Raw genomic sequence first — 72,089 nt, forward strand, 5'->3', positions numbered from 1 at the left:
CTCCTAGGCAGGTACAGGAGTTATGACCAAAATGCATTTCCCCTCTGCTAGGGTTCTTTCTATTGCTACAGCGGTTTGAACTGCTGTCAGAATTTTTTCTGTAGAAGTGAATTTCATTTCTGTTTGTGTGTACAAATGTGATTTGTGTGCAATTGGTACTTTTTCACCTTGGTTAAAAGTTAAGTTGGTGAATCCGCATTGATCCGGAATGATTCGGATCACTAAGATGCCTATGCTTATGCGTGTTTGTAAATGTTTAGTTGCTAACATGTCTTTTTGTAGCGAACACAACATTTTTATGTGTTCTTGTGTCCAATTTACAGTTTTAAAATCAGGTTTGATTAATTTGTAGAGAGGTGTAACCCTTTCTGCGTAGTTTAGAATGTAAGTTCTTCCAAAATTCAATAAACCTAGAATCGATTGTAAATTCTTCAGCGTTTTTGGAGGTTGGAGCAGTGCACACTTTTCAAAAAAGTTGGCTGCAAGGATTTTTACTTCACTTGAAAGTGCATTTCCTAGCAAAAGGAAGTTCAGATAGGCAATTCTTGATTTTTTTTAATTGAATGTGTACCCTTCAGAGGCGAAGCCAAGTATAATGGTGTTCATCCTGTTCAAGTCAGATAGATATCATCAACATATGACAATGCCTCGTCATCTTAAATTTGTAGTAACACAGTCATCCTTGCTGAGAATAACCCTGGACTATTCTTGAATCCTTGAGGGAGACAACAGAATTGACGAAGTATCCCCTTATTGAGAAAGTTGCCTAATACCTACTTTCAGGTGCAATTTTTTGACAAATGAAAACATTAGAAATATCTAATGTGATTTTAAAGTTTTTATGCACAATGTTATTCTTTAATGCTGTACTGTGTACATTTTGCACTGCAAATGTTTTACAACATAAGTTTAAGTGTCTGTAATCCAAAACTAGACGATATGTATTGTCTGGTTTGGAAACAGGAAACATATGACTGTTCATTGATAAGGTACAAGTTTCAATCACCCCTTTATATTCAAGTTGATCTAAGATATCCCTGGCCTGTTTTTTAGCTTCTTGCTTATCTGGGTAGTTGGTTGATTTTTTAACTGGATTTTATGGACGAGGTGTATCCTTATCCCATCCTACAAGATTTTTGTATAATGCTGGGGCATGGACGACTGACCATTTCCTGGCATAAGTATATATTTTAAATGTACTGGTACATGATTAGAGAAGGCTAGCATAATGATGTATTCGCCATGTGGGCACTCCCTGACAAATTCTGGTGGCCAGTCCCGTTCTGCTAGAAGTGTATCATAACCCTTTGAAAGTTGTTTCCAAAAGAGTGCTTTCACTTTTCTTGGTATGTCTTCCTCCATCCGGAGTGTTATTTCATATAACCTATGTGGAGAGCTAACCCTAGTGTCTGCAGTTTCAACTTGAATGTCTTCATTCAAGTCCACTGTCTCCAAAAGTCCCTTCAGGTTCTGGAGAGCTATTGTTACTTCTGCTGCGCTGTCCAACATTGTCTGAGCCAATTCTCTGTTCTTAAGTAGTGTCCTCAAGATCAGCGGCATGTCTGATTATTAGACCTGCTACCTTCTTTTTGGTGAATTGAGGTGTTGGTTTACTTTTCTGAACATGTTGATCATCTTTGGACTTCACGCGTTCTTCTTTTTGATCTGACCGTCCTCTTCTTCTTCTTCAGTATCTTGATACCTGTTAGGTTTTCTCAAATTATCCTTATTCCTAAGGTTATACCTCCTTTCAGAGGTCTCCTTTTGAGGAGAACTACCTCAGGAATGAGAACACGTCTCTTTAGAAGTTTGTTTGCTATTCTCCCACTTCTTTTTAGGAGATGTAGGAGTGTTTTTAGTAAAGGCCTTTTCAGGACTTTCAGACAGTTGTGGTTTAACTGGTTTCCCACCCAAACTGTCTATGCTAATTCTTCATAGGATTTTTCAATTATTCTGGCTAGAATTTGTAGTTATTCTGTTCCATCAAATTCCCTTAATTTTTGGTGGATTGCAACTGATGCTGCTTCTCGTTTAATATTCGATAATATTATTGTTGAGACCTGGTTGAAATGTTTCAGTAATTTCATACCTAAATTCAGAGCAGGCTCTGCCCCGTATTGGTTTTGAACCTGTTTCAGGACATCAGATATTACCACCACAGACGAAACACCATGTATTTTAGTGTAGATAGCAGCGAATATTGTACTCCTAATGGTGCAGTTCTCCAGATGTGGTATTATCCCCATTGGTAAACGGATTGTTAAAATTCTATGTTTCTCTTAAGGGCTGGTATTAGGAAATACCGCTTTGATTTGAGTAATCTTTTGAGCTATCTAGAATGGATTTTGTTCACATTTTGTGGGCAATTTTCCCATGACTGCGTGTAAAGTCTGTGGTGTGATTTTTAGGGTATTCCCCTGGTGAGAGGTTTGTTGTGGAATAACTACTGGAGGTTGGACTGTGAAAGTCTGCATGTCATTTTGTACCAATTGTCTATGCATTCTGATTAACTTTTTGAGTTCAGTAAGTAATTCTATGTCTGACATTTCTTCAATGTCAGGATGAGGTGTATAGACAGCCATAACCGTGCATGTTGCTCCTGGTCTACCTAGTGGACCGAGCCTGGTAATGTGATTTAAATGTTTTATGGCGCTTTTGAACCAGAGCTCATGCTCCTGGTATGTGAGTGGAATTTCAATATGCTCGAAAAGAATATATTCCTCTGGTGGATCATCTTCTTTGTAGAAGTGAAACATTTTAGTTACTGGATTTGATTCTGAGAATACTATCCATGAATAGAATACCTCTGTCTGGTGATATTCATGTGCCTCTATCACAAAAACTGCTCTACCACCTCTTGGTGTTAGGCCATGTTTTATACGTTTTAGAGTGATGGCTCTCCTTAAGTTTGGAGAAAAGATTATAGCATTCTCATCGGTTTCATTAAAACCTGTTAAATTAAAAGCTGGTACGGCATTGTCACCTGTAGCTCTAACAGTTTTGGTGTTATTGTCTCCGGTTAGGGAAATTTTTGTTTAATGAAAATTGCAGAGCAAGATTCAAGGGAACAAAGATAAGGTGCACAATATTTTGGAACACTGTTTTCTTCAACGTGGAACAAACCAAAAAGCTAATACATAGGATTTTCGTCCTCCTCAGCTATGGCGGATATTTATCTCTACCCACGCCAGACGTCTAATGGAGTTTTATGAGTAGGGGTCTCTGAGAAAAGCACAACTGAGTTACTTCAGTATCTAGCTTTAAATGGGTGCCTTACCAAACGTTGGGCGCCATGTAGTGTTGTTCCTATATCCCTAATAGGCTCTGCGTATTGGAATAATATACACTAAAGTTTTGACATGAGACTAAGGTCAGTATGTATCTATTGTGTACATTAACCTTAATTACTTGCGTGTGCCAGATAACTCAGAGGTCACTAGAAACTTTCTTGAATGAACAAGAAGAGATTCATTTCTGACAACTGCATAAACATCACCACTTTGTTTCCCTTGGAGTCAGAACAATATCTTCAAAGTCGAAGAAACAATAGATAACCGTTTCACTCAGTCAATCGTGCATGCTTCGTTTCTACAGTGTTTGCACAGAAATAGAGAGACAGGCGTTTCAATAAAAAGGGGTTTATTAAACAGTCTACTTTCTCATGCAAGATGTATGAACTGCTACAATCGTAAGACAGAATGCAAAGTTTATTTATTTATTTCATGCCTTTTTATATAGGGCGGACTTTACCCGAAGGTGTCAGAGTGCTTCACAGTAGGAACAGAACTGATACATGAGTAGAAACGTTACAAGTGAACATATTACAAGAGCAAACGTTAAGTTACATGAGGCAAAAATGACAATTGTGAGCAAACAAAATACCAGAGGTAGAAAACGGTACATTACAGGAGAAAAAAGTGACAAGTGTGCAGGTTACAAAAACATACTAAGTACAAGTAGAGGTATAATACTGCAATAAATGGCAGACACTCAAGCACAAAACGTTACGTAGGCACTGGTGGCACTTGTGCAAGTATCTAAAGCAAACAAAATGTAAAAGGTAGCAAACAGTGTGTTACAAGAGAAAAGTGACATCTGTATGTTACAAACAAGTACCAAACACAGGTAGAAGGATAATACTGTAATAACTGGCAGAACATACTGGGAAGGTACTTCCATAGTCATGGAGAAAAGGATTCTCTATAATGGAGGGTCTTCCTTCAGATAGAGAGGGTGTGAATTACATTTGGTAGTGTCTTTGAAGGAGAAAAACTTTGAGGTCAGTTTTGAAGGCCTGGGAGAAGGTGGTGGTCCGGAGCTGAGGCGGAGGTGAGTTCTAGATTCCCACCGCGTTGCCTGAAAAGGATTGGGCAATCGATCTTTTCTTCTTGAAAGTGGGAGGTTCAAGCAGTAAATTTTCTGCATTACTTGATGGTCTAGAGCCTCCAGAGAGTTTCAGTTTATTCGCCAGGTAGCAAAGAGAGGAGGAGTGCAGGGCTTTGTGGGTGATACATGTAGTCTTATAGATAGATCTTGCCTCGATGGGAAGCCAGCGGAGGGTTGATAGCATGGGTGTGATGTGGTCGCTTCTTTTGGCCCCAGAAATGAAGCGAGCTGCTGAATGAAGAATAGATTTAAGGGGGGACAGGTGGAATTTGGGGAGGCCAGTGAGAAGAGAATTGCAGTAGTCCAGTCTGGAGAGGACCAGCGATTAGACCAGGGTTTTAAGGTCTTGCTCCGGGAAGAAGCGACAAATTCCCCAAAGAAGGCTCAGTTGGTATCGAGCAGACTTTGCAATGGAGTTGATGTGGGAGACTAGATTGAGTTTTTTGTTGAGTATGACACACAGGGATTTTGCGCTGTCAACAATGATGGGTTTATTGTTAAGTAGATTCAACTGATCCATCAATGATTGAACCTGGGGAGGAGAGAGTGAGGAGGAGAGGAGGAAGAATTCAGTTTTGGAGGGATTCAGAATCAGTTGATGTGTTGACATCCAGTTTTGAATGGAGTCCAGATTAGAGCTTAGGACGGATAGATCATGAGTGGAGGCAACCTTGAGGTTGATTTGGGTGTCGTCTGCATAGAGATGATAGTGGACCCCTGATTTACTTAGGAGATCTCCCAGTGGTTCTAAAAAGAGATTGAACAGTGTGGGTGCAAGTATAGAGCCTTGAAGAACACCTTGACCTACCACCGACGGAGGTGAAAGACTGTTCGCTATTTTGATCATTTGGGATCTATCAGAAAGAAAGGAAGCAAACTAGTTGAGCATTTGAAGTGTAATGCATACAGCATTAACAGTAATATAAAATACTACTGTAATAGCATGGTCTGTAGCTATGACATATATAAAAATACATACATAAATAACACAGGCTAAAATACTCAACTGGTGCTTCTAAAATAATCCTACCCCAGTGTACCTAACCTAAGTCTAGTACGAGGGAAGAAGTAGGTGCTGTCTTAGCATAAGTTTAGTTTTGCCAAGGATTTCCAAAGGTTTCTCTAGGTTATAATCAGCTCCATACCTTAGAATGTGAGAGGTTGGTATCTCTTTCCCAGGATTCGATTCTCTTATACCCCGCAAGGGGAGTCAGAAACACTGGAGCTGGATTCTCAGCGAGGAGGATGACTGTGTCTGGTCAGTGCATCAGTTGGGGACTTGATTTCATTCGGGACTTGCTGTGGCGAGCCGTGTCGTGCACGTAGGTAGGTGCACCGCACCGTGCCTTGCGAAAGCAAGTGAAGGTATATTTATATCTTGAAGGTATTTAGGAATAATAATAAAAATAAGGGAAGTTTATAAAGCGCCTGGTTACGCACCAGAGGCGTTTCCCCACGCTGTGGTGAGGGGAATGAGCAGAATCCCAACCGCAAGGACATCCCGATCTACTGCGTGTAAAGGTGGGTTTTTAGTTTCTTCCTGAAACCAAGTTCAGATGGCTCCAGGCGAAGGTCCACAGGCAACGCATTCCAGCTTTTCGCGGCCAGATACTTAAAGGACCTGCCCCCCCATGCGTGCCTTCCTTATCCTTGGGACCTGGAGTAGCCCTGCGCAGGAAGAGCGCAAAGTGCGCGTTGGTACATACCGAGTGATCAAGCCCTGCAGAGGAGCGGGGGCTTTACCTCCCAAAATGCGATGGCATGTGCAGAGGGCCTCAAAATTGACCCTTCTCCTTACAGGGAGCCAATGAAGGGCCTGGAGGGCTGCTTTAGACGCCGATCTCTTAGGGAATTTCAGGATCAGGCGAGCCGCTGCATTCTGCAGCACCTGAAGGCGGTTGATGGCCTTCCCAGTGGCTCCCAAAGAAAGCAGATTGCCATAATCCTGGCGCGATGTGACAAGGGCATGCACCAGCGTCCTGCGAGCTGCCGTAGGGAGGAGATCTAAAACCTTCCGCAAGCTTTTCAGGACACCAAAGCAGACCCCCACCACCCGGCCTATCTGAGGTCCAAAGGAGAGTTCTGCGTCGAACCACACTCCTAGGTTTTTAGCTTCTTGGTTGGGTGTGGGGACATCTCCCAGACAGGGTGGCCAACATGCCGATGACCAGACAGTCGGACTCCCCCCCACCACGAGCACCTCGGTCTTGCTGCCATTTAATTTAAGACAATTGGTGGACATCCAAGAGGTCAGTTCCTGCATGCAGGCCCTGAACCTGTCCACCGCAAGACAGGGTACGCGCGATAGGGAGATGACCAACTGCGTGTCATCGGCATAGGACACTATGCGTAGGCCATGACCTTCAGCGATTCGTGCCACCGGGGAGACATAAAGATTAAATAAGGTTGGGCTGAGGGACGATCCCTTGGGCACGCCCTGTCCCAAACCAATCTCCCTCGAATAGTAGTCTCCCTGGCGAACCTGAAAGCCTCTCCCAGTCAGGAAAGACTGGATCCAAGCAAGTGCAGCTCCTGTTATCCCTCCATCATTCAGACACTGTAGCAAGGTGGTATGAGCTACAGTGTCGTACGCTGCACTTAGATCCAGTAGGATGAGAGCCATAGTCTGGCCCTCATCTACCCCCTGGCGTAAGGTCTCCACTGCCGTCAATAGCGCTGATTCAGTCGAGTGGCGGGGACGGAAACCAAACTGGGTCTCGTGCAGGAGGGTAGCCTCCTCCACGAAATCCATCAGCTGAGTTTTTACCGTTTTCTCCGCCACTTTAGCTATGTAAGGTAACAAGGAAATAGGCCAGAGGTTCTCCAATTTTTCGAAGCTGATGTTTGGCTTCTTTTGGAGTGGTAGCACCACCGCCTGTTTCCAGTCTTTAGGCACAGTTTCAGTCCTGAAAGAGACATCCAAAAGATGTATAATGTATGGTTCTAGCACTGGCAAGCTGTCAACCAGCCGTTTAGGCGTAGTGGGATCCCGAGGGGAGCCCGATTTGACTGACCCACAGATCTGCAAGAGAGTCTCGCGGGATGGGGTAACGAAGTTGGTTAGCATGTGTCGTTCCCCCCCCTCCCTAGCGGACTCTACGAACGCAGACCCTGCAGTAGGATGGCTAGGGAAGGCCGAGTATATTTTAGCCACTTTGTCAGCAAAGTAGTCCGCAATCCTGTTGCAGGACTCCACTGAGCAGTCTTCTGGCGTAGTGGAGGGCAACCCCCCCTGAAAGAGTTTTGTATACTAAAAACAATTCTTTGGTGGAGTTCCCCGCCTCCATGATCCTAGTGGCAAAGTGTGCCGCTTTGGTTTTCCTGATTAATCCGTGATAGGCGCGCCTCTCAATTAAGTAAGCCTCCTTGGCATCCGCGGCGAAAGCCCCCCGCCATTGCCTTTCAGCCCGCTTCATTGTAGTTTTAGCGACACGGAGCTCGTTGCTGTACCACGGGGCCGTTTTTGGAACACGGCCCCCCACTTTTGCAAGGGAAAGTGGGGCCGTGCAGTCAAGTGCCTCTGTAATGCATTTACAGAGGTTGGCATTAGCTGTTTCCACATCTTTCCCCCCCTGGGCTTCCTCCTCTAATCAGTGCCGCACTAAACTTAGCCTGGGAGAAAGTGGCCCATCTCCGCCTCGAGTGGTACCGGGTCGCTGGCTCTGGTAATCTAACCCACGGGATACGTATGATGAAGGGTACCAAATAATGGTCCGACCAAGGAATGTGAATCGGGGTCAAGGCATCAACTTCCCCCCAGTTAGCAAATATAGGGTCCAGCAAGTGGCCCTGCTGGTGGGTGTGGCCTCTTACTATCTGATTTAGCTGAAGGGCCCCCAATACTTGGCAGAAGTCCGTGGCAGCTTTGTCCGTGGAGTCCTCCAGGTGCATATTAAGGTCCCCCAGTACCAGAAACTTGTCCCTGCGCAACGCAGCTTCAATGATGCCTTCTGCCAAACTATCCCAAACCCGGCCGTGGGGCCCGGGGGTCTGTAGATCAGAAGACCCTTCATGGTGCAGCTACCATTTACCTTGATGGTAAAGCTGCCCGCCTCGCTGTCCGGGGTAGGAGAATAGTCTAGCTGACAACGTAAGCATTGCTTGGCAACAATAGCTATACCCCCTCCTCTACCAGTGCGTCTATCCTGCCTTAGCATGGTGTAGCCCTCTGGTAGCGCCTCCGCAACATCTGGGGCTGAGCACTCATCGAGCCAGGTCTCTGTAAGAAACACAAGGTCCGAGTTCTTTTCCATGAGTAGGTCATACATGTCCAGCTTGTGTTTCCGTAGAGAGCGAACATTCAGCAGGCCAGAGACCAGGTCGTGGTGCTCAGTTCCCACATCCCTATCCAAGTTGTAGGAAAAATGACAGTGCTTGCAGCTTCATTCTCCTCAACCCTCATGCTGTGCAGACCTGGACAGGAGGTGCCACTGCGGAGGGACATCAACTCCCTTCTACTCCATTGTAGTAGGCCGCCTGGAGGGAAATGAAGTCTGGCCCTGGCCCGCGAATGATCGTGGACGGGAGCAGACGGGCTTGACTTAAGCGCGACTTCGGCGCACCTTTGGCGCACCCGCTGCGCTGCCGGGTAGGCATCCGCCTTTTATCTACCCCCAGCGTCAGCTAGAGCGCTGCCCGTCCTCCCCTCCGCACCGGAAGTGGCTTGCTCGGACCTTCCCCGCCCTCTGCTCGAACGGTGCTAGTCACCGGCGTCAGAACGAGGCGGAAAGGAAGAAATGAGCCAAGCCCTTCTGCGTGATGTCTCTGCCCCTGCGCCTGCCTACAGGTAAGATATCAGCAGTGCGCAGTGCCCTCAATCAAAGTTACGAGTCACCGTAGTGACAGTAACCAGAGGAAGCCAGAAGCGCTCACCTCCTAATGCCCCTTGTGCAATTAAAACAAGTTATTTAAAATGCTCGTAATCAGCCTTTTAAAACATGAATGGCACACACGCTGAAGCTCGCACCGTCAAAGCAGCAGGGACACTGCCACTGTCCACTCACTGCCAGTATTGACTTAAAAGTCGGGCATATGAACATCATGAATGAACCCCTAAGGAATAGATGTTCATGCATAATAAATGAGTTCTTGGAGAAATCAATATCCAGGCAAGGAGAAGTCCCTAAAGCTTAAGAGTTTGGTTTTCCAAGAATTTGTTGTGACGTATATGAACGGATGTAAGTAGCCAAGCCTATATTTGGGTAGCATGGACTATGCCTAAATAAGGAATGGGTTTCTATGCCTTTATAAGGGCAATGTGAATTGTACCTATATAGGGGCATGAATCAGGAAATTCTTATGGAATCTAAATCGATACACAGCAAAGGGTGGAGGAAATTGCTGAAGTGTACAGATGGAGATCCCACTGTAGGTGGGCAAAACACCCTGTTTTATCCTGCTTAGAGCTTTTTGATCTGATCAAAACCGGTTGAGTGGGACATTGCATCAAAGGTATGCAACATTGTGGAGCCTTGCTCAACCCTGGCCTGCCAGATGATTGCTGCTTCCAAAAAAGTTACTAAGTCTGAAGGTAATACCTTGAGCCAGGGCAAGGCAATCTATCTTTCTGTCTGGGAACCACTTTCCAGCACTGCAAAATCGAGGTTATCCTGCACATCTTGATGATGTTACGTAAGACTTTGAGGGACATTACTCGGACCATGTTAGAAGGTCAAAGGTTTGACTGGGGTGTTTTCTTGGTTTCGTTTTTTACTTAAAAATTGTTGCTGCTGCTTCAACACAGCACATATCTTGGAGTGTTGTATAATATTTTAGGACCCTATTGTAATTTTCCCAATTCATGCCCCTAGATAGGTATAAATCACCATATCCTTATATAGGCATAAGAATCATAACCATATTTAGACATAGCTCATGCAGTCCAAATACGGCACAGCTACTTCCACTAGTTCTGAAAATCTACAACAATTTATTGGAAAACTCGGCTTCAGCAGCTTCCCCTTGCTCGAATACTGACTTGTCCAAGAACTCTTGGAGTTTTCAAAGAACTGAGACTCTTTGTTGACGTTATCATGTCCAACCATACGTCAAACCCGGCACCTTCAAGGTATAAATATGCCCACATTTGCCCAAGCAAACACACGGTGGTTTGGAGCAGTTTGACTATCTACTTGCCTGAGAAACTAAATCCCTTCTTGTGCACTCGAGAAAGTTTCTAGTGACCTCTGAGCTAGCTGGCACTCACAATTAAGTCTAATATATTTCGATAGAGACCTATTCAACATAAGTCCTACGTCACATCTATAGGATATATTATTCCAATGCGTAGAGCCTATTGGGAATATAGGAACTACACTACAGGACCTGTTACCTTCTTGTAAAACAGCTACCAGGGGTTTAATGGAGATACTCATAGAACATTGTTTTATATACCCAAAGTGTATTTTTTAGTTGGTGTGAGCACCGACTCCCAAATAGTAACTCCATTTTTTAAAGAAATATTCACAATGTGGTGATTTCCTACACTGGAACATTGAACAGATTTTGAGTGAATCTGATGGGACCCACATGGCTATACCTTAAGTTTTTGGTATTTTTGTGATATTAATTATTTTCATAGTACAATAAAAAAGACTAAAAACCAAAAAGCCCAAAACAAACTTAACACACAAGATGATGGACAGAATGTTGCACAGTGGCAAAACATTCACCCCAGTCACAGATCTGGGTTTAATCCATCGTTATTTTGCTCACCTCGCCACTCCAGATCAGACATGGCCATATGCAAATCAGTCTTGACCCTGTGCCTCATGGGAACAGTCCAGACCGAACTGCCAAGCCATGTCTTCCCTGGACTGGAATCAAGCATCCTAGGACCGGTTTCTGGCTATCAGCCGTCTTCAGCCAGGATAGCTTGACTCCAGTGGCGTAGTGAGCACGGCACCCATGTCTGGGCATACCCTTCTCGCATAGGGCGAACAGCAAAACACATAAGATGATGGACGGAATGTTGTACATTGGCAACACATTAACCCCCAGTCACAGATCTGGGTTTAATCTGATTTGCATATGGCCATGTCTGAACTGGGGTGGCGTGGTGAGCAAAAAAGGATGTATTAAGCCCGGATCTGTGACTGGGGTGAATATTTTGCCATTGTGCAACATTCCGTCCATCATCTTGTATGTTTTGCAAAACCAAGCTTGTTCAAAGAATGAATAGCAAGTGCATATTTTGAAGGATTAATTTTAGTCGCAGAATAGCATTGTTGTGTCTGTGTCAATTAAGGTGATGAGACATGTGGCACCATTCACAACATTATGCTTTGCATATGCTTTGCAAACAGTATGCTAAATATTTCTAAGCTTCACTCAGCTGACATCAAAGAAGAATAGAATTTAGATGAGGTTTAGAGCGCACACAAATAAAACTGACATTTGTTTATCAATCATTTGTAATTTAGATGGTTTACTATAAGAATAGGTGCACGCACAGAAGAAGTAGAGTTGGAAACTTTGAATAATTCAAAATGTCTTCATATTTTGATCTGAAAGAGCTCCATGAACAATACTTGAAGCCAGATATGGCGGTGGGAGCCTACACTTCAAAGGATTCTGCCTTCCTTGATGATTCAGTTATTAAGATGTTACCTCTTTTGAACAAAATATTCAGCTCAGGTATGTTTCCTGTAACTCCTGTTTTCCAAGCCGAAGATGTGGTGAAATATTACTGTTGTACAAATATATGATCTATGTTTATAAATTGAATTCTAAAAAAATTTATAAGAGCTTCTTTGCTTTCTGTGCATTAATTGTTTCGTCGGTTCTGGTTATTTAAAGACAAGAATGAATAATGAATGTATTTCAAATTTTTGATAGTAGTGAAATCAAAAGCAGGAACAGACAGTTGACAGAATGACCAAATTTAAAACTGGCAAACGCACATTGATGATGAATAGTACATTGTAAAGTATATTTATATTTACAATCTAACCATGTGCAATGGAAGTAAACAAAATGGTACAGTGTCTCAGGTTCGTCTTCTCCCCCACAGGTTTTGTTGATCCTTTGTTTATTCGGTTTGGTAGATCATGTTCTCCTCACCCTCATATTTTTTTATCCATTTCTGTTCTTGCCTTGATATCCTAAGGTTTTAGTTGTACCACGCCTGGGATACTTTCTTAGCCATGACTTTTTGTTTGACCAATGCTTTAATGTCTATAGCAGAGTTTAGCCAGCGTGAAAACTTTGTGACGCTATGTTCCAGATTATCAGCAAGTTGACAGGGTTAGGCGGTAAGGGAGTCTCTCAGTTCGACCAGCTGTATCTTGTGCCAGGCTCTACTAGGGGTTAGTTGAATTGTGTCTCTGTGCCTGGTAGTTTCCTCAAACTCTAGCTGCCAGTTGACTGTCCAAAGGTCAAACCAGATGAAAGGAAAAGAGAGTAGTAGGTTAATATCTGGGTAGTTGGAGAAGATCCCATCAAGCATTTGTCCAGCCTTGTGGGTCGGGTCTCTGGAGATTAAATATAATCCAAGTGCATTCATTACAACAATCAGTTTTAGGGAGTCTGGATCAGCTTAATTTTCCAGATGGAAATTAAAATCACCTAACAGTGAGAAATTCCCATTAAGAATAGATGATTCAAGGACCATGTTAAGCTCATAATCAAAACCACTTCTAGGTCCTAGTGGATGGTAGATTAGCATTCCCTTAAAAAGCTGTGAGTCCGGTAGCGACATTGAGAAGTTTAGAGCCTCAAAGCCAGGGGTGGTTGCTGGCTCAAAAGTTATTTTTAAATAGTCACGAAAAAAGACAGCCAGCCCTCTGCACTTTTTTTGTTGCCTGTCTCACCAACGGATACCATATCCAGGATGGGGGTAGCTGCAATAAATTCTGTGCCAGAGCCACAGTCTGCCCACATTTCAGTTACAAAGGCGACATCGATGTGTTGCTGAGAGAGGGGTCTCAGGAAAGTGGTCAATCCCTGTACAGGCCCTACTATCCATAGTTATTGTTTGAGAGAGATGTTTGAAAGCAGAGGCTAGCCCTCCTCATACTCCAGTATGCACACCTATTATTAAACAGAGGGTTTTTAGTAAAGGGGTTAGTGCCTCCCAATACAACTATTTTACTACAAATCTGTTGCCACCCAACAAGAGTACTGCACGAGCAGCTTGCATGCTTCTGGTAGTGAGGGTTGCTGCTTGGGGCTCTTTGATCCTGCGAGACACTCGCAAGACATGCATGGAAAATTACTGGGCCTGCCACAAGGATTTTTACGATCCCTAAAGAGTCTCACAAATTCGTATCGAGAGAAGTAAAAAAAAGGTACAAAACTCAACCAATAGTTACCATTCTTATAACATGTCTCAATGATGCTGTGATGTGATTGGGTGAAGAACCAGCAATAGCTCAATTTGTTTTTGATACTTTGGAGAAGAATGAAGTCTGTTTGAGTTGTGCTCAGTAGAAGTTAATTTATTTGGAGCTGAAAGAGACTGGTGTCTTCAGCTGCATTAAAGAAAGAACTCCAAGTACAGGTATACATTTTGTTGTGAAGTGTCAGTAACTGTGCTAATGTTGGTAACCATATGCTACAGCATGTATATCGAGTAAAACACTGTTTGGTGAGTTGTACCCTTTGCATGGTAGACATTGGAATGTAGAAATATCAGCACAGATAGCAGATTGTGTTGAAAAATGAAAGTGTTTCAACTGTATGTACTTGTAAGTAAAGGAGGCAGTGTTTCTCAATATTAAAACTAAGAATGTGGAATCTGTCAATACAATCTTTAGTTTTGTGTATGAACCTCATTCTACATACACTTTACTCCTATGAGATATATGTATTTCTAGAGTTAAACATCTTGGCAGATGTGTCTCTAAGAGTAAATTGTTACTTTATAAACTTGTATGAAATGTAGTTTGATAGCTGGCTATAATTTGTTTGTGACAAAATGTACTGGGTGAGAGTGTGGAATTTTTCTGACGAAAGATACTGGGGAACAGAAGTTGTGAACAAGAAAACTACCTTGTAAGAAAATACATGGTGGACCAAAAGAGGTCTTGCTCAGTATTGAAAAATACGGGAAATAATGACTGTGAAAAGTCAGAAAAAAATATTAGCTGGAGAGGTGACATAGGAAACTATGCTGAGTCCTTTTTGCTTGCTGGCATCAAATCAAAACACTGCCAAAGACTTTTTACAAGGGTGTGGTGGTGCAGCTACACCAGGCTGCTCATCCTAATGGAATGAAGACATTATGAATTAGTAAAGTTGGTTGTTTTGTTCATTTTATAACTGCTATTTGGCAGACTAAGGTGGCTAAAGGGTAGGAAAAGAAGTTCCAGGCACATCAAATCCAGTAGGCAAATGAAGAAAAAGGGTGGAAGCATTAGTACCTGCTGATGAGCATCAGAACATATTTTTAAGTATTAGTAAAGTGCATTGTTCTGTTTGTTTTATACGTTTTGATATAGTTAGTTGATATAGCTGTTGCAGTTTTGTAATGTTAATAAATTGTTTTTTTTTACACTGATCTGTTTCCTTAAAATTTATTATAGATTGGAATATATGTTCAGTACTGTACTGTTCCATCTTCAGGGGGTGCAGAAGAACTCCTGCATGTATATATCTAAACAGTACTATGCACATATGTTATGCTAGAGATAATTGTGAATGGAGAAGTCAATAATATGGATACTCAGCTGTGGTGACTTCTCATGTAACATTGAGGTCTCACTAAAGAGATCAGTTGCTGTGCTCACTGTAGCATACAGACCCCTGATTTCAGGACAGAGGCCAGTGTATCATCATATTCTTCAACGCACTGCTATCAGCTGGTGGAGATGTGATAGTAGAGGGGGCTGTTCTTTTTCATGTTACTATACTTCGGACCCTGGAGAGTATTTTCAGTGGAGAAGTCTGTCCCAGTGCACACCCCAGTATGCTTCATTGTCCCCATGTGAAAAGGTCTGAGGGAGAGGTGTGTGTCCCCATATTCAACAATCCAAACCAATCAACCAAGACCCAGTTCTCAGCAGAGATTTCTATACCCTACTACTCACAGCCTAAATGGCGCCTATATTACTCAGGGGAGATATCTCAGCTGACAGAGTAGTATGTTTACACATAATAATTCTTATGTAAGACAGACGTCTCAGCATAGAGGTAATATTATCCCCACACCATAATTGTATATTCGATATGCTGGGAACAACTCTGGCCAGAGAGGTACACTTATTTTCACAGCCTAATTTATACACCCATCACCTAAGACACAGGTCACAGGAGAGGGGCCAATCTCTCTCCCCACTGTGCTATAAAGACTAATCATGCAAGAGAGATATGTCAGCAAACAGGGCACTTCCTCCCCACAGTCTGCTATGCATACTTGTCTGCATGGGAAGAGGTATGAGCAGAGAAATACATCGACTGGCACTGTGGTTCTTAAGTCAAGGTCAGGGGTCTTCAAACTGGGGTCAGCATTAAAAGGTTTGAAGACCACTGCTCTAGATTTCTCAAGCCATACAGGGCCATGCAAGGGGGCCTTGCGGGGCTTCAGATGTCTAACTTAGGAGCAGCAGTGCTCTTGCGTCCCATTGCATGGTGCAAGGGTGAGAAAATCATTGATAAATATAGCCCATCATTTCTGTAACTTGACACAGCCTACACATGCCAACAATGAATCTCTGAACTCCCACTAGCCAGGTGAAAGTCTGCCACTGCCAGTAGAATGTTTAAATGAAACAGGTCTAACATTATAAGGATATGTTTTCCTCTCGACCATTCACACATTGTAGGTGATCACCCTGAGTATTATGGCTGCAATGTGTCTGCATAGTATGGGAATGTGTCCATTGTCAGAGTAAGCTCATACACATGTAAACATCATGTTGAGAGGCTACAAAACATAATTGTTTCCAATAAACATGTTGCCTTTTCATCTAATTATATGGTTAATGTGTAGATTGCAACATTAACAGAGCACTCAAATCAAGCACTCAAAGAAGTCAAACTTATTATAGGATCACAGCAAATTACTAAACTCATGACTACAACTATCTAAACCACACGTCTGTATTTTAATACTTGTATCTTAACTGGAACGTAAACTACTTATCTATATCTAAACAACATCTATTTACCATAAATCCCCAATCCCCTTAACATGTATGAACAAATTCAACACATAGACATACAAGTTGTAAAACATCAACTGATTAAAACACATATTCATACACATATAATCTACAATCCTAACATTGTCTCCCCTTCAAATAACTAAGTTATCTTACTAAATTTAAGACTAACCCTACCTTACCCTACATGTAAGCTATATCTAAAAACAAAATAAAATCTAACTACCTAACAAAGGGGCATATTTACAAGGACTTAACACCACTACAGTATTACTTTTTTGATGCTGCAGCGTTTTTTTTAGCACATATTTAAAAAGTGGCGACAGAGCCCTGTACCATTCGCCTTTCCACTGCTTATTTTTTGCAACACCAGAGCTGCTAGCGGCATTTCCCCAACATTATATGCAAGGTAGGTGTTTCCTCAGAAAAACACTCGCAAAACTGATGCTGCCATATGTACGAGGATTTTTGGAGACCCATTTATTTTTCAAAAACTGCCGCTAGGTCCCATTATTGCCGGTTTTTATCCTCTAGGGAAATGCTGATCTTAAAAATGACACTAGCACACTGGTACAAAGGCAGAACAGACCCAATGCCATTTGGCAAGTTCAACTATGCCTCAGATCAACTGCTTTTGATGCTAGGAGTAACAAGGAGAACACCAGCACCGCCAAGGAAACACAGGAGTAGGGAGCGGACATACTGCCAGATGATAACCCTCATTGACCTCATGGAGGAAAAGGTCATTATGCATCACAGGCTCAGGAGGGAGTCCGTTGTCCACCTGCCGCACCAGATTGTGCCACAGGCTACTTTGGGATAGTTAGGGGTCGGGTTGATGTGTTTTATATGTATCAAAAAACTTAAAAAATGTAAAAACATTACAAAAACTGTATGACTGTTTAGGCTTCTATGTGTAGGTAGTCGATGTTTAGGTGCAGTTTCTGTTGTCCTGTGTGTAAATGGGACTTAAGAGGGGGTGGGAGGTTGATGTTTGTCATGTTGTGCTAATTGTATAGAGTAAACTAAGTTAAGTTAAGGTCGGTGTAAATAGTAGATAGGCTACGTTAGTGTAGCATAGATAGTTGTTACTATTCAAACTTTTATATTTACATTAAATCTAAGTTTTTGCTACATACAGGTGTACTTCGTGATTTCCTGTGTGGGAGTGAGCATCTGTGCTCAGGTGAAGTTTTATACTTGCAGTGTATGACAATATTTGTGAGTAGGTTTCTTATCTGTGGGCAGGGATCTGTCAGGCTGCCCATGAGTTTACATGATCTTACGATCAGACATTATTGAGCAGTAGTCCTGGCGTTCACAGATGATTAATGACACAGAGCTCATCTTGTGTTCACATACAAGATCAATGTGCGTGCGGCTAATACAACATACATTGGAGGTATATTGTGCTCAATGACTTTTGCACATATAGTAGGCATTTGGACTCACACACTGGTAGGTATCCCATAACCTATCACACTTACAGTGTTTAATTGTCAGCCCAATGCTGTATGATTGCTGTTAACAATGGATGGACCCAACACATGTGGGGAGACTGAACTCACCATTCACAATGACTGATTGACACAAGTTGAACTTAATACATGAAACCACATACATAGAGATTACAATCTATGTTACACTCTCACTGCCTAGCATTATCCCACACCCCACAAAAGGTCCCTTTGGCCAGTAGTGGGTGTAGTGGCCTCCCAGAATGTCCAATTGTGAACCTCGTCCTGACTCAATGAGACACACAACATACAGGTAGCAGTTATTGGTGCCTTTAGTTACAAGTGCTAATGTTTGTAGGAGATCACAGCAAAAGGTGATTGGAAAACTACTCAAAAGGATGTTTAGCACCAGTGGATCTTCAGACAGAGTCCATGTGGGGAACATGTCATGGGACATATTGAGGTGAGGGGTGCTTCACTCAGGAGGCTGACCGTAGTATCATTAGGAAGGAGAGGCCATATTGTCGGTCAACTGATGGTCAAGGTAGACAGGGCGAAGTCTTTGAGATCACAGGGACAATAGAGGTTCCCTGGCATGTCATTCATCACAGGGCCACAGAGAAACTGGGAATATGGCACAGATAAATGGTACCGGACAGTTCTTCACAAGAAAAAATCTTCCTCCTCTGATGTGTGTGGTGTCTCCTGTAAAGGTGGTGTTGTAGATAAGGCAGCTGAGGGAGGCACACACACACCAGGGGCTGAAGATGCAGAGCCTGTGCCTGCAGCAGCATACATCTATATCAAAACATGAGGCAGCACAGCGGCGAGGAGGATCTGCTGGTTTTGCAAAACAACCGCAACGTCACAGTGAAAGACAGCCATTGGAGCTTTATGTCAGTCCTGCTTCCGCTCCATGAACTCCAAGTTGGTTCTAATAGCACCCAGCTTTTTTGCCACATCACTAGAGTCACTTAGGCAGGGCAGTTGTTGATGCCTCTGCCTCATGATACCAGTGATATCAATCAGAGACTGATGCAACCCACGGAGCAGAGAGTAGGTATCTCTGATGGTGGCAGTGTTGTCCCTATTGGGACTGAGTCACCCAAAGACTCCCTCTAGAGGGGCTGCCACAGTCTCCATCCCCAACCGCACCTGATCTGCCAACTCCCACTGGACTCCTTGGAAGGTATTGGTTGGGTCCTGGTAGTCTATGGGTGGCAGGTGGTACCTGTTTGTTGTTAGGTGGGGTATGTGGAGATGCCACAATGCTGCGGACCCTCACTGAGTACAGAGATGGTAACCTTACAGAGTCCAGGAGCTCTCAGATGATGCCATGGTCCATGGTTGTTAGGTTGTCACCATTGTCATCATCACTGATGTCCGGGACAAGGTGCAGGCCAGGAGGTAAGGATTCATCCTCTGCAATTAGATGGGGAAAGGCTATTGGTGATGTCGTCTACATAGTGACAGGGCTTAAAGCAGTTGACAAACAAAGTGCATGTCATGACACTTTTAGTTTCTCATTGATGCGTAGGACAGCTGCTACCCTAGGGTGTGGATGGCAGGTATCACTGTATTTTGATTTCAGTTGACAGGACCTCAGCATTGTCATCAGTACCACTGGGTGCCTACTCTGATAAAAAACGTACTAGAAATGGTGCCACATGGAGGTACATAAGGGAGACTAGCCCTGATCTCCTTCTCAGGAGCCACAAACACCAAAGAGGTACAGGTCATGCTTCATTATTAGCTCCTTAGCTTGTATGAAGGTACATTTTAGCCAGCTACCGCCATTGCTTCTACTCATGTCCAGAAGGTGCATAACAACACAGGCCCTCACTATGTTGTCCAGATCCGGCGTTTCACAGCATTACATACGTGTTAACATTCACTGTTGTTCCTGCTGCATAATTCATCCTTTGATCAGGTCATACAGGGGGTTTTCGGTTACTCCATCACGTTAGCTGAAATAATATTGATGCTAACGCACCGCTAACGCGCTGATCCCATGCAGTCACATGAATGCCTATCCCATGTTTGCAGGAGTTATTGCTTCCTTTCCCGGACACCATCGCATCTTACCGATGTGTTCATAATACATCGATAAGAATGAGAAAAGTGTCCAGGAAAAGAGGCGCTAAAAAATGCTGATACCTTGCCCTGGCGATCATTATCGCCTTTTGTAGATATTATATGCTGCCAGGTGTGGTATCTTTTTGTGTGGTGTTTTCACTGTTAGAAGTGTTGCAATAATACTTTTCGCATTGCCTCTTAAGTGAAGCCTGGCTGCTCTGTGGCAAACTACCATGGGGTGACCAGAGGTTAATTAAATGTAATTGAATTTAATTTAAATACTTCAAAATATGTAATCATTAATCCATTTTTCTTCCCAGGTGGTGTGAAAGGGGAGCTGCTGATCAATCTTTCTTGTGGTCCTTTCTTCCAATGGGTTATTCCAGCCTGTGACAATTTTTCAGACATCGTTCTTGGCGCCTCCACTGATCAGGTTATTGCACTGATTGAGAAGTGGCGGAACAATGAACCAGGCGCTCTGGACTGGAGTCATGTAGCAAAGGTGGTTTGTGAGCTTCAGGGCAACAGGTATGGATCCCACACCTGATGATGTTTTTCAAATGCCTACCTTTGTTTACCTTGCCAGCATGTGTTGTGCCGAGAGCAGCAGGTTTCCTAGCATGAAATCAATCAATCTATCAGAGTACTTGTAAAGCACGCTACTTACCCGAGCGGGTCCCAAGGCGCTGAGGGTAGGGGGGTGCTGCTTCTGCTCGAAGAGCCAGGTCTTGAGGAGTCTTCTGAAGGCAATGTCAACGTTTCCAGATCTGAGCAGCAGCTTCATGCCAATTTTTTTGTTGTTGATACTAGAGATTTGTGGGGTGTTCATCAAACTTTTTTCCATCTTTGAACCCGTATGTGAGCAAACATGAAAACACTGCCTCTCACCATTTCTTGAAATGCCTCACATCAAATGATGCACAAAATAATTCTCTTGTCATAAAACTGGTGGTTTGCCATGTACTAAACACACTTTGTGATTTGGTAAAGACTTTTTGTATAGCAAAAAGGGTTACTAACTCATTCTGAATCACAAATAGAAGCCATGAAGGGTGCATTGCCTTTTTTTTACGATTAGCGTTGAGCTTTGTCACTGGTTTGTGACTGCAATTGTGGTAATCACATTTTAAAAAGTTACTCAATCCTCAAAGGAGGTGATAGATAACACATTGAGAAGAGGTATGCTGTTCCATTGGACAGTTTCCCCTTTAGGAATTGTGTTGGGGTGTCTGTCCCTGTACATGATTTTCTCAAATGGGATTTTGTTTGTTGCAATAACACATATTCCTGTAAGGAGCATGGACTGCTTTGAAAAAAAGTCAATTTTGGAATTCAAATACATGGACTGTGGTATGCCGTTCCCTATAAACCTTTATCCTCATGTTTAGAGCCAGTAACTGGGAGTCACACAAACTGCACTACCTATTTAATATACATTAGGCCCTGTTTTTTGACACCCAATGTAACTTCACATTTTGTAATGCAGCTCTATAATACATATGGTGTATTGCAGATAGTTTAAAAGAACTTGGCGCACAACACCCAACCACTATTCGTGACTTATCTGTTTGTATACCATGCCCTTAGCTTATTAGGACATATACAACATGAAAGTCAACATTTTAGCATTCAAAATAGTAAGAGAACATTCAAAAATGGAACAACTAAGGACATGTTTCGCCTATTGTATCATTGTACAATAGCAGCCATATCAAATTAACCCCTTCCGTGCTGATGACGGCCCCCGTGCGTCATGCATCACGGTGGGCGTGTGCTGATGACGGCTGGGGGCCGTCATGAACCCTCCCACTCATTAAAACAGCCGCACAGGCGCAGAATGGTGGCCGCGCCCAAGGGGTTAAAGGTGGATCTATGATATACCGAATCCAAGTAAAAAAATCAGGGGCATATTCACAAAATGCTTCTGTAGTATCTTTGTTTCTGGAGAGATCTCCCCCCTGCTATGGAGTTTCCACACACATAAGTATACATTTGAGTTGCAAGTATGGGAATGACAAAGAGGAGTTGCCAGAAATGGGGAATGCTAGCTGCTAAAGGTAAGGGAAACGTGAGGTGTATGGAAGAGTTAAAGGAGGGTTAGATAGGGGTTTAGATAGGGATGTTCACCCACCTACAAAAGAGTATCACCATTACTTTTCACAAACCACACTTCTGAAGTTACTGTAACCAAAACAATACGTACTCCACAGCAGAGGTGGTGTAAGCCCAGCACCACACATGGCTAACCACTGATAATGTAACACCATCCCACAGAAAATAATAGAGATAGTGACTTAAAATAAAACCCCATAGAAAATAACATTAAATAAAATTCAATAAATAGTTGTAAAGAAAGGGCTGTCAGGCTTGTGTATGGGATATATACTCGGCTCTTGTGAACAGTTTTATGACTTAGGGCCTGATTTAGACATTGCTGGATGGATATTATTTCACAAGTATGACAGAGTATCCCGTTCGCCATATCACGAGTGCAGTATATCCTGTGTGACATGTAATATGGCAGGCAGAGTATTCAATTCAACAAACTCTAAATCAGGCCCTTAGTGTCCAATGACAAACTATATAATGTCTTATTAAACACGGTAAATGCTAGAAGAGAGAGACAGTCAAGACTAGAATACCAGACATATGGATTTACAATAAGCATTTGCAATGCAATAGGTATCACATTTACAACATTTTAAGCTATTGGTATTGTAAATGACAATGCCTTTTGTTTAAGTTTTCAAAAGGAAAAACAACGTTGTTGTTTAAAATGCCAATATATCAAACAGAGTAATTGCAAGACTTACATTGCAAGTGTTTGTCTTAATTGTATTCACCCTGTGCAATTAGTTCACTCAAAACTACAGCTGAGCATGCTAAAATCTTAGTGTGAAGTTTTGTGTCAATGTTGTTAGTGCTGAATCAATTTGCCTCTACTGGTTGTATTGTTTTGTTTTAAAATCTTGAAGGATGAAATGTGTTTTTAAATTTATAATTATGTAATTGAAATGAATTCTGTTTTAAAAAACTAATTTTAACAATTTTGTATGTTTTTACTATACTGTTATAATCTACGAACCCAAATAAAGAGAATGAAGTCAAATGAAAAGTACATAGATATATAGAGAGAGAGAGGGTGTGGAGAGAGAGAGATTTTGAGAATGAGATGCAGGGAAAGATGTCAGAGATGGGAAAAGAGAGGGAGAAAGAGGAGCATAGAGAAAAAGAAAGGGAGAGATGGAGGGAAAAAGAAAGGGAGAGAGTGTGGAAATGACAGCTTAGAAAACATGCAGCCGCCAGTGTCCAGGCTCAAAGAAGAAAAAGTTCACGTACTGAGTAACAAGCAAGTAAAGAGGACAGTAGCCCTGGGAGGATATAGATGATGACATTGCCGCAATAAGGAGGGACTAACAACGTTATAAATGAATCTGAATGCAGCATTTACGAAGGACAAAGACACAAGCCAATGAAAATATGTGTGCGGGAGTAGGCGGGGCTTGGGTTTGATATTGCGTTAATATATCATATAATATATCATGTGACATAGTATCAAGTTAGTTTTTTTTTAGATTATACTACCATATTGAAAAAGATGAGAACGATACATAACAAGTCAGTGGTAGATATAGAAGAATTACTGATTACAAAGGCAAGGGTCTGATTTATGTCTTGGTGACAGAGTTCCCCCCCGCCAACATACTGATCCACCCACCTGAATTAAATGCGAACAGACATAATGTTTTGCCACAGCCGTGAGTACATCATCATCACCATGAACAAACTTCTCCAATGGCCCAAAGGCACACGTGCTGGTGGAAAAATGGTTATATGTCTATCTACCCAATTAGGATGGGTGGACACATAGCTGTTTCATACTATCAGTCACCTCCAGGCACACTGTGGTGGTAAGGGACAGTAAAAAATAAATAATGATCCCTTCCATATGGGAAATGACTCCCATAGCAAGGGTGGGCATTACCTTTTTTTTCTTTAACTCGCACAGTTGGATTTGTTTATTAAATGAAGAAGAAAACTCTTTGGTGCCAGAGCCCTGGACCAAACATCAAAATACATTGACAGAAACTGCTGTGACTTTGGTTCCTGCCAACACTTTATAAATGAGCACCTGCTTGGTGGGCATTTATGAATCTGAAGGGCAGTATCTCCACCAGGGCGAAGGAGTAGCTTACTCCGTCACCCTGGCAGGAGAATGGACTGTCCATTGGAATCTAAATCAGGGCAAAGTTTTAATTGCTTCCCTAAAGATGGGTAAGTGAGGTTCTGCACTGAGGGTCAATAGGAGAGAATTCCACATTTTTCTGCAGAAATAGAAAAAGATCCGTCTCATTAAGTATTTGTTTTATGCTCAAGGCGAGTAAGCAAAATCTGGTTGGCTGAGTACAAGTACCTATTCGGAGAATAGGGTCCACATGTGGCTGTCAGGAACTGCATTGATGTGAAATGTGGCAGACGCATGTACGGACTTTAAACTCTGATGCAGACAGGCATCCAATGAAAAAATCTTATTGATGATAAAAAATATATTGTTTATTAAAATGCCTCATAATAATTGATACCATAGATTAGCCAGGTGAACTTCACTTGAAAAATTCAGCCTAAACTGAAATAAAAGATTTACAAAGGGTATATGCCAGCTTCTATAAATGTAGGGGAGATGTTGCCTAAGGTCCTGAGTTGAATAAAATATAATTGATGCCCCGTGCTTCTTGTAAGTTGTTGAGAGATTTGCATGAAGGTACATGTCCAGGTTTTGTGTAACCCTTACATGAGAGGACATGGGGTATACAGATTCAGCCCAGCAATAAGGAGTGAGTAAATCAGCCCTCATGAGAAAATTAGTGGGTTTCCACCAGGGATGGAGAGCAAGACTGAGTGCCAATGTTTTTGCTTCCTTATTTAAGTAGACACAACCTTTAGGTCTATACAGGAGGAATAAGAATGTGGGGCTATATTTAAAAAATGTTCACATAGCGCAAAGTAGCTAACCACCTTGCTTCTCTGCATCAAAGGGCAGGAATGTGCTTAATGTAATTTTATATGGGACAGTCCTGTCCTGTCTAGCACACTTTTGGCTGCCTACTGCCAATGCAGGCACTCTTCCATCAAGATGCAAGAGGCCTGCGTTGTATGCAGGATTGTTTTTGTGCCCGAAGGGATTCCTTCAGAGGTTCTCTGATGAAGATTGTAACGATCTTTCTTCATAGAGAATGCCAGAGAGGGAGCTGTAAGCAGCTGGCGGGGAAGATGGTTCCAAGTCTTCGCAGCAATATAGGAGAGAAAGCGGCCACTGCTCTGGCTGGGATGGATGTGGGAGGTACGTGAGTGCAAGGGAAGTGGAGAGCAGGTGTCTAGTGGGTTGGTGGAAGTTCAGTCGATAGTTGAGGTAGGCAGGTCCTAGGTTGTGGAAGGCTTTGTAGGCACGCATGAAGTACTTGAAGTGGCATCTTTTCTAGATGGGGAGCTAGTGGAGGTCTCTCAGGTGGGAGTAATGTGGGTCCTTTCGGGGATGTCCAGGATGATTCTTCTGAGGAGGTGGGTGGAGATGCTAGTGTAGAGGGTGTTGCCATAGTCGAGGTGGCTGGTGACGAGGGCCTGAGTGACAGTCTTTCTGGTGTTGGTTGGAATCCATCTTAAGATTCTGTGGTGCATGCAGAGTGCGTGGAAGCAGGGGGCGGTGATTACATTCACTTGTCATTTCATGGTCAGATGGCTACCAGGCTGATGCTGAGGTTGTGTGCGTGGTTGGTCCTTGTTGTTGTGGCTCCGAGTGCTGCAGGCCACCAGCTCTGGTCCCAGGTGGAATTTCTTATGCTCCATCCATCATCTCCTTGTGTGAACAATGTTTATAAGCAGGTATATAAATAAGGCAGTAATCTAGCATACTCCTTCTATGTGAACCCTAATCTAAGTGTACTGAGAGTGTGTGTAGATATAGTACCTAAAATCCCCCCATGGGATGATCCAACCCCATTACCTGAATGAAGGTAACAACCTGGATACTCCTCATGAGATGTTAGACTGGGCCTGGTGATTCCTCAGCATGCAAGGAACCCTCAAGGACAATGGAAGAACCTCCTCTACTAATCTATCAGGATGCTAATTTTTATAATACAAAGCAGCCTTGCATTTTATGCATAGATTAGTGATGTCATGGACAGACAGATAGCTCGGTCAGCCTGTGGATGAAGATAGTGATGGCATGTGTACGTAGTGTGAAACGAGACCTTGTACTTGATGTTCAGGGCGTTGTGATAATGTTGTGCAAAGCTAGATGTAAAAATAAAAAAAAATGTTTCAGGGAAAATAATCCAACATTGTTGTGCATGTAAATGTGTGCCAAAGATCACAGCTTGAAATGTTGTATGTGAGGACAATGTAAGAAATGAGCTGCTTTGCTACCTGGGCCTAACTCGGTGTCGTGAATTGCCAGTAGCCCAAGAATATATAAATGCCACTAACCTTGTCCTTGTGAGCAGCGGAGACGATGTCTGAAGATAGGCCCCCCCCAATTCCTCCTAGACACGAACCCCAACATAGGAGTCTGTAAACCCTCCGCGTGGACTCGTGCCCCGGGGAAAAGGGAAGTGGATAAAATAAAAAACTAGCTGTGGGTTATGTGGTTCCCTCAAGGTCTGGTCAAAAGAACTGCTAGGTACCAGAAAGGACGTCCACACTACATAAGAGGATGAAAAAGCATAAGATGTAACACCTGTTCTCTTCTGAATATCTATAGCTAAGTACCCAGTGTCTTCTCACTCCTTACCAGAAAGTCATACAGCCAGACAAGGTATTTCCTGTCCCTTGTGTTTCAAAAAAAGACAACAATGTAAAAATAAACAAGGGAATAGTAGTCCAACTCAAATGGTTCTTTAGCTGGTTCGGTATATACGAAAAAATGTGCAGTCTGTACTTGCTGCTGAAAAACGTGAAGAATCACAATGTCACCACAAGATTAAATACACCCAGGAAATGTTCATTTTCAAGTGTGATAGCGCTGTTTAAAGGACACAAAGCTAATGTTCATGGACTGTTCTATTGGTGATTGTGTTCACAGAATCTGTAACAGGAAGAACTGCAGCAACAGTATTCAAGAAAGAGTGAGCGTTATAAACAGGAACTGTGGCCAGAGGTCACCAACAGAATGAAGTGAACAAGGCAGCTCCCCCTGAAATACTGCTGAAAGGAGATTACACAGAGCGCGTCTTATCTTCAGACGCGTTCAAAAGCAATAACCCTTCTCAAGCCGCCGAATGCGATGTAAACGCAGAAGAGCGGGTTTACACTACACCGCGGCTTTTCCTTTCTAAAACTATGCACAGGTACGAGCCGCACGCGGAGGAGGCGAGCCCGCACTCCTTCCGCTGAAATACCTGACTCGATTCCAGAATCGGGAGTAAGTAAATGTCCAGAACATCAACGGCTGCAATCTTCAAGCTGAAATCCGGCGGGGAACACCATCCGCCATTCCCACAGAAACAGGTTGATTGACAAGCACCTTCCTATCGCGAAGGAGGTGCTTTTGTAAGTTCCGCCCTGAGCCTCCTGGTGTCTTGTCCCTAGGCATGCTGGTCGCTGTAGTTTTCCAGAAGTTTACCCTCATCTCATGTCGGACAGGTAAATAGCAGAGACTAAGTGAATGGTATGGTTGTAGCCCCCTCGACACCGAGATCGCTACACTCGGGAATATAACACCCACTCCTCATACTAACGTTCAATATCTTAAAAGCTATCTATAAAGCAGGCAGCCAATTTTAAACACATAAACAAAACTACTCTTTAAAAGCATCTAAAAGCTGGCTTCCTAATAAAATATATATGAAAAGATTGCAATTGTCATTATATTATTCGAGCTCCCAAGCACTCAGAAACCCATCATGCCTAGAAAAAGAAAAAGCTGTTTTGGTCAATTTTGTTTAAAAAGAGACAAAATTGTTCTCACATGAAAAGGGCCAATTGTTTATGTGTTCCGAGTGGTAGACGCAGCATTGCTGTTGCCCACTTTTGCAGACATTCCCAGAGGCACACCTCATAGCATGTTTATGGAGCAAAGGTGATTCCATCCAGTTTCCACAGCAGCCGCTGAGGCAGGTGTTGTGTCCCACAGGTTGTCTGCAGAGCCGGTATTCACATCCCTAGGAGCTGAAGCATCCAAGGGCGGCTCTAAGAATGCATCCATCATCAATGGAATACGCTGGGGACAGCAATACGCATGGCTCTTTAAGCGGTCCATCAATACTTTAATGTCTGGTGGTGCATCCAATTCTCATCTCAGATATATATCCAGGATGCATTTGTGGCTGCAAAGCAGGCAGCAGAAGACAGGCTATATGACTATGCAGTCAAGTCCGACCAGCCTCTATGACAAGAACCAGTGCTCATTTAGTTCCTGAAGCTGAGGTGTGCTGAAGCAGTGCATCATGCGTTCACAGCAACGCAGCACTTGCAGTGCTGCCTGCATTCACATTTGAACTGAGACATCCATTGCAGAGCAGATAGAATAAAATCAGTAATCCCACCAAAAGTAGCAGGACAAGTCCTCCAAAAATGCTTCCCAACACTGAGCGTATGAAAGATGGTATAACTACATCTACCATTTGATAGGTACTAACCAAACCAGAGCCAATACATTTAAAAAAGTGCACTATTCCTTCAGACATGCTAAAGATACGATGGACCAGCTCCCCAAAATGCAGTTTGTGTCCAAAGGGAAACCAAGCAACTCTTCCAATGGGGGTCTGATGTATTGAAAGAACCATTACATATGATGGTGTCCAGAGTATCCTCACTATAGTGTGTAAAGTGCTGCCAATTCTCGAAACATGAGCAGCTATTTTCCCAGGGTTTATAAACTACACCAGGCAAACCCTGCATGGCACACAATTCAGACCTCTGATCAGTTGGGAGCGGAAACAACCTTTGCGACGCAACGTTTACAACGCACTACCATTACAACGAAACTTTTACAACGCAACATCCATTACAACGCATGCATTTACAACGCAACCATTACAACGCATCACACTACGACGCACACCACTACAACGCATGTCATTACAACTCAGTCATTACAACGCATAACATTACCATCCAACACTTACCCTACTGTTGCACCCCCTGGAGTTAGAATAGTAATTTTTACCCCTACACTATCCAACACTTACCCTACTGTTGCACCCCCTGGAGTTAGAATAGTAATTTTTACCCCTACACTATCCAGCACGTACCCTACTGTTGCACTCCCTGGAGTTAGAATAGTAATTTTTACCCATACACTATCCAACACTTACCCTACTGTTGCACCCTCTGGAGTTAGAATAGTAAATTTTACCCCTACACTATGCAATACTTACCAAACATGCAATGTAATGTAATGCGTTGTAATGGTATGCGTTGTAAAGGTAGTATGCGTTGTAATGGAATGCGTTGTAAATGTTGTTTTCAAAATTTCATTGTAATGGCATGCGTTGTAATGGAATGCCTTGTAATGGATGTTGCGTTGTAAAAAATGCGTTGTAAAGGTATGCGTTGTAAAAGTGTGCGTTGTAACATCATACATCCGTTGGGAGAGGGTTACCATAACTGGATCAGTGTAGCTCTCAATGAGGTTGCTCCTTTCAGGAGTGATGAAATGAATAGTTCAAAGATGTCCCAACCCTGGTTTGATGACTCTCTTGAAGGCGTCAAACAGGAATGTTGAAGACAAGAGTGCAAATGGCGCTCAGGTTATAAGAGAGAGCAGCGGGATAAGTAGAAATCCTGTCTAGGTAACTATAAGACACTCATTTTTGTTGCCAAATCTAAATGTTATACATCACAATAAATTCAGCTACCACACTCCTAAAACTCTTTTTCAAACTATACAAAAATTGATCATACTAGTTGGTTCTGATATAACAATTATTAATCCAGAATTCTGTGACTATCGAGCTTGTTTCTCTCAGGAATTCTTTGTGCATATTTTAAAAAACTTCATCAGCAGTGGCTCCACAAATACATCTATAGGATCAAGCTCCAAGTCAGTTAGCTTTGGACAATTTACAACTCCCTCAGTGGCACATAGAGCTGAACTTAACCACAAAGTTTAAAGCAGGTTCTCCTCATGACCCATGCCCTCCTAAGATTGTTCATCTTTTCCCAGAAATCATAGCATGCCATTTATCTACTATCTTATCCACATAGAGTTTTTACCTATCTCCTGGAAAGCCGCCTCAGTGCTTCCTCTCTTAAGGAAACATAATCTTAACTGTTAGATGTTGGCTTGGTATATGCTGTCCACTAATTAAAGTGGGCACCTTGCACCCGTCCAAAGAAACCTTATGTTGATTAGGTTAAAGATAACCTTTAGGAAGCATCCCAGTGGCAGCTGTGGAGAGCAGAGTTCAGGCTTAGTCTTGAAGGAATGTTAGGCAACCTATTTTACCAGAATGCAATCTTACAGTATTGGTTAAATGAAAGGGAAACCACACAGTAGTTATACAAATATGTATTATTAATATAATACTGTCTAGCACATCACAGTATCTCCTACACAGAGATAACACACAATACACAATACTTATATTGCAGAATAAGTCATAAGAAGCAATAATACACAGAGGGCCCCAGGGGGGACCAAACCATTTACTGAAATAATTGTATAAGAACCACGACTCGAGTCAAGACAATATCTAGGAGATGTAGAATCACTGGGACCCGAAGGAAACACCCAAAGTGAGTACACAGGGACCGACAGGTGCAGAGTGACAACATGGCTGCATGCTCTGTACAACTCTATGGGAGATTCACAGTAGGAGTTCTAATGTTTAAGGACCCTTCCCAGTGGCTTACAAGGAATCCCTTTGGAACTTAGAAGGTAGGATACTGTAGTACCAGAGTTACCTAGCCCAGGGAAGCCGGGTGCATAGGGCTGAAGAGGTGTCAGGAACTGTTCTTGTTCTCAATGGGAAACTTTAAGGTAATGTCACTGCTGGAAGAAAGAAGGAAGTCACACAGGTTTCAGGGACTTTATAGCTAATGGGACATTAAATCGTACAAAACCAGAGAAATGTGGCCGTTATAATTAGTTGAGCTAACTATAACTCATGCCCCCGCAACGCACTGCTGATGACGTCACATATTACATCATTAATGACATGGTCAGTGACATCCCTGATGACATCACTGATGACATCTCATCATGTCCGTCAGCGGAGGGGAATTTAGTGCCCAGGCCTATCGGGGTCGCAAGTATCTAGCATTTACAGAAACTTCATCCAGCACCCCAACTTCTAAAGAACCCCAAAATGAATACTTATAATGTCTTTATGACAAATGTTCCTAGATTAAAACAGGTAACCAGAGATGATGAGGATTCATTAATAAATAAAGTAACACATTGGATCAGAAGTAAATACCAATGCCTTTCCATAGTATGATCTTACATTATCAAAACTGAACGTCTCCAGCAAGAATCGGGGAACATGGACAACTTAAAGTTAACCTTCCATTCTAAGTTTATTGCAGATAATCTAAAAGCCATGAATCTACAAACTCAATCATTTGTTTTAGACAGAACTAAACTCCTGCAGATGAGAAAAATAGTGTCTTGCATGACCAATAGGGGATGAACAACTTTGACCTTGTAGATTGACTAAATGAGCAGGGCATAGGTACAATTGGTACAATTTCTTTATTTGAAGAGTTACTTAAAACTTTTGCAATACATACAAAATAAAACCATATATAAAATATTCGGCCACCATCATACAATGTCATAATGCCAACAGTGTAAAAGGCTTCTGTAGCTTTACAGTGTTAAAATACAAATTTAGCCATGTGGGAGCAACCATGAAAATAACACGGTCACCTGTATCATTTAGTGCTCCCCCTTCTTAGATTAATAGTCCAAAGACCGAAATGCCCAGCAGCTTTAGTGTCAGTTTGGCATTTTTGCCTGTGCCGCTTTGAGGAATCGGACCAATCTAGTGTTCAATTGTGGTGATACCAGGTCGAAGCAGGCCAAAACTGCCTGCCTCCTTGTCCGAATCCCTCTTTGATTAAAGGGAATTTTTAGCAGGTGCCTCCTTTCTTGGAGCATCGCGGTGCAAGAGTAGATGATGTCCCCTTGGCCATTTTTGCACAGACTGCATAGTGTGAAAGTCTGCACCCTTTTCCATGGAGGAAGGTGCTGTGTGCATGGTATCACTCTGAGGCGTAACTTTAGGAATTTTAATTTCAGGGCTTTTGAGTAGCCCAAGTTAAAATATTGTTGTGGCGCCAGGGTCTTGTACGAGTTAAGAGTCATCCAAGCGCGCCCTCTGGCGGAAAAATCAACTTTATCCTCCACCAGTGACTGTGTTTTCAACGACTTCCACACTAATTTTTTGAAAACTGAATGGTGACGATGTGTGTCCCATAAGGGCGATAGGCCTGTGTTTGTCAGTGCCTCCTGAAGGTACAGTCTTGCGGGCAAATTCTCCCTCTGTTGTAGATCTTGCCACAGGAGGTGGTTTAATATGTTAGGGTTTGATGTGCTGATCGTATGCCAACAATTAATGTATACTCCATAGCTGTCCCAGGTTTGCTTTATTAGACCAAACACACGTCGGCTGCTAATACCCAGGAGCGGTGAAGGAGATGCCAGAGTCCTGGTGAAAAGTGGAGTGCCCGATCCTAAGATAATTTATCCGGATGGTGTGAAAACCATAGCTCCTGTGGTTCGAACAAGATACATTCATCAAACAGTGGAACTAAGGAGGAGAAGGTCCCTGATAGATGCCGTTTCATGCTTTGAAAAACATACAACAATAATTCCCAAAAGATAGAAACAAGGAACCAGGATATATTACGGTGATCGATTTTGACCCCTATACCGAATGTCTGATTGCCAATGTACTCTATATAGACATCTGGCTGATCTACATGGAGAAATTGCTTCGTCCCTCTTCTCACCAATGAAAGGATAAACCTTGGGGAGATTTGCACTAATTGTTTGATAGCCTGAAGAAGGAGGAATATTATCGAATACCACTTAAAACGCGTCGCTTCTGTGTCCAAGAAAAATCGAATAAACAACTCCTGTTCAGGACCTTGGTGGCCCAGCTAGTAAATTTGTAGTAACATCTTGGTTAAAAAAAAGAAAAGGAATACCCATGTGTTTATTATATGTGATGTTTGAGCACATATAGGGTTCTGTTTTCTAAGTGGCTTCTCAGGATGAACAGTTTGTTGATTTGAGATCTAGTGATTACACTTTCAAATCCCCCCACATTTGTAAAATTGGTTACAATTTTTTTAATGTAAAATAGTTTTTTTTATCTTGTAATAAGCTCTCATAAGAGAAGTTTTTTTAACAAAGAGACTATAGTTTTTTATCTAATGAATAATAAAGATTCATGATTTTTTTACATTATTTTCTTGAGTTCTAATTGGTGCTGTTAATAGTGTTGTCAGAGTGAACTATGATTGGAAGTAGCATGTGTGTGATGTGTTGATAAAAACAGAAACCCAAAGGGATTGTTGTTTTTAGAGCTTATTAGACCAAACTCCAGTCGGATTTGCGCCAGTGAGGTGTAAGTCCGGAGGCTGAACATGGTTCTTTATGCTTTTACCAGCGTTTTGTCCAGAAGATAGGTATCTCTCCTGCGCTGTACTTCGCTACCGTAGGTAATAGAAGGTAGGATTTTGGCCCGTGCTACCACTAAGAGAGGGCTCAGCGTTGGGCCCAGTAGTTTAGCTGATAAACCTTTCATGGTTAAGGCAAGGATCATCCCTTTCCTTTTGCTCTCTTCTTGTTGTCGTGTGAATGATCCTCCTTTGTCTAGATAAACTCCCAGACACTTGTAAGTCTCCGCTGATGCAATGTGTTTGTCGCCCAGATACCATAGGTAGCTCTTTTTTCGTCAAGGTCCTTTTTTTTTAGGTATTTTCTTCTACGTAGACTCATAGACCGTTAAGAAGATGTTGCAGGCCAACTGCCGTGTGGCTGAGTAGCACGACCTCTGACCCTGCTTGCAGGCAGGTTGCTCCCCGCGCCACCACACAGCCACCAGCTGCCTCTTGTCCTGCTTCATGCCGCCTTCCTGGTTCCTGCTGTTTCCTGCTCCTTCCCGCCACTGCGTCCCTGTGGCCCCACCCCCTGCTCCCCATTGGCCACCCCGTTCCAGCCACCCAACTGCTCCTCCCTCCCTCTCCCCCTCTTAAGGGGGCCGCACAGTGGCGTAGGAGTGACCTCTGACCCTGCTCGCGGGCAGGTTGCTTCCCACGCTACCACACGGCCGCCAGCTGCCTCGTGTCCTGCTTCCTGCCTCCCGCCATTTCCCGCCGATGTGTCCCTGCGGCCCCGCCCCCCTGCTCCCCATTGGCCATCTGTCTCCCGCCTCCCAGCTGCTCCTCCCTCCCTATCCTCCTCTTATGGAGGCCGCGCAGCGGCCGCGCGGAGCGGGCGCACCGCTGGCACACTGAAGGCAAGCCAAAGGCAAGCCCGCCTGCGCCTGTCAACGCCTGGACCGCGCCCAGAACCCCTGGACCCCAGAAGCGCCACAACACCAGACTCCGCTACGATGCCAGCACCCTTTACCCACTCAACGCCGGCCGAGACCACACTTGCTTCTAAGCCACCATGAAACGGACTCACAGACCTTTCTCCTGCCACACCTGCAGCTTCACCTGCGACAGAACCACCAAACCTCTGCTGCATACTCCTCAATACCTGTGCCGCACACAAACACGCCGTCGAGCTCTGGGATCTGCTCGACACCTCCGCCCCAGGCGTGGCCTTCCTGACCGAGACCTGGTGGAACAACTCCTTGGTGCCCGATATCGCCATAGCCATCCTGGATGGCTACAAGATCACCCGCAGGGATTGCGCCAACGGAATCAGAGGAGGAATAGCCATCGTCCTCAAGTCCACCCTCAAGGTCGCCACCCACACAGACGACACCCTCAACACCGCCGAACACCGGCACTTCTGGATCCACACCGAACCCAACACCACCCTCAGAGGAACACTCATCTACAGACCACCCGGACCCCGAGCTCAATTCAGTGACTCCATCGCTGACCTCGCCAGCATCAAGGCACTCGCCTCCATGGACTACATCCTCCTCGGGGATCTGAATTTCCACCTCGAGAACAACAACGACGCCAACTCCACCACCCTAATCGACAATCTCGTCAACCTCAGCCTCAGACAACTTGTCACCTCACCCAACCACGCCGCTGGCCACACGCTGGACCCCATCTTCTCCACAGGCACCCACGTCGCCTTCAACCACACCAACAAACTCCACTGGACTGACCACCCTGAATACCTGCAAAACAAACTCTGTAAGCAGACCTCTTGCCGTAACCTGAGATCGAATGAAAAGGCTCTGCTGATGACTCTGCGTATTTGGTGGACGAGTTAAGGGGGGGGAAACGTTCTTTTATTTTGCCCCTAAATATTGGAACTCCCTGCCAGAAGCCTTGCGTAAGTCCACATCTTACTATGTTTTTAGGAAACTTTTGAAGGCTTTCCTATTCTAATATATCTCTGCAGCTTTGGTACCTAATGTTTTTCCCCTTCAGGTTTTCGCCTAGTTAGCGCTGAGATGCCCCTGGGTGAGTCATGTGTGTTATAAGAGTCCCTTAACATAACATTAACCACTGCATCCATTTCACCTTCAACAAACCAACCACGCACCACCGCACCCAACAGCTACCTCGCCGCTGCTGGAGCAAAGTCACTGAAGACCAGCTGATCATCACCCTCGCCCAAAACCCACCCACCGACCCCACCAACCCAGACACCGCAGCCCGCAACCTCAGACAGTGGATCGACGACTGCACCAAAACCCTCGCCCCACTCAAGAAACCCTCCAACAACCACGCCAGCAAGAGAGCCACCTGGTTCACTGACGAGCTGCAGACCTCGAAACGCGCAAACAAATAGAGTGACTCTTCAAGTTGTTTGAAAAAAGATCCTCATTATATTGAAGAAAAATCATAAGAAGGATATTTTTTCAAATAACTTGAAGATTCATTCTATTCTTTTGGGAGATTCTTTCTTGTTCACTAATCACTAATTAGGATATTGCACTGTATTTCCTGTTATTATAATTTGACTTCAGGTGTGCTCTGAGCCATCCTGTACCTCAATAAATTGATCGTCATGGAATACAGGAGGCTTGGAAATAACATCATGTTCACTGGCGTCCTGGAGGAACTTAAGAGAGGTGCGATTCTGGCCTTTCGTCCATGTCCTTTCCTGACCTGAATGATGTAAACAGTGATATGCCATCTTAATTCCAAAGGGCTCTTGTAATACATGTTAGGTCTTCTCATCACTCAGACTAATCACAGTCAGGCATTAATAAGCTTGGTTGGAGATATTGCCTCACGTCGTCTTGTATGAAAGTTTGTGTGTATGTATGTATGTATGTATTTATACAGTATTTCTAGTGTGAGTCTAGCCAAAAGGAAGCAGAGCACGTGGCCAACAATAAGTATAAATTCAACCAGTGATTGAAAAGAGAGATTGGTTGTAGATGATTAATGCATTGTGATGCAGTGTTCCTCAACTCTCTCCTTAAGAACAGCAGCTTTGTGGCAGTTCTTGATCATGGGTGATAGATGGAAACGTCCTATTGCCTTTTTTTCTACTTTCTTTACACTTCTCAGTCTACAGTGTGGTAGTGTCCTGGATGTGAGCATGCTGAGATCCACCAGAGCTCGAGCCTGCATCAATGCTGGCTATCGTAGAAGGGTCAAATTAGGAATACTATGTAACTGAGAAATTTGGAGACCTCTCTAGAATCTGTCCACATGGCAGGAGGAGAAAGAAAGGCCTGGAGGGAAACTACTGAGAAAAGACAGAGCCGAGTTGAGATGCCCCTTGAAAGCATGGGCTGTATCTATCCTATTTTTAACTAGCATCAACCAACCCATGACGAGCGTTGTTAACTAAACATAGCCCCACTGGTTTAAATACCGCATCCTGTAGACACCGCCATAACCTTTTGCACCAATTATAATCTTGCTGTAATGTTGTCCTCTACAAGCTTGATGTTCCAGAACACCTGCTAAGGTGTTTATTTCTGATGGGAGTCTTAGGTTGGTTTGACGGATTCATATTTTCTAATCTTATTCTATGACCCTTAGCTTCCATCATAATGCTCATTGACAAGTCTCCTAAGACTTTGGATGCTTTCTGTCTCCTTATCTTGTCACTTGACATCTCTACAAGGTTATGTAGTGTGTGGGATAGTGGGGTTATAAAAGTGGATACATAACAGATTAAATTAGAGTTAATGCCAGTCCCTGAGCACTGCACCTGATGTTTAAATACTTGTTTGAATTTTTGTATTCTTGGTGGACTATATTCCCTACACTTGATCTTCCTTTATATTTTCTTCCTTCCTTATCACACTCACCTGACACATGCTTGACCCCATACTTCAGAGATATGGTGTTCTGATCTTTGCTGAGAACCAAGTCTTTGGTTTCCTGGCAAACCATTGCTTGGCTAAGTACAGCCATGCCACCAAATAAAAGACAGCACCCACTTACTGCGGTATCATTCAATGCAAAGGTTCGAACTCCTTATTTCAAATGTAGGAAAGTGGAGTGCTATAAATTGGAGTAATGTGTGGTAGAGTGAATTGGTTTAGAGTGTTGTTAAGTGGAAGAGAGTGTGATACAGTGGAGTAAAGGGAACTGAGTGGAGTTAGGTAGAGTGGATGATTGATAGTGGAATAGCATTGAGTGGAATGGCAAAGAGTTAAGTGGTGCAGAGTGGAATGGAGTACATTCGAATTCCATGGAATGGAGTGTCCTAGAGCGGAGCAGCAGGTTGTAGAGTGCTGGAAATTGTTGTAGAGTGGAGTGGCATGCAGTACAGTTTTATACAGTGGAGTGTTAAATAGTGTTGTAGAGATGAGTGGCATACAGTAACATACAGTGGAGTGGCAAACAGTGGAGTAGTAGTGCATAGTGGAGTACAGTAGTGTGTAATAAAGGAGAGTGGATTAACTGGGTTATAGTAGCCTAGAGTGAGCCGCGTAGTATCTGCTAGAGTGGCGTAGAGTGGCATACAGAGTTGTAGAGTGGTGTGTAGGGGCAGATTCAAGTAGAGTGTCTCACAGTGGAATAGAGTTCAGTAGATTTTAGTTGTGTGGAGTTGTATAGAGTAGAGTAGAATGTTGTACAGTGGAGCGGCATAGAGAAGAGTCATGTAGAGTGGCTCAGAGTAGGGTAAAGTGTTATACAGTGGACCAGAGTGGAGTGGCATAGCATAGAGTGAAGTACATTGTCATAGAGTGGGGTGCTGTGTTGTAAAGTAGAGTACTGTTGAGTGAAGTAGAGTGGAGTGGCGTAGCACAGAATGGACTGAAGTGTCATAGAATGGAGTGATGTGTCATGCCGTGATCTGGCATGGAGTGTCGTGGAGTGTCAGAAGCTGTTGTAGAGTGTCATAGAGTTGAGTGGCATGGAGTGCTGTTGAGTGGAGTGGTGTAAAGAAGAGTAGTGGAGTGCAGTGGATTAGACTGTAGAAGTGTGTCATAGGGTAGACTGTAGTAAATTAGGGTGGAGTTGCATAGAGAGAGTTGCTCAGAGTGTCATTGAGGGGCGCACAGTGGCATTGAGTGTAATAGAGCGTTAAATAGTGACATAGACTATAGAACAGTGTTGCCGAGTGGAGTGGCATGGTATGCAACCATTACAACGAAACTTTTACAACGAATTACTTTTACAACGCAACTTTTACAACGCAAGATCCATTACAACGAATAACATTACAACGCATTTTTTTACAACGCATATACCTTTACAACGCATACCATTACAACGTAAGTATAGGTAAGTATATAATTATAGTAAAAATGTTATAGGTTTTGGTTTTTGGGTAAAGGGGTATTTTTAGGGTTCAGGGCTAGGTTTGGGGTTTTGGGTAAAGGGGTATTTTTAGCGTTCAGGGCTAGGTTTGGGTTTTTGGGTAAAGGGGTATTTTTAGGGTTCAGGGCTAGGTATGGGTTTTTGGGTAAAGGGGTATTTTTAGGGTTCAGGGCTAGGTTTGGGTTTTTGGATAAAGGGGTATTTTTAGGGTTCAGGGCTAGGTATGGGTTTTTGGGTAAAGGGGTATTTTTAGGGTTAAGGGCTAGGTATGGGTTTTTGGGTAAAGGGGTATTTTTAGGGTTCAGGGGTAAAGGGGTATTTTTAGGGTTCAGGGCTAGGTTTGGGTTTTTGGGTAAAGGGGTATTTTTAGGGTTCAGGGCTAGGTTTGGGTTTTTGGGTAAAGGGGTATTTTTAGGGTTCAGGGCTAGGTATGGGTTTTTGGGTAAAGGGGTATTTTTAGGGTTCAGGGCTAGGTATGGGTTTTTGGGTAAAGGGGTATTTTTAGGGTTCAGGGCTAGGTTTGGGTTTTTGGGTAAAGGGGTATTTTTAGGGTTCAGGGCTAGGTTTGGGTTTTTGGGTAAAGGGGTATTTTTAGGGTTCAGGGCTAGGTTTGAGTTTTTGGGTAAAGGGGTATTTTTAGGGTTCAGGGCTAGGTCTGGGTTTTTGGATAAAGGGGTATTTTTAGGGTTCAGGGCTAGGTATGGGTTTTTGGGCAAAGGGGTATTTTTAGGGTTAAGGGCTACGTATGGGTTTTTGGGTAAAGGGGTATTTTTAGGGTTCAGGGGTAAAGGGGTATTTTTAGGGTTCAGGGCTAGGTTTGGGTTTTTGGGAAAAGGGGTATTTTTAGGGTTCAGGGCTAGGTTTGGATTTTTGGGTAAAGGGGTATTTTTAGGGTTCAGGGCTAGGTATGGGTTTTTGGGTAAAGGGGTATTTTTAGGGTTAAGGGCTAGGTATGGGTTCTTGGGTAAAGGGGTATTTTTAGGGTTCAGGGGTAAAGGGGTATTTTTAGGGTTCAGGGCTAGGTGTGGGTTTTTGGGTAAAGGGGTATTTTTAGGGTTCAGGGCTAGGTATGGGTTTTTGGGTGAAGGGGTATTTTTAGGGTTCAGGGCTAGGTTTGGGTTTTTGGATAAAGGGGTATTTTTAAAAATTAAAATAAATTAAAAATAATTAAATTAAATTAAAATTAAATAAAATTAAATTATATTAAATGTAATAACTTACATTTAAAAAAAAAATTAAATACTTACCTATACTTACGTTGTAATAATATACATTGTAAAGGTATATGCGTTGTAAAAAAATGCGTTGTAATGGTATTCGTTGTAATGGATCCTGCGTTGTAAAAGTTGCGTTGTAAAAGCATGCGCTCTAATAGTATGCGTTATAACGTCATACATCCGAGTGGCATAGAGTGGAGTAGAGTTTGGTAGACTGTAGAGGTGTAAAGTGTAATCGAGTGGAGTATAGCATTGTCGAACACAGTAGACTGCAGTGGCATAGACTTGAGTTGTGTAGAGTTCAGTGATATACATAAAGTATTGTACTGGCTTAGAGTGTTGTGGTGTACAGTATTGTGGCTTACAGTTACTTAGCGTAGAGTGGAGTGGAGTGGCATAGAGTGTGGTGCTACATAGTGGAATAGCAGTGGCATACATTGGAGTGGAGTAGAGTGGCACAAGGTAAAATATTGTACTGGAGTGGAGTGCCATAAAGTGAAGCACCATTCAATGCAATAGGGTGGAGTCAAGTGGACTGACGTACACTGGAGTGGCATAGAGTGAAATAGCATATAGTGGATTTGCATAAAGTGGACAGGCATGTAGTAGAATAGCATATAATGGAGTGGTGTACAGTCTAGTGGATAGGTATTGAGTGGAATAGATAAGAGTGAAGTGTTAGAGATTACAGTGTCATAGTTTTGAATATCATACAGTGGAATGGCTGAGAGTAGATTGGAATGGTGTCTTGTAGAGTTTGTTTGAGGGAGACGTGTGGTGATGTGACCAGGGTGGCTAACTCCAGAGCATGTGGCTTGAGGTTCAATCCTCAGCACCAGCGGCAGCTCAGATCAGCATCATGTGACTCTGGGTAATAGCTCACTTCACCTCCCCGATGGCCCGCAGCAGCTTGAAACCCTTAATGGGGGATATGTTTGCACAATACAAATAGGAATTATTATTGGAGTGAAGTGACTTGTCATAGACTGGAGTAGAGTGGTGTGTCATAAAGTGGAGTTGGCTGTCGTACATTGGAATGGGGTGACATGTCACAGATTCTAGTTTAAAAAGACGTAGTGTGAAAATGGTTGAATGGATGTACATGAAATTTGGCGACAATGTAGAATATGATGTGCAGAGTAATGCCAGGCAGTGCCATGCCCGACATTGTGTTTTTCCAGATTTACCAAGCAACCCAGGGTGACACATGATGGCCTTGCGTTGCTTGGTAAATCTGACTAAGAATTGTGTGATATATTCTGCAGGGTACGCCACAGTGACTTTGTGGTAAACTGTGGTACATGACAATGACAAGGCAGTATATGACTAGGGATGGGTGGAATGCTTCCTTTCGTCTGCATAAATGGCAGAATTTGGCAACTCGCGCATTTGTAGACAGAGTTCTGGCCAAATTCTTCCAACCGCTGCATGGCAGATTTTTTCCCCATAAGTTTCCAGGATTGAGAATGAGATTTGCCATCCCCTAGTGGCATTTTACAACATGGGCAGTTGCAGCGGTTGCAACCAGAGGGATGCCTTATGAGTAGATTTGCTAGTGCTCGAGCAGATTTTCTACTCGAGCGGCAGCAAAATCAACTGGAATGGCTGGGTACTCTTGTACACCACACAGTGCTATTCACGCAGAAGTTTCAGTGCTGTTTATACAACTGGCTCTAAATTGCAGCACAAACAGTGCAACATGCATATTTCCACCCATTTGCAGAACTCAGCAGAACCTTGCAGAGTTCTTATTCAACTCAATGGAAATTTTGCAGAGTGAAACTCTGCAAGTTCCACTCAACCCTTTATGTGAACAGATAATGACTGCCTTTGCAACATTAAAGGCATCCATATTATTTTTACTACACTTTAGCTGTGTTCTGATTTACACCAAAAATATAGGTCAGTTTGCTCTTATGTTGCCCCTACCTATCGCCACTTTATTAAAGTGGTGATTGGTAGGGAAATGTATTTATATTTTCCTATATACATTAAAAAAGGTTTACGCTCATATTTAATTTTTTAATACGTCCTAGGTAGTACTCTGTGATTTTTAACAAAATATATAGAAAATATATAGAATCCTTATGTAATTTTCCTTATCTATTAACACTTTAATAAAGAAAAAAGGTAGGGAGAAAATATGAAACCTTATCTATATCTAACCCCTACATTAGACAACCACCTAAAAATGAGATGCGGCCACAATATCACAAAGTTCAAATGACTTATAAGTTTAAAAATACTTACCCTAGTTACCTCTACTACTCATAGGATAATCCTCACACCATAATGTATAACCTTGTCAAATTTCATCCAAATCCGTGGAGCTGTTTTTAATCGCTGCATGCAATACACATTTCTATCTAAAGGGTAATAGTGCAAAAACATGTTTTCCCCCATATCTTGTGAGAAAAGAACATGTTTTTATCAATAATAAATCAAAATTGTTTTTTTTTCTTTTTTAGGGATGCTTGGCCTGAGAAGAAAAATATGCTACAAGGAAAAATCACGCATGTTGTTAAATATAACATCACTAACATTAACCCCTTGTCTCCCACCACCCTGCCTCAGGCTGACTGCTTGATTTTGCCTCATTGTTTGGAGATCCACATGACAGATAAAGAAGGGTTCTGCAGTGCTTTAAGAAATGCCTCAACACTGTTAAAAAATGGAGGGCATTTAATTCTGATAACGGCCCTCGAACAAACTTTTTACATGGTTGCGGATTTTAAGTTTCCTCATCTATGTATTGATGAGAGTTTTGTCAGGAAAGCACTAAGTGAGGCTGACTATGTCATTGATGAGCTGCAGGTGTTTCCTAGGATGTGTAATCAATTGCATGATTTGACAGATTACAGTAGTGTAATACTTGTTCATGCTCGAAAATCAATACCAGTTTCATGTACACAGAAACCATAATTGATAGACATAAAGTCTACAAAGAGGCAATGAATACTTTGTTCCTCACCTGAATCAAGTTTCTTCTGTCTTCTCCTTTGTTGACCCTATTGCTTCTGACACCAGTGGTGCTCTGCTCTCTGCCTCTCACAGCTGCTTGACAACTAGACATTGCTTTTGCTGCGACCACTTTCCCTTGGCTCTGCCAGGTTATGTTTTAGTCAATATCCCTTTGTTCTTTACTGCAAAGTAACATGGATTGTTTTTCAATCAATAACAACTGGAAAGAGAGATGATTTGATCTTTCATTTGATTCCATTTTGTAGCTGAAAAGATTAATTAAATCTTACAATAAAATCTTGTGTGTTTTGTTCTACAATGCTATAGCTCTGTGTGTGTGTCTGTGTGTGTCCATTAATGGTCATGAATAGATGGTTCAGCTATCCAGTTGACATTTCCCATTGGAGAAAAGGACATAGCATTATTTCCACTATCTATGAATTCCAAATGTGCATTTTATATTTAAATATACCTGTAAAACGCACTATTGAAATGTGTAATAATAGTTATTCTAATCATGTGTTTCATTATTTTGTAGTACACTAAGTAATGGGGTGGAATCATTCACTTCTGCAGACTCATTTTAAGATTAAATATGTTTAATACATATTTAAAAGAGTGTCTATCAACGGAAATACTGAAACAGCAAGGACATTCCATCCAACTGTATTCCCTCCTCTCACCCTTCCTTTCCTCTGTACAACCACCCTTTTTACCCATCCCCCCCACTCTAGACACCCTGCACCTTTCATTCCCTGCAGACAACCTATGTGTTGTTTAGACATTTTACAATGGCCTATTAGTTGGTATCTATGGGCCTGACTTTTATTTTGGCATTTTGCCCATCCATCCTCTGTGATGGAGGGTTCAATCCATGCGTCTTCAAAGTGACATGTAATTCACACACTTGAGATGAATGGACAAACTAATCACACCAGCAGACCACACTTTAAGGCACACCTCCTTTCATACCATGAACTTGTACCTTTCTCTTTTGGAAGCTGCAAGAAATAGGGTGTATTTGTTGCCTTGTACTACTACTATATTGTTTTTTTTTGTTCTCTCCACTAATCTAGATATTTGTAAAATTATATTTGTATCTGCCCCATGCCCGAAAAAAGGAACCCCAGATTTTCAGATGCAGAATTAACTGTAATGCTAGAGGAGCTATTTAGGATAGAGCTATAATTGTTGGTGCCCTTGTACACCTTTTACCCAGAAAAGGCAAATGTGAGATAGTTGTCACACGTGTGAATGCTGTTTCTAACAACAGGCACTCACACAGGGAACCTGCAAGGGAGAGTTCACTCACTCCCTGGCTTTGAAATCCCACCTAGAGTCTCATCAGACTGGTGGTTCTTCTCTGAATCCCAAGAACCTCTTGCTCTGGGAGAAGATGTGTAGAATCCTCCACATTGAAGGTTTTGCGGGAATCCCTGGTGGATTTGAGATTGTAAAATGACTGTGTGTCGTTGAGCAACTCTGACCTCATGTGTTCATACTCCTATATGTATAACTATTTGTCATGTTTTCATTTTTGAAGCTGCATTTTTACCTAAAGAAAACAACAATCTAATTGTCATAGTATATCTTCTCTTCCTTCTCACTTAGTTATCTCTGTCTCCCCCCACATGCACCACCAGGTGCAAACTCGCCCTGTCAGGGCCCCCTTACTTGCATGTCCACCACCCTTTTCATGTATCGCTAACTGACAAAATCTTTGCACCAAACACCCTCACACATGCTTAGAACAATGAGGCAAATGTACTAGTAACAACATCATCTGCTATTCTTGCCTGCCTTGATGGATGATGATGATGATGATGATGATGATGATAATAATAATAATAATAATAATAATAATAATAATAATAATAATAATAATAATCATCATCATCATCATCATAATCATAATAATAATCATAATAACATTATAATATTCTATAAATTACATTTTCTACGTTGATTGAACTCACGTTTATAATAAAAAAAGTACTTATAGCTCATAATTCAATTTAGATTCAATATTGTGATTGTATTCAATTAGATTTGATCATCACATTGGAATGAATAACGGTGCATTCTAAAAATACGATAATTATAACATATGGGAACGCAATGTGGCCTGGAAGGAATTATTATTTTGTGTGGGCTACTACCCTTCTCGAGGAATGATTACAATTAATAATGGTAAACACTAAAATGCAGTAAAGTCTTCTGAGTTCATTCCCCTGGTAGCTATGGCCCACTGCAGACAGTGCAATGAGTGAAGAATTTATGCAATACAAAAGCAGTAATGTAGTCAGAATAAAACACTATAAAAATCCCAAAGCAAATTCGGATAATAGAGTACATTTTAGGAAACAGAATGATATCATAACAACAGAAATGCAATAAGGGGAGCTGAACATATGATGTTATAAAGATTTAAATAAAAATAGTGTCATGAACACTAAGGACTCGATTTCGATCCAGGTCGGTCAGCCCTCTGAGAACCGTCCGTAGCCGTACCTTACGACCGACTTAGTTCTGGAGCAGGACCGTCCGTACAAGGAACTACGATGCCCAAATGTGTCCGATTGCTGCCCGAGCCATAGTCTCCAAAATCAGCAACTTTTTCAGTATGAGCCGGAACCATTACCTCTGAATTCGACTCGTCCGGAGGCATTTGAAAAGCAGCTTCCAAGCGGGCAAGTGAAATGCGCACTTCCTACGCACCGAACAGTTCACCACTGACGGCATGTCTCAGCATCCGGAACAGAAGTCCCTTTGCTTAGTTTAGTGCCACACCACGAACAGTGGCTACGAGACGAACCAAGCATGTATCCGATCGCGCATGTTATCCCTGTACTGTAAGTCTATGACCAAATCAACAACAGGAATCAACATGTACCTTGCAGACGGCAATTACAGCACCCGCAGGGGGTAGATAGCCATAACTACCAGTAAGATTAGTAGCAATGGGGTAACCCAGTATCCATCAGAACCTGAGCAATCGCATATAGAAAAAACAATGGCTCTGTCGGGTATCACATATTCCTTAAGCAGCCTAAAAATCAATGAGTTATTCAATGTTTACTTTGAATTAAAGGAATACACACCAAGACCATCTGGGGTATTACGTCACTTTTTATAAATTACGTCATGTATATAAATACCCCAACATTCTTTGTAAGGCTGCCAACACACAAGGTGAAATATATTGTGCTGACAAAAGTGACATCTAGTGCTCAGTGATACAGCAATGGTGCACAATATGTACAAGGTGATTAAAATATGTACAAGAAAATTGGTGGCCAGAAAACAGGTATTGGAAATTAATTAATCTGCAAACAAAATGAATAAGTCTTTTTCGCAGAGCCTTAGGGCTGGTCCAAGGGATATCGTTGACGTTTCAACCCAGGGTCTGCACTACTAGTGAGTCAGTGTGGGTCTTCATCAGGACATAGGCTGGGGATGATGACAGCCTAATGCTGCCCCATAGGGCAGAAGGAGCGCCTAGGCAATGGCGCAGACTTTTCGTAGCAACTGGTCAGGAGGGGCGTTTACCTCTGACCTGTAAATACTCTGGAGTGTGGAAACTCGCCTCTTGGGGCTTCCTTAATGCCTGCAGATTTGGAAAATACTCTAGAGCGTGAAAACTCGCATCTCAGGATTTCCTCGCTGCCAGTGGGTTCTTCTGTAGTTAGGCTTGAATCAACAGCTCCTGTTGATTCAAACCAGTATGCCAGGACTCACGCCTGGTGTTGTCCAAGACGACCGTATACCTTTCTAACTAACTACAGAAGAACCCACCAGCAGCAAGGAAATCCTGAGACGAGAGTTTACGCGCTCTAGAGTAATACCTGTTTTTCTGGCCACCAATTTTCTTGTACATATTTTAATCACCTTGTACATATTGTGCACCATTACTGTATCACTAAGCACTAGATGTCACTTTTGTCACATATCACAATATATTTCACCTTGTGTGTTGACAGCCTTACAAAGAATGTTGGGATATTTATAAATTATGTAATTTATCAAAAGTGACACAATACCCCAGATGGTCTTCCTGTGTGTTCCTTTAATTCAAAGTAAACATTGAATAATTCATTGATTTTTTAGCTGCCTAAGGAATATGTGATACCCGAAAGAACCATTGTTTTTGCTTTATATGACTGCCAGTAGGCACAACTAATGGGGGGCATCATTACCAGCCGTGGCTAAGCCCATATGGGGTGAGTGCCTATCACCCCCAGCATTCTCCATCACATAGGGGGTGGATGCCCAGTCCTTAATCCTTGGAGGGGATGCTTATCACCACCAGCAGTCCCAATCTACATGGGGGTAGATGCCTATCACTATTAGCATACTCCACCTGCAGGGGGGTGAGTGCATATCACTACCAGCATTCTTCAGCACACAGGGGTTGGTGTCCAATCCTTAAGCCTTAGGGTGATGCCCACCACCTCCAGCAGTCCCAATCTACATGGGGATGGATGCCTATCACTATCAGCATACTCCACCTGCATGGGCTGAGTGCCTATCACCACCAACTGTCCCACGCATACATCTTGGAGGCCAAACACCCCTCACCCTACTATCATGCCAAGCTTGTGTATTGTTTGTGAAGTCCACGCAACAGTGACACCGAAAGGAAACACATACTGTAACTCATATCACATCTGTGAGCAAGAGGTAGATGTGGGGGTCAAAGACACCATCAAATGTGGTACATCGTGCCAATGGGGCTTGATCCATCCCACCCTACTATGACCAAAAGCTGATTCAGGCATCCTACATCCATTTGTGTTGTGAATATAGCATCAATGTTGCAAAACCCAACCCCATCTCAGGGATCCAAATGTGAGTGCCTGTCCAAAATTGACAGCCAATGCAACTCTGCATGTCAGAGTTCTAGTTGTAACAACAAAAGCAAGTGGCTAAGGAATGGGTGTGTGGCAAACCAACACAGATCTGTGGAGTGGAAGTGACCCCTCTGACATGTGCAGAGTACCAGCGCACATGGGGGCTGACAATGCCTCCAATGTACGATTACACAATGTCAGTAGTGCCCCACCAGAATGCATACACACATATGCACACAAACAGACACACATACCAAGGAATCCTGTGTAGATTGCAGCCATCCCGTGATCAAGACCCATACCATGGCAGCAACGGATCATAATAACCATGAGGAATGTGCTGAATGATGAGGTAGGAGTCCCAGGGACAGTATGGCAATACCTACACCCAACTTCCAGGCAATGTCCAGAGAAACTATACCAATGCATGGGTGCAGGTGCACAAACACAGCCAGCCCCACAATGCAAAATAAAGACCACATATGTGTCTGTCTCAGTGTACCCAGGCTAGTACGACACACATCCTGTGGTGTTTAACTCAAAACAGATATATGTGTACACACGGCCATTCATTCAGTCACAAGTTCACCGACTCCAACAAGTGTATCCACTTAGACTCCTGTAAATTAAATATCACTCCAATATCCCCGCAGCGAGTGTTCTGCGGTACTTTTTCCAAAACCAGCCACAGCATGTCTTCTGGTTTGAGGTTCTTCACTTTTAAATGTTCTACTAAAGGCGCTCCTGGAGTCTTGCATCAAATACGGCTGCAGTGTTGGTTTGTGTGCCCCACGTATGCAGAGGCGGCTCTAGGCTCATGGCGGCCCTGGGCAGGGAGCGTAGGTAGGGGACCCTGGAAGAGGGGGTCCGGGTGGGGTGGAGCCCCCCGGAGCTCAGGAAGGTGTTTTAATAAAACGTCCATAAAAGGCGTTAGATGACCAGTTCCTGCGGCTGCTCCTATCCTTCTGAATTTGTCTCGGAACTTATACATTTTAGGAGGAGGAGGGTATTGTGATACACGACGTGGCCAGCAGTGGGTCGGGAAAAAAAGAAACCATTCAGGAACCAGGAGGAATGGCGGTGCGGAGGCCTGTGAAGAGGGAGGGGTCAGGATGTTTGGAAGTGGAACAGAGCCGGAGGCCGCCAAATCCCTGCCAGGGGCCACCACGCAATTATGTATCCATCCTCAGAGGATTATTATATTAAGGATATATATTGGCGTGGCAGCCCCTGGGTTTTGGCGGCACTGTGCAGGTGCACAGCTTGCACATGCCTAAGGCCGCCCCTGACGTATGGCAAGTTGCAGTAACATAATATGACATAAATAACATTTGTACTGTTACACGTGATTTAACTGTACGGTGGTTGTTTGGTAACAGGTAGAAAAGACCAGACAATGCAGGGCCTCACATTCCTACCCATTTTTAATGCAAAGAGTGGTGGGCTGTTCATATCAAGTACATCCTTTACCAAATGCCAATGTTGGTTAGGGACATTTTTAAAAGCATCGCTCTTGTGCAGGAAGTGGCTATATAGGGAAGCTCTTTTTGCTGGGGGTTTTTTGGGTAACTCACAGAATCCTTGGGATAATAACAAGTTATTTTTCTGGATCTTTTTAATAATCCCTTAGGGTATCCTCGTTCGAAGCACTTTGTGATCAGAATAGTCAGACTTAGTGGCACACTTGCACCTGACTCCCGATGCTACGTGGCTGGAATAACTCAGTAATGTGGTACCACCGTAGGTTTTCAGTAGATTGTGGTATATAACTTGCTGTCCATATGCCTAATCATTATGTCCAAAATATTCACTTCCATATTAACTGCTGGACATTGTATGCCTCAAGATCTCTTTCAGACATTACAAAAATCAGTTGAGAGTTTTATCATCTCCCACCAAAGCACTATGACGTCATCAGTCCATCTTCTGAGATGGTAATTGCCACTGAAATGCTAAACAGATGGTGTGCCTTGTAATGCAGTATTATCAAGAGCGAGGAGGGCTGGGAGTTTCATTTCTGATGCATGTCTGTATGTCCACTTCCACAGCAGATCCAGAGCATCATTGAAATCAAATGTGTGCAAGTGTAATGTAAACACATTACGTCACCAGCACACGTGGGCTTTGGAAGAGTTTGCAGAGTGCCCGGTGCACGGCTTCATTTCCATCCACAGCTCGAGTAAAGTGGAAAGAATTTGTAGTGAAAGATGCACTTCATAACATCAACAGAGAAAACCTTGTTTATAGTTTCTTCTTTTATCTAATTAAATTGCTCTTTGCTATTATGCTGTTGAACTTCACAAATGTGCCTCACTGAAACGTGTGTCTTTGGATTGTACACCTCAACTGCTGCCATGTTAGACTCAAATGGCCGCAAACCTTTTACCACTAAAATACAGGCAAAGTCAGTTACTATTATTATACCCTATGAGACTCATCATAAGGAACTATGGGCCCGATGTAGGTAACCAAATACCGGTCGGTAATGGCCGAAAATACCGAATTTCGGCCGTTACCGACCGGTATTTGGTGTTTGAGATGTAGGGGGCCTAAAATTTACCGATACGGTAAATTTACCGATTCTGTAATTTTACCGATTCGGTAAAATACCGAATCGGTAAATTTACCGAATCGGTAAATCCAGATGTAGGTGGCACTGAAAACAGTGTCACAGGCCCTTAAGAATGTGTTATTTACCACAAAATTCTATTGTGTGGTAAATAACGAATTCCTGTGTACATGCACATCTGTCCATGTACACCTCTGCTATGTGACACACATACATGCCCTTAGGGCATCGGTAAAAAAACGATTTGGTAAAATTACTGATTTGTCAAGGGGGACAGGGTGTCACTTTGACACCCTGTAGCACCCCTGTTTTGGCTTGTGTGCCATGTGACACACATACATGCCCTTAGGGGTCAAAGTGACACCCTGTCCCCCTTGACAAATCAGTAATTTTACCAAATCGTTTTTTTACCGATTCGGTAATTGACATTAATTCCTATGGGCCATAGGAATCAACGGCAATTACCAAATCGGTAAATACAGATTCGGTAATTACCGAAACATACCGATTCGGTAAAAAAATTACCGAATTATTTCCTACATCTCATTTACCGAATCTAGAATACCAAATCGGTAAAATTCGGTATTCTAGAGTGGGTAAATAAGACTTACCTACATTGGGCCCTTAGTCATTTGAAGTACTTGGATATGTGATCTCTCCGTTCACTCTGTTGAAAAGTATTACACATTCGTGAAGACCAATATGCTTTTTCGGGTCCCACAGCATCTATGAGGTCACATTTAAGGTCGAAGGTTATCACATGACTCCATATTGTAAACCTGGGTCACCTCAATTGAACCAACCGGAGATGTATAAAAAGTACAATTTGACTGGAATATAGTATTTCTTGATAACATGAAATCATGTGGTACCCTTAGTCTGGTTGTGCCCTCAGGAAGTTGCCATTTGCTAGTGGATAATTGTCTCAGAGGGCTGGCCCTCTGGAATTTGAGAGCTAATGAGGATTCCTCTCAGTTTACCTATAGGATTATCTAACTCATATTCAGCTTTTAGTTTCCAACGTTCCTGGAAAACCAAAAATGCACTGCATGTTCAAAAGCAGTGTTCTGTTGGCAATTTTCCTTTCACAAACATTTAGGGTTAAACAAACATCTTGAGGTGAGTGTACTAAAAGATGGACGTAAAGGTGTAGAGAAGAGCTTTCTTAGAGTAAAAGCTGTGAACAAAATACAAAATAGAAGAAGATCTATGCTCTTAAACCCACTTAATCCACTATTGCTGGGTATGAACGGGACTGAGTCCACTAAGGCAGCCTACTTCTTGATACCCTGCCCAAGAAACCATAAAAGCACAGGCAGAAAAGGTAACTGAATTGAGTGATACAAGATCACAGCCACCAAAACTTAAGGCACCATCCCCATTTACTCATAGTCTATTTCAAGACTCGATCAGTCTTGTTAAATCATTTCTTTACCTACTACCCCCACCCCACCGCCCCCCCTCCCTCCCACCCACAGGGTTTAGTCTCTTTTTCACAAATCAGTGTTAATGTACCCACAACTTACAATTATATTTCTCTGTGCGATGGACAAAGATAAGTTGAATTCTTCAAATGTGGTTCTCGCTCTTCTTGGGTGTGTGTGTTGACAATCCTGTTTCCACCGGACTGCCACCCACAATGAACTGTTTGCTCTTCCGGTCTTTGCAATTTATATATAACACTTTCAAAGAAATTGTATTGTATTGTATTGTATTGCAATTGCATTTATATAGCGCTTACTACCCCTGACAAGGCGTCAAAGTCCTTTTTCGGCAAGTAGCATGCTACTCCGGGACCCATAGAGGATTAGTGTTGAATTAGTATAATGAAACATGCAAGTACATTTTAAGTGGTGGATAGGTTAGTCAGTTATTTAGATTTGGAATGATAGCAGAAGGATAGAGTAGGACAAAGGTTTGTATTTATATAGCGCTTGTTGACACACGCTATTCAGGAAGGCTACAAGGGATTAGTGGTGAATTAATATGGTGAAATCTGAAGTAATTTCAGTGGTGGATATTAGTCAGTTATTTGGAGTGAGAAGGATAGCGGAGGGATAAAAGGGGAAGAAAGGTTTGCATTCATATATCACTTGTTACCCCTGATGGGTGTTGAAGCGCTTTTCTGGCTAATAGCACGCCACTCCGGAATCCATAAAGGATTAGTGGTGAATTAGTATAGTTGAATATGGAATTTGAGAAGTGAACAATTCTGTTAATTTAGCTTGAAAATGATAGTGGAGGGATAAAAGAGAGAAAGATGGGGGTTTTTTTGCAGTAGGAGGAGGATTTTGTATGAGTAAAAAGGAGTTTTGGAGGGGAGGAGTCAGAGGAAAGAATTTAGAAAGGTTGTTTTAGGGGATCGGTATAGTAAAAGTGTCAGATGGAGCAAGGAGGAGTAGAGTAGGAAAGAGTCTAGAAAGGGTTATTTTGGGGATCATAGTAGTGGTATGGGGTTTGGGATAAATGAGAGTGGATGTAGAGGATATATTGATAGATGTATAGGATGAGAGATAGAGTAGTGCATTGGAAAGAGTAGTAGAAAGATGTTTGAGATGAGTCAGGAGGTTGGACTAGAAGACAAATTGATCGAAGTATAGGCTGAGGAATAGGGTAGTGCATTGGAAATGCTAAATTAGAAGAAAGTGATAAATATATAGACCCGTAAGTACATTGAAAGTATATAGATACATAAAGGAGGTAAGTATATTGGACAGCATTTCTGGCCCTGGTCAGTCTCGAACAGGCTCAAACAGGCAACTGCCCTTGTCCTCTCCACCCTTAGCCTCTACGCCCGGGCTGAGACGCCCTAAACCTGGCCTTTTATAGCCCTAGTAATCAGGTGACCCCTTCAGCCAATGGAAACCCTAGCCCTAACACTATCCAATCACAACACTAGCCCTAAAATCTAGAATCAATAGGAGACCAAGACATTACAGCCAATCTTAGCTCTTGTCCAAGCACCCAATCAGTTCAAAAACCCTGATCTCTACGTCCAATAGAGGCCCTAGCCCTACCAGTAGAATCAACCATGGTCAAAGCAACCAATGGCACAGGAAGCCCTCGTCCCTACTTCCAATAGAAAGACTAACCCTACTCTTAGTCCCACAACTACACCAGAAGCTCTAGTCCCTACTTCCAATAGAAATCCTAACCATATCCCTAGTCCCAACTCTACATTGATTGAATCACAGATTCAGAAACCAATCAGAACCCTCAAATACCCGACCAATGAGGACACTAACCCTAATCCAATAGAAACACCAGATACAACCACCAATCAGTGTATTCATGTACCAACCACTAGCAGACCATATAAGGTCCCAGTGACCTCAGACAAGGTTTGCGGGCCAGGGAGTTGGAAGCTGCTTCTCCTGTTCAGAATCTCCTAGGAGACTGACAGGCTCAATCCACACTTTGGACTTCTGCAGGTAAAGGCCTCACTAACTTGAAATCTAACAATACAACTTTATTCTCTCTCCTGGCCAAAAAACGAAATGCCCAGTCCCTATAAACACAGTTTAAATAGGGCACAGAAGCACCCTCTGACGTAGAATATCCCTGTTGCTGGGGGGATATGCAGGGGGGCTGGTTTCACTGTCTTGTGAACACAAAATGGAGGCTGGTGGTGCACTCTTTTAATATACAGGTCTTAGCACAGAGTAAAGGAGACATTTGGAGGGAAAACTGAATTGTCACCAGTAATAGGAGGGATAAACTACAGAGTTTAGACTGCAAATCTCACAATTAAACACGTTAAATGGAAGCAATCATGGGCAGGGAATACCACAAGTTTAAAACACAAAACAGGTGATAAAATGGTAGTACAGATAATCAGGCAGGGATATTGCCTAGAAATAACTCAACAGTCACCAAATATCTTACCAAAAAGACACATACTAAATCCACAGAATCTACATCTGCTTAAAGAAGTAAGGGCATTATTACTAAATCTACTGCAGTTTTCTTGTAGGCGACCACCTTAAAATAGGTGCAGGTACAGTTTAATCAATGCCTGCTGTAAATGTTTGCATATAGTATTGATTTTATTTAAGAGAAGCTCTGATATCTTAGTATGTAGATGACACCAGTACTTTTTATTTACAATGGAACAAGGAGGGAAATGAGCAGAGGAAGGCTAGGCAAAGCAGTAAAATGGGAGTAAGGTTGTGTTCATTATTCCCAGAAGAGACCAATGTGTTACCGTAAGACGAGCAGTGTTAGTGCTTTTATATAGTAAAGGGTACAGTGCCCCATTGCAGGTGAGGGAAGGGAGTCTGCTGGCGGTATTTCACCCAGAGAGCATCTTTCTGCTGAGAATCCCTCTGCTTTTAAAATGCATTTGGCTGCAGCATGTGGACGGTGCACATATAAGACAAACCCCACTCAAGAGAGCCACACACGTGTCGTCCCTCAGGAGATTTTCATGTGAGCACATCGGTGCGTCCATGAATTCTACTTTTGGTACATTCATGCAGTATGCAGATTTGTCTGTTTATTTATTTATTTAGGAGGTTTATATAGCGCTGGCCAGACCCGAAGGTATCGGAGCACTTCGCAACAGTTGTCTTGCAAGAGTGCTACAATATTGCAAAAAGTACACATACTGGCTCAAGGCGCTTTGAAAGTCTCAGCGCAATGTACAACATTAATGCATGGACGTCAAGCAGTATTTAAGTTGATACTTTTAGGGGGGTGGGAGCGCACCAGACACGGCCCAACGTAATTACCTCTTGCATGATGGTTCATGTAGTTCATTATTTCTCGCTCAATTCAATTCAAAGTGTTCATAGCCAGTGCTGTATTATTAGTTTCAATTCGTATCCCTAGACACGTGTTTCATGATTCCTCAATCGTCAGTAGGGAAAAAAGCAAAGTTCATAGGTTGCAGGGCGTGCTGCCTCATCTCTCAGGACCAGTTCCACTCACAGCATGAAGGCGCAGGCTCCCGAGCTCGTCAGCTCACAAGAATTTTATACTTTTAGGGGGGTGGGAGCGCACCAGACACGCCCCAACGTAATGACCTCTTGCATGATGGTTCATGTAGTTCATTATTTCTCACTCAATTCAATTCAAAGTGTTCATAGCCAGTGCTGTATTATTAGTTTCAATTCGTATCCCTAGACACGTGTTTCATGATTCCTCAATCGTCAGTAGGGAAACAAGCAAAGTTCATAGGTTGCAGGGCATGCTGCCTCATCTCTCAGGACCAGTTCCACTCACAGCATGAAGGCGCAGGCTCCCGAGCTCGTCAGCTCACAAGAATGTTATACTTTTAGGGGGGTGGGAGCGCACCAGACACGCCCAAACGTAATTACCTCTTGCATGATGGTTCATGTAGTTCATTATTTCTCGCCCAATTCAAATCAAAGTGTTCATAGCCAGTGCTGTATTATTAGTTTCAATTCGTATCCCTAAACACGTGTTTCATGATTCCACCATCGTCAGTAGGGAAAAAAGCAAAGTTCATAGGTTGCAGGGCGTGCTTCCTCATCTCTCAGGACTAGTTCCACTCCCAGCATGAAGGCGCAGGCTCCTGAGCTCGTCAGCTCACAAGAATTTTATACTTTTAGGGGGTGGGAGCGCACCAGACATGCCCCAACGTAATTACCTCTTACCTGATGGTTCATGTAGTTCATTATTTCTCGCTCAATTCAATTCAAAGTGTTCATAGCCAGTGCTGTATTATTAGTTTCAATTTGTATCCCTAGACACCTGCAACCTTTGAACTTTCCTTTTTTTCCCTACTGACGATTGCGGAATCATGAAACACGTGTCTAGGGATACGAATTGAAACTAATAATACAGCACTGGCTATGAACACTTTGAATTGAATTGAGCGAGAAATAATTAACTACTTGAACCATCATGCAAGAGGTAATTACGTTGGGGCGTGTCTGGTGCGCTCCCACCCCCCTAACAGTATTTAAGTTGTTTGCCTGTTGACGTGCACCAAGCCTCCTTTGGGGATGGGTGATATAGACAGGGGTTGTGGAGGTGGAGGAGGTAGAAGACTTAATGTCCCAATAGCAGAGTGCAGCAGTGTGCTGGCTTGTGAGCTTCGACTGCAGCTATCAGTTTGGGAGTGAACAATTGAGGAAGAGGTTTTTGAGGTGTCTCTTGAATTTTACAAAGGAGGTAATTGTCCTGATATGGACTGGCCTGGAATTCCAGATTTTTGCCGCATTTCCAGTGAAGGACCGGGCAGCAAATTTTTGTTTGCGTGTTTTCATAGGGATGAGGAGTAGAGTATTGGTGCTCCTGAGGTTCCTTGCAGTGCCGGCTTTCTTGAGTTTGGAGGCCAGGTATACAGGCTTCCCTGTGTGCACAGCTTTGTGTGTAAGGCAGGCAGCTCGGTAGCTGACGAGCATTTCCACTGGGAGCTATTAAAGTTCTCTGAGTGTGGGTGAGATGTGTTCACATTTCCTAACTCCAGGGACCATTCTAGCAGCTGCGTTGAGAGTTGTTGTGAGGGGAGCTAATTGGGATTTTGCTATACCTGTAGGATTGCATTCCCGTACTCGAGTCTAGACAGCACCAGGGATTGAGTCACTTGTTTGAGGTCCCTGGGCGGAATGAAGGGTTTTATTTTGTTGAGTAGTTTCATGTTGAGGTGAGCACTTTTTGCAGAGTTCTTGATGTGTTTTGCCATGTAGAGTATTGGATCTATTGTGATTCCCAGCGATTTTACAGAGTCAGCCAGGATGAGATTGTCATTGATAGCATCAATTGCTTTTAGCCATTCTATGATTTGGGAGTTCTCTTCTTTTTTGGAAATGAGGAGGATTTCTGTTTTATCTTGGTTGAGTTTTAGATGGTTTATTGTTAGCCTGTGTTGGATTTTTCTTAGAGTGTCGTTGAGTCTCTAAATGTAAAAACATGGAGGAGGTTTTGAGATAGATCTGGGTGTTGTCTGCATATAGGTGGAAGGGGATGTTGGCTTTTTTGAGTATGTTGGTGAGGGGTTCCATGTAGATGTTGAAACGTTGCGGGGAAAGTTCTGATCCTTGGGGGACACCCCTGCTGATAAGGTTTTTGATTTTTATTCTTTGGGTGCCTTTGTGAAGGAAGGAGGAGAACCAGTGTAGAACCACCTCATCCACACCTACCCTTTCTTGAAGGGCCTTAACGAGTCGATTATGGTCAACCGTGTCGAAGGCTGCCGATAAGTCCTGGAGAATGAGAAAGCAGCATTGGTCCGTATCGAGTAAATTGTGAATATAGTCTACGACGTTGAGGATCACAGTCTCACTGCCGCAGTCTTTTCTGAAGCCCGATTGGTGGGGTTCTAGAAGGTTGATGCTGTCCATGTGTTGAGTCAGTTTTAGTAGGACGCACCTTTCTAGGTTTTTGGATAGGAGAGGGAGATTGGAGACAAGTCTAAAGTTGTTCTGATCATTGGTGTCCAGGCCTCGTTTTTTCAGTAAAGGTGTGACTTGGCCAACTATCAGGCAGTCGGGTATTTCTCCGGTTCTTGGAGAGCTATTTATGATCTTGCTCCAGAGCGGGGCTAGGGAGTGTTTACATCTTTTGACCATCTGGGCTGGTATAGGATCTACTGGGATCTACTCAACACTACATCACCGGACATCGCCTTCCTTACTGAAACATGGATGAACGCTTCTTCAACACCCGACATCGCCATAGCCATCCCGGACAATTACAAGATCATCCGAAAAGACCGCACCGTCCAAACAGATGGAGGCATCGCCATCGTCCATAAGAACACCATCAAAATCACGACCAACTCCGACGATAACCTTACAACCGCCGAACACCTCCACTTCCAGATCCACACCGACCCTAGGACCACACTCAGAGGCACCCTCATCTACAGGCCTCCAGGAACCCGTAAACAATTCAGCGAAGACATCACTGACTTCATCAGTCCACATGCCCTCGCCTCCGAAAACTACATGCTACTAAGAACCTCAATTTCCACCTGGAAAAGAAAAACGACTGCAACACCACCACCCTTCTTGACAACCTAGCCAATCTCGGGCTCAAACAACTTGTTGACACCCCCACCCATGCTGCCGGACACACACTCGACCCTATCTTCACCTCCAGCAAACACATCTCCTTCGATCGCACCACAGCTCTCCATTGGACGGACCACAGTTGTGTTCACTTCAGCTACAAAACAACCTCGACCTACAACCCCCCTCAACCTATCCCCCAAAGAAAATGGAACAAAATCACCACCGACCAACTCCTCTCATCGCTCAACCAAAACCCACCCGCCCTCTCATCGGACCCAAACCAAGCTGCCATCAAATTCAAACAATGGATCACTCACAGCGCCGATGAATTAGCACCCTTGAAAAACCATCACACCAAACAAGACAGCAAAAAGGCCCCCTGGTTCAACGAGGACCTTAAGAAATCCAAAAAGCTATGCCGTACTCTCGAGAAAACATGGAGAAAACACCCAACCACCGACAACATGACCACCTTCAAGGCAGCCACCCGCAAACACCACCAGCTGATCCGATCCACCAAGAAATCAGCATTCAAGACTCGACTCGACAACAACGCCCATAACAGCAAGGAACTATTCAACATCGTCATAGAATTCACCAACCCCACCGCAGCCTCAAACGACATTACTCCCTCCCAAGACCTCTGCGATTCGTTATCCTCCTGCTTCTACAACAAAATTGCCGACATACATAACAGCTTCGAAAACAGCTCCAACGAACAATCCTCTCCACCCCCCTCAGAACCTAAACCACCCTCTAACAACCTCAACGCCTGGAACCCAATCACCACTGAAGACACCATCCGCCTAATGAATTCCATCCATTCTGGCTCACCAACCGACCCATGTCCTCACCACTTCTTCAACAAAGCAGACTCCATCATCGCACCTCATCTCCGTGATGTCATCAACTGCTCCTTCATCTCTGCTATCTTCCCAGAAAGCTGGAAACATGCCGAAGTCAGCGCCCTCCTGAAGAAACCCACAGCAGACCCCTCTGAACTTAAAAACTACCGCCCCATATCCCTCCTCCTATTCCCGGCCAAAGTTATTGAGAAAGCCGTCAATAGACAACTCGCCGCTTTCCTCGAATCCAACAACTCCCTCGATCCCTCACAGTCTGGATTTCGAGCCAAACACAGCACCGAAACCGCCCTCATCGCAGCTACAGACAACATCCGAACACTACTGGACAACGGAGAAACAGTGGCCCTCATTCTACTCGACCTCTCCGCCGCCTTCGACACTGTCTGTCACAACACCCTCATACAATGACTCAGCAACATCGGCATAAAAGGAAAAGCCTTGGACTGGATCATCTTGTTCCTAGCTGGAAGAACTCAGAGAGTTCGACTTCCCCCATTCAAATCAGAAGCCACGGAAGTCATCTGCGGTGTACCACAAGGATCTTCACACAGCCCCACCCTCTTCAACATTTACATGAGTCCACTCGCTTCCATCGCACGTCAACACAACCTTAACATCATTTCCTACGCTGACGACGACCAGCTGATCCTCTCCCTCACCAAAGACCCCAACACCGCCAAAACCAATCTTCAAGAAGGCATGAAAGAAGTAGCCGTCTGGATGAAAAACAGCCGCCTTAAACTTAACTCAGAGAAAACGGAAGTGCTCATCCTAGGATCATCCCCCTCTGCCTGGGACGACTCTTGGTGGCCCATGGATCTGGGCTCAGCACCCACTCCCACAGACCACGCACGTAACATTGGCTTCATCCTAGACTCCTCACTCTCGATGACCAAACAAGTCAACGCCGTCTCATCGTCCTGCTTCAACGTACTTTGTATGCTCAAAAAAATCTTTCATTGGATCCCCGCCGAAACAAGAAAGACTGTCACCCACGCACTGGTTACGAGTCGACTAGACTACGGAAACACCCTATACGCCGGAATGACAGCCAGATTACAGAAAAAACTCCAACGCATCCAAAACGCATCAGCGAGACTCATTTTGGACATCCCTCGCCAAGATCACATTACCGGACACCTGAAAGACCTCCACTGGCTTCCCGTCAGCAAAAGAATTACATTCCATCTCCTCACCCACGTACACAAGGCCCTCTACAAACTAGGACCCGAATGCCTCAACACTCGACTATCCTTCTACACATCCACCCGCCAACTAAGATCCTCCAATCAAGGCCTCGCCGCAGTTCCGCGTATCCAAAGATCCACCATGGGAGGCAGATCCTTCTCCTACTTGGCGGCCAAGACCTGGAACTCACTCCACACTCACCTCCGCCTTACACAGAACCACATCTCCTTCAGAAAAGAACTTAAAACCTGGCTATTTGATAAATAATTGAACCCCCCCCCCAAGCGCCTTGAGACCCTCTGGGTGAGTAGTGCGCTATATAAATCCTTGAACTTGAACTTGAACTAGGATCGAGGAAGTGAGAAGAAGGTTTGAAGGAGGAGATTAATTTGACTATCTCCTCTACCGGGATGGGGTTGAAGGATTTCCAGGGTTTGTGGGGGTGCTTGGGTGTGGGTTCTTCTGTCCCTGGTAAAGGGATCTTGTGAGGGGGACAGAGGTTGTTGTCCTGTCAAAGATCGATCTTGGTGATTTTGTCGTTGAAGAAGATGGCGAAGTTGTCACACTGCTCTTTGAAGGCCTGACCTGCGGATGTAGGGGACTTGGAAGTTTGGGCCTGTTTTTTGCGTTGTTAAGAGTGTTGCAGAAAAATGCAGATTTTTCTTCTTTATGACGTTTTTGTACTTTGCGCATACTGATTTGAGTTGATCATGGAGGATTTTGAAAGAGTTGTTCTGCCACAGTCTTTCTGTAGCTCTAAGTTGTTGCCTTTCATCATTGATGTCTGTGTTGAACCAGGATCTGGATGAAACGCTCCTGACTCTTTTTTAGTATCAAGGGGGCTAGTTGGTCCAGAATGGAAGTCATATTTGTGTTGTAGTGGGAGGTGAGTTCTGTTCTGGACAGATCTTCTGCGGGTTGGGAAGGAAAGAGCTTACCTTTTCTTCTAGGTCAGCCAAGGGAATCTGACTTAGATGTCTTCCCCCCATTGGGAGGGGTCATGCGTGAGGGATTGTTTGATTGATGTGGAATAGGATGATGTGGTGGTCGGACCAATCAGGCAGGATGTGGCTGATCGTGACTGTGTCTCTTTAGGCACTAATGGCATCTAGGATTGCTCCTCTGTTGTGAGTTTCCTCTGAGCAGTGTTGGGTGAGGTTGTTGGTGTGGAGGAGATCCTTCAGGGTTTGGATTAGCGAGTTGTTTTCTTCGTTCCAATGTAGGTTGAGTTCCCCCTAGATATAGGCTGTCTGCGTCTCAGAGTGAGCAATTGGCAATCAGATATGACAAGTGTTCGCCGAATGTGTCGGTGTTGCCTGGCGGATGGTAGAGGAGATGACAGAGTAGTGATTTTTTGTCAGTTATCTTAATGTTGGCGGTTAGGGATTCAGAGGATTTGTAGTTGAAGGTGTCGGTTTCCCTTATGGAGATGTTGTTCTTGTGAATGATTGCTATGCCCCCTCCTCATTGGTCCTTTCTTTCTCTATTAATGATTGTGAAACCTGGTGGCACCCACATATCCATGATTCGGTTAGAGAAATCATTTAGCCATATCTCGGTGATGAACGTAATGTCTCTATCATGTGTGAGAATTGAATCTGCCATGCGCTTCACCACTTTGTCCCACACCTAACCCCTTCTATTTGCTGCTGAGGACTAGACACACACTTGAAATTTCAGGAGCACCCACATAACATTGTTAATGTTAATGTTAATGTTAATCAGCATTTATTGAGCGCTCGTACGCCCGGGGGCTTCATGGCGCTATAGAAAAGAACCAGGCGCGACAGTCAATTAGTAGAGCTGAAGCAGCTCAGTAGTGTGCTTGAGAAAAGAGCCAGGTTTTCAGAGAATGTCTAAAGCTGAGAATACTGTCATTCAGCTTTAGATGAAGGGGGAAAGAGTTCCAGAGGACAGCTGCAAGATGGTCAAAGCAGCTGCCTCCGAGACGCTTCCTTTTGTAAGGAGGTACAGTCAGAAGTGATTTATAGGTGGACCGAAGGTGGCGAGAGGGACATTGTGGTGCTCTTAAAGTGTCTTAGACAAGTAGATAATTTACAATGTTTTATCTGACAGTACCACGGATGGGAGGCGGGCAGTCATGAAACATGTACTGCAGTACCAGCACTTGCCCCTTCCATTACTAACTTAAACTGCTGAGAGCAGTGTTTTCATGAGAGCAGCCTGGAATCTTCATGGCTACACTAATCTACATCAGTTTTTAGATCTGGTTTGAGGGGCCCTCCAGAAACCTTTTGGACACTTACCTGACCTGTGGCTGTTTGTGGCACAACGAGACACCCCCTGCTTGTGCCTCGCTTCCCTGGTGGGACTCGTGGTCCCAGGGTGCACCGGCTGTTTTCCCTGCTGTTAGAGCCCAAGTGTCTTCAGCTGCAGCTGCTGGGGGAGGCGCTGTCATCGCGCTACAAAGCGCCGCCTTCCCCCACGCAACGCGGGACGCGCGCCGGGAGAAGCCCGGGACAAGGGCGGGGCCGTCTGCGGCCGTCCGAGGCCAGAGGAGGCCAGGCCGGGCTACCCCCCTAACCCTGTATGTTTGAGGAGTCCATCCCTGCTTCGTGAGTAAATTTGTGGACACTTTTGAACTGGGACACCCTTTTAACAAGCCATCTATTTTGGTGAGACATTTTACATATAGTTTGATGTTCATTATATACTGTATACAGGGATTTTGAGTATTACACCAGTCAATAGATATCCTTGATTGAGTAAGTTCAACCAGTGTACTAGACCATGGCAAACCGACCTGGAAGGGGGAGAAAAGTAGCGCCATGCTCTATTGGGGGAAGTGTCACTGGTACATTGGATAGTTTTATACCAAGAGCCGCAGCTGTCCTGGAGCACGAAATTACTCTCACTGAAAAGCGCCTATCTCTGGAACCCCTATGCTCGAAGCGGTCGCCCTTGGGCTCCATAATTCTTGCAAAAACTCCTGAACAATCAGCAAGCCAGATTCATATTGGTGAAAGTCCCCTAGAAGTAAGCACAGGGTCGGTAGGGAACATAACTGGTACTTTGGTGAATACCACTACAGATAGTACCGGATCTGAAGAAAGTGGCCACGGGGAAAAGAAAGCGCGGAGGACGCCAAAAGGGTAGCCATCCGAAAGTAACTAAAATAACTAACATGGGAAGAACTTATTGACATCTGCAAAACATACACGAAATGGCACTACCTCTAGCTTACCCACTAAACCCCCTCCTATTCCCATGTTGCAGTCGTCCAAGGGGCCTTCTTTAACATTACAAGCTTCAGAAGGCTTCGTGGCACAAGTGAAACAAATATTGAAATCATTCATGCTACCACTCATAGAAAGAATGAAAATAATTAATGAGAATTTGGGGAAGCTTGAACGAACGGGCTACCTTAAACAAAACACAAACATTGGTCAACATGGTGGCCAGTATGCAAAATACTAATCCCGTGTTACAATCCAAAAAGACTAGCGGGACTAGTTATAGCTTACCTCACATAACACCACCATTATCAACCACAATATTCAATGTGCCTCAAAAACCAACGAGCAACCAAAATGGGAAAGAGCCAGGAAGTATAAAGCCAACTAGTAAAGTAGGAACTGAACACACCGAGGGAGTATCTGTGAAAAAAAACCCTGTAGCCCTAGACTGGGCCGAGGAAAATACAAACATAGCAAAGAAACCCAGAAGCATAGAAAACCCATTAGTTATTGACCTGCCCCCCCAACCAGTCCCGTTGGTGGTCATTCTGAGTAATGTACCTACTCTCCCTGATGGAGCAAAAGAGGTCTACGGACAACTCAAAAATAAGGTAACACACTCGTTGTCCTGTAACACTGTAGAAGGTCGCCGTGCCATAAATAATGTTATCATGGTTCGCCGTGTTTCTTGGCTGGGAAGCTCCAGGAAATCACGAAGGGGAGACTGCATAGTGGTAAACTTTAATAACCCTCTAGCAGCAGAAAGTATATTCAGGGAAGTTGATTCCGATGTGGCGTCTAGGGGACAAGGAATAGAGATCCTGCCACTTGGCTTTTTCTATAGGGCGGGGAGCGAGGAGTAATTTAATTTGACCAAGGGACACTGGGTGTGGCCACATAAACATAGAAAACTACCCAGGCCTGGTAGAATTACATCTAGGTCAGTAGGGGATAACCCATGGGGGGTCCTTAATTACTCTCAATTCCCATTGGGCCCTAATAGATATGCAGCTCTTTCAGGACTCAACGACTGCGACTGACTATGAGAAAATGAGGCGAATCTAGACCGCAGCGACAGTGCACCCCCTGATAAATATGCATATCCTGTTTGGGACACAGCGGTATTAGCACCTTATCCTGAACCATTGGAAACCGTGTCAAGAATGGGGCTACGGGAAGATGATCTTCAAGGGGCTATCATCACTGATTCCTCTAGGGAGAAAATTATTAAATCTCCGGTTAACCATGAGAATGCTCTAGTTTACAATACATTGTCATGGAACATCGCAGGGCTGGCGGTGCAGTTTGTCACTCATTTTCCGGTAATCTGTCTCCAGGAGATGTGGCTGGTTGATCGTAGCTTATCTCTGGCTGGGTATAAAGCGTTTTTTGTCCCCGCAACATCTGTAAATAGTGGAAGAGCAAGGGGGGCTCTGGTCATATTCACAACATCAAGGTTATCCCTTCCGACCACAGAGACATACAGGCAGTCGTCTTGGGGCGGCGTAATACTAGCCTGTGCGTGATAAACTTCTATAACGCCGTACACAATGATACAGGTTGCAAGATAACTGAGCTGAACAATTTTGTAGAGCAATGTTGTGGTCCCCATAGAAACAATCTTAGGATTGCAGGTGACTTCAACGTACACCCATGCGGGGATCCTAAACATACTGATATAGGCTCATTGGGGTGCTCTCCGATACAGGCTTTCCAATTCGAGCATTCCGTACAGGGAAATGCTCTTAATGACATTCTCATGATCTGTACCTTACTATGAGCTACGCTCCACCAACCAGTAAACAAAGGGAACCGACCTTTAAAGGTCACGGTGGAGGATCTTTTATAGATCATATATTGATCTCCAGGCCTATTTTATCTCTCCTGCAAGGCTTTTTGATTGCAGCAAGCGCCCACAGTGACCACAATCTGGTGTGTGTGAACCTAGGAGGCAGCTTGCTGAAGGGAAAGGATCCTGTATTAAATCCTGTTCGGTTACAGCCAACCGACGGTAAGCGCCGGCTGAATTTGACACAAGTTATTCCGTCCCTTTTTTATGAAGTACTTAAAGAAGCCTGTGCGGCGGAATTTTCTTGCTGCCTGATTGCGGATTCAACCACCTCGGGTACCCTTAACGCATTTGGAGAGATTGTTTCAAAGGTGGGGAACTTGCTATCTGCTCCAGGGAAAAACAGGGCGAACAGTGATCCCAAATGGTTCAGCCCCTTATGTTCTAAAGCCACAAGAGACCTTAAGGCGGCCTTGAAAGAAACTCCTAGGGATAGAGCACAGATCCCAATCCTTCGGAACAAATATAAAAAATTGCTGGCTAATCTGAAAGAAGCTACGTGGAGGGAGCTTCTAGACCCCTTGACCCTCTCTAGCAGCTTCCGATTTTGGAGCATCATTAACAGACCTCTCTTCCTAGTGGATAGAGTTGAGAAAGTGGGCTCAAACATAACTGAGGATGAATGGGTAGCTCACTTTGTCACTATTTTTAAAAGTAAATCTTCCCTGGTACAGTTGCCAGCCAAGACTTTGAATAAGGAAGTATTTGTGTTCTCTGTTAGTGAAGTGGAGGAAGGCATTACTAATCTTACAACCGAAAAGGCGCCGGGTCTGGATGGTATCCCACAGGACCTTTTTAAATCAAACCCCTCTTTTTGGGCCTCAATCTTGGTTGCGGTAATCAATGCTGCAGCTAAAGAAGGATCCCCAAAATCTTGGGGAATTTCCACAATTGTGCCAGTGTTCAAGAAGGGAGACCGTAACTGCACTATGAATTATAGATGATCTCCCTTATTGACTCCGTTGTAAAGGTTATAGGTGGAGTCATACTTAAGAGATTGACAGCCTGGGCTGAAGAGAACAAGATAATTTCAGATATCCAGTTTGGATTCCGCCCAGGCCAATCCACTATGGCACAATGCCTTAACCTCTACTTGATACTCGGAAAATACACCATCGCCCGCCCAGGGACAATCTACTTGGCCTTTATGGATTTGTCATCCGCTTTCGATTGTGTCAATCGGGGAAAGCTGTGGCAATCCATGAGGATCATGGGGGTAGAGTCCAATCTGGTGGACTTTCTGATGGAACTACACAGAGATACAAGGGCCAACATTAGATTTGCTTCCGATCTTAAGGTAACTAGGAATTTTAAAACTGAAAGTGGGTTGAGACAGGGGGTGCATTTTAGCACCATTCCTTTTTAATCTTTACATTAACGACCTAGAGGTAACCTTACAGAAAAAAGGGGCTGATTACCCGTATGTGGGACGCCGGGGACTGCCCGTCTTGCTTTATACAGACGATGCTGTCCTCCTGGCACGTACCCCTAAGGGACCACAAACCCTACTTGATGCTTTCCGGTCGTTTATGGATGATAGAGATCTAGCCATTAACAACTCCAAATCATACGTAATGCAGGTAGGGCAGCGCCCCAAAAAACAGTATCCCTATAAGGTGAACGGTGTTAGAGTACCCATATCCACGACCTTCTCCTATTTGGGCGTCCTACTGGATGACCAACTGAACTGGGTCGCTCTGCTTAACAAGAAAAGGGGAGAGGTCAATAGGTCAAATGCAGCCTTATTTAACTTTGCGGCTCAAATGGGCAATCGCCCGGTGGCCGCAATGTTGAAAATTTATCAAGCTAAGAGTGTTTCAATAGCTAGTTACGGGAGTGATATATGGGGGTATACGGGACTTGAGGGCCTTCAGGTTACTGAAAATAATGTTTTAAAGCGGCTGTTGTGCATCCCAAAGGGGACGGCGAACCTGTTGGTTCACAAGGAGACCGGTACCCCAAACATCAGAGACATTTTGCCCATGCGTCCCTTAATTTTCTGGCTCAAATGTTGGTTAAACGATCATATTGACCTTACGCACAAAATTCTAAAAGGGTTCCTGAGCCTGGACCACATGATTTTTATTCCTTGGTTGAAATATCTAAAGGGGTGTTTTAGAGAGCTGGAACGCCCAGAATTGTTTTTAACACCTGAATGTATCACCAGGGAATATGTGGATCTTGTAAAGAGCTCCTTCATGTTATGTAAAAAAATGGAAAGAGAGGAGAAAGAATTGCTAAAAAATAGTGTATGGAAACACTTATTACTCAAGACTTCCATAGTTATGGAACCATATCTACTGTGTCCGGTACCCGGCTATGAGCGCTTTCTGTTAATCAGGTTCAGAATGGATTATTTCCATCTTTAATTAGCTGTTCCTAGAGGGTGCCATAAAGGGAAAGTGCTAGCACCCTGTGGCTGCGACAATATGTCTCCACAGGACCTGCTGCACTTTCCCTGGGATCACAGCTTACTGGTCTTTGGACGCAGCTATTACTCGTCTACCGGTTTGTACCCCTGTCACCCTCCCCCTCTTTGTTTATGCAATACTTTGATAATATATTGTTTTGAGCACCAAGTCAGTAAAACGATATGACCTGAAATACGTTAGAGGATTTTTCTAGTTTTATATGTAATCATATGCAGCATAAATATATACAAAGTGAGTGCTCCGTGAATATGCGGTGCTCAACATACCGTGTAAGTGGTGCAATATGGTGATCACAAAAGAAAAGAGAAAAATCTAAGAAAAATATTTTCCTGTTGCAGATCTTTCTACAGCGTTTCAACCTTTCATAATTTAGATGGTCATCCTTGGGACAAGTACTGAGCAAGGAGAAATTGGGGTGCTTAGAGGTCAGTTCAATACGTATGAATGGATGTTGCATCCACCTGGTCAGAATGTTGTACAAGCAAGGAATTAGTTGCATCCAGCAACTGCAGGTGAATCTTCAAAATTCAATAGCAATCCAGGAATTCCTCCAGAAAGTGTGTTGTTCAATACCGAGTTTCTGAATACCTTTACAATATTCTGACCAGGTGGATTCAGGATTTGTTTGTATCTATTGGACTGATCTCTCAGCGGCTTAATTGCTCCCTGCTCAATATTTTCTTGTACTGATGATGACCTGCTAACTTACTAAAGTTTGAAACACCGTTAACTGCTCCCTAGCTTGAAAAGGTTTATCTTTGATTGAACTTTGTGCAGGAATAATCATGTACTTTTACCATCTTGGAAACAAATATCTGCACATATTGTATGCTTTTTTTGTCGTTTCTCTTCAGAGTGTGATTTTCCTTTTTTAAGATTTTTACTTTCATGGCATATGTTTGTCATAAAAAATATAAACCTATTATTACACCTGTTTGCAATATCAAGCCCTATTGGCTTTGCTTGATTTTTGTTTGTTCCTTATCTCCTCTGGTGTCGTTCAGAAACCTTTTATGCTAGGACCCCATCTCTTCTATCGCATAATCATCTCATCTCCCTCCTCTCCCTCTCTCTACCCCCTTGGATATCTTAACTCTCCGTTCACTCTGTTGAAAAGTAATATACAATCATTCAGCCTAATCGTTGTGAAAAAGGAACCCTGAGTGAATTTACTATTTTGCATAGTTACAACTCTAACCACTAGTATATGTAGTAGTTATTTGTAATTAATATCACTATTTTGTGATTCTGAGCTTTCCAGTTTGCATCTCTCTCCTGAGTGACTCCACAACGTATACATTTCCTTTTCTGCTATCTGTATCTTTTCCTTGTAGGACTCTTCAATCTCTGACTCCCGCCCTTTGTCCTCCCTGACGCTTGCCATTCGTGGATCCTGTCTTTTTTCAGATCGCTAACTCACCCATGGTATTGAATGTGTTATCTTTTTGTAATTAATGCGATTTTCTGTTGTCCTTTGTTCCCCCTCTGTTGACTTGCCTGTCCTGACCCGCCTCCTAGCCTCCTAGTCCCCTATCCCTTGTTGCCCTTTGACTAAGCACTCCTTCTCCCCTTGTTGGGTAAATATCCAATTTTCTTACTCTGGAGTAGGGATGGGCCGAATTTGCGAAATTCCCGTTCGCAAATTATCGCAAAAATGTCAAAAATCTCCGCAAACACGTAGAAATATCGCGAAGACGCGGTCGTTTTTTCCCCGCCTGTTCGCGATATTTTCTGCATGACCGTGTTGAAAAATGTCTCGCCAACTTGCCCATGCGGTCGCCATCTTGTTTTCACTTGTCCCGTTCGCTCGCGATGCTTATTTCCTGTTCGGGAACTCGAATGACATGTTCGCGATTGCAAATTCACGCGGGATAGCGCGACCGGCTACCAACAATCCAACATAGGAAAAGTTGGCGGAGAATGCAGGGATGCTAGCGCGCGCGCGAGAAAGCATTTTTAAAGCGCGAGCAAGAAAAAACTTCCGTTTCACAGCAGATTACGAAAGTTTTGACATTTTCGCGCTCTCCGCGGAACGCGAAAATGTCAAATTATTGCAATTTCCATGAGCGGAATGAAATTTACCGCCCAGGCCTACTCTGGAGTCTTATTGACCCCTCCGAGAGAGTCTACAGTGTCAAGGGAACCACTCACAGTTGAGGTATGGTATGGCACCTCTTGCTAAAACACTCGCTCTCCCCATTTTGGGGAAGGATCCAGTAGGTAGGCCTTGGAGTCTCAGAAACCCGTCTGAGAGAATCAACTGCATAAAGGGAGCCTCACGCAGCGGAGATGTGGTAATGATACCACTTCCCCTGTTATCACAGCTTACCGGACCTTGGATGAGGTTTTTACCCGTTTACCGGTTTGTGCCCCTTCACCCTCCCCCCTTTCTTGCTCTCTCTCACCATCCCCTACCACTTTCCCTCTTTCATTCTTTGTCTACTTCCTCTGCCCCTATCCCCACTCCCCTTAATTTCTCCCCTTGCCTGCTACGCCGCCTAGCCCCCTGTCCCTTGTGCCCTTTAACTAAGCACTCCTTCTCCCCTTGTTGGGGAAAGATCCAATTATTTATACTCTGGAGTCTCAGTGATCCCTCTGAGAGAGTCCACAGTGCCAAGGGAGCTATTCACAGTTGAGGTATTGTATGGTGCCCCTTGCCATAGCACTCCCTCGCCCCTTTTTTGGGAAGGATCCAGTAGATAGGCCTTGGAATCTCAGAGACCCCTCTGAGAGAGTGAACTGCGTAAAAGGAGCCTCTCGCAATGGAATTGGGGGAATATTACCACTTTCCCTGGGATCACAGCTTACTGGACTTTGGACGCAGCTATTACTCGTCTACCGGTTTGTACCCCTGTCACCCTCCCCCTCTTAGTTCATGCTGTGTCTCTCCCCCTACCCCTCCTCTTTCCCTTGTTAATTTGCTGTCTACTTCCCCCCTACCCTGAATCTCTCCCCGTTCCTGCTTTTTCCCTTTCGCATATGTCCTTATTGTGTGTTTCGACCTAACGTGTAACTATATAACTATGCTCTAATAACTGTGTAACCTTTGTAACGATGTAACCTGGAACTATGGTCTGATACTCATGTAAAGCGCTCCGATACCTCCGGGTCTAGCAAGCGCTACATAAAACCTTTCAAATAAAAAAATAAACATAAGCTTGGCTGCACAGCAACAAACAGCAAGAGACGGACCCACTCCATGAATACCCACAAGGAGCGCACATTGTTACGACAGTAGCCTGTATGATGAGCCCTCTGCATTTACAAATTTGGATGTACACCCTACTGTATGTATGTATGTAATTAGTAATTAAATTTGTAGGGCGCACAGCTACCCACGGTGGGGTTTCACGGCGCCAAGATGATAAGGCCTGCAGGTCAAAAGACAGCTTATTGAGGGAAGAACCAAGTCTTCAAATCCTTACGGAACTTGGCAAATGAGGATTCAAATTTCAATGTCACAGGAAGAGAGTTCCAGAGCTCCGGACCAAGGTGAGCGAAGGAGCGACCGCCCATTCTAACAGGTCTGATCTGCGGGATCGAATAGTTACCCAGCGATGAGGACCTGAGAGAAAGGCAGGGAACATAAGGGTGGGCGAGGGACAGAAGATAAGGGGGCACTAAACCCTGCTTCATTTTAAACATGAAACAAAGCGCCTTGAACTTTATGCGGCTCTCTATCCGCAGCCAGTGTAAGTCCCGAAGGAAAGGGGAGATCGATGATCTCCTAGGGACCCTGCAGAGGAGACGGGCAGCCGAATTCTGTACCAGTTGAAGCTTCCTCCGAATCTCCTGGCTGCCACCCAAATAAAGCACGTTAATGTCGTCCAGGCAAGAGATGACAAGGCCCTGGACCACGGTTCATCTGGTCGAAGCTGGGAGCATCCAGAAGATTTTCCGCAGCCAACTTAAGATGGTAAAACAGGTGGCTGCCACACTGACCTCTTTGCTGACGCATAGATAGAGAATCATCGAACATAAAGCCCAAGTTGCGCACTTGGGAGACAGGATGAGGTAGGGGACCCATTTCTGAGGGCCAATGTTGAGGGCCCCAAAGATGTTTGTCCTTACCTAGTATT

The 72,089-nt window shown here is 43.6% G+C and overlaps 1 protein-coding gene across 1 annotated transcript; it reads left to right on the top strand.

Moving 5' to 3' along the window:
* Positions 1-11,836: 11,836 nt before the first annotated feature.
* On the top strand, positions 11,837-43,372 carry LOC144752252 (nicotinamide N-methyltransferase-like). The gene is made up of 3 exons (XM_078640258.1): positions 11,837-12,021; positions 20,341-20,548; positions 42,585-43,372. The coding sequence occupies exons 1-3, from the start codon at positions 11,874-11,876 to the stop codon at positions 43,036-43,038; spliced, it is 810 nt and encodes a 269-aa protein (XP_078496384.1). The 5' UTR covers positions 11,837-11,873; the 3' UTR covers positions 43,039-43,372.
* The last annotated feature ends 28,717 nt before the right edge of the window (positions 43,373-72,089 follow it).

Source organism: Lissotriton helveticus, chromosome 4_2 (assembly GCF_964261635.1).
Source record: "Lissotriton helveticus chromosome 4_2, aLisHel1.1, whole genome shotgun sequence".
NCBI lineage: Eukaryota > Metazoa > Chordata > Amphibia > Caudata > Salamandridae > Lissotriton > Lissotriton helveticus.

Bases quoted from the DNA above. Each gene is read 5' to 3' on its own strand.
- LOC144752252 (XM_078640258.1), top strand. From the start codon at position 11,874: ATGTCTTCATATTTTGATCTGAAAGAGCTCCATGAACAATACTTGAAG. The intron at 12,022-20,340 runs GTATGTTTCCTG...TTTTCTTCCCAG, and splicing joins GAACAAAATATTCAGCTCAG to GTGGTGTGAAAGGGGAGCTG. The intron at 20,549-42,584 runs GTATGGATCCCA...TTTCTTTTTTAG, and splicing joins TGTGAGCTTCAGGGCAACAG to GGATGCTTGGCCTGAGAAGA.